The sequence below is a fragment of the Sinohyriopsis cumingii genome, chromosome 4 (genome assembly GCF_028554795.1).
Source record: "Sinohyriopsis cumingii isolate HCF-2022 chromosome 4, ASM2855479v2, whole genome shotgun sequence".
Taxonomy (NCBI): Eukaryota; Metazoa; Mollusca; class Bivalvia; order Unionida; family Unionidae; genus Sinohyriopsis; species Sinohyriopsis cumingii.
In genome coordinates this window covers 44,473,338-44,545,426 of record NC_142964.1, presented here as the reverse complement: position 1 = coordinate 44,545,426, position 72,089 = coordinate 44,473,338, and the positions used below count along the sequence as shown (strand labels likewise).

The window sequence follows — 72,089 nt, the reverse complement described above, 5'->3', positions numbered from 1 at the left end:
TAGGTGGTCCATGTCTCGCTGCTGTAGAGGAGTGTGCTGAGTACGCAGGCCTGGTAGACCTGCAGTTCGGTCTTCTCGGTGAGGTTGGGGTTGTTCCAGACCCTTTGGTTTAGTCTGACCATCTTTGCTGCTGCCATTTTAATCCACCCGTTCACCTCAGAATCAATGAAAAGTGAGCTGGAAATGGGAAGTCCCCTCCCCTCCCACCTTTCCAGTATATCTCTGAAATGATAGGTTTAATGACTATGCGTTTCATGGCTGAATATCCATCCATGTTCCAGGTCTGCAGTAATTGTATCTAGTGATATGCTTTTCACCAGGATATTTAGTACAAAGTAATCCATGGAGTTTCGTGAACGTGTTAGCCATACCACCACCATTTTGTTTTTATTTTAGACCATCCGAATCGTCACGACCTGAGGTTCCCATGACGTAAATTTCTTTGCTCTACACCTGACGCAAATATTAACGATTTCGGCTGTTTATTCCGTGTCTGAGTTCGAGTTAATAAGTTTACTGTGCATATTTCTGTTCTGTATCGTACACATTATGAAAGTATGATGGTACAAAAAAAGCAACTGATATTCAATATTTCATCGGCGCGGAATATAAAAACAGGTTTCACCGCCATTGATTTAATGCACACGTGCCAAAGATGATGGAGGACGGTTGCAACATGCTGATGATATTTCGTGGGGTTGACGCTCATGGCCTAGCAAACACTGAATGTACCTGGTTTGCCTTCGACCACGCATGGGATGAGTTTCCAAATGTGTTCGCGTACGTCACGTGGGACCCATATAGTTTTCTTACAATTTACTTAAGTGGTGGGCCACACACCTCTCTCGCGGGTTTGAACGTACATTTTAAGGCAATTAAAAAACCACGATTATGTATAATATTTCCCCCCAAAAAAAGAAAACAGTCGGTGATGTCATAGCAGATGCCCCAAAACTTCTCAAGATCGACTGAAACTTTGCTGCTATTACATCGATGCCGTGAAGGTGTCAAAATATGTCGGAACGTCATCAGGACGGGCTTCGAGCTAATATTTGTGAAGCTGATAAGGCCTAAAAAACAGACTGTGCAAACTACATAAGATGCCACAATTGCTGTAGCCGTTGCTACAGCAACCGCCAAAGAAATTTCATGAATGCAAAATGAGCCAAAGAAATTAATGCAAAATAAATCACCCGCACGTATCTAACAAGTAGCCCAAAACAGCCCGAGGTCAATTTAAGACCCAAGAAAACAACCCGAAAACCCCAACAACACATTCTTGAAGCATTTAGCGCGCGTGAGTCAGAAAGCAAAACTAAACCAGGCAGTGCGTGATTGAGCGTGAATCAGATGATCAAGAAGAAAATATGGAAACAGTACTAAACTCGAAGTTAAAAACATCGCCCAGAAAGGTTAACCAGCTAGGACGCTGTTATAACCAGCAACTGGCAAAGTCACGTACATCAAATCTACAAGAAACTTTCCAAAAATGAAGGATCCAAACATTTTCCCCGGTGGGTATTTCGATTTGATTTTGTGACTTTAATACCATTTTTCAACACACGATTATCTACACATGGCGGCCAGAATACGTAGATGAAGAAACCGAGAAAACATTGCAAAAAAGCACTGATCCACAGAAAGCTACTGGCGAGTTTTATACTTAGCACGTTCGCTGAGCCCTAGAATTGACCGAAGCAATTATCTCCTTATCGCTGTGCAACCACTTATGCTATACTAATAAATGAACGTTTAAAGTCAATACTTCAGGTAGGTGTAGATAGCCGATTATTTACCGTGATTTTTATGTTTCAGTGCTTTTGTCAGTATTTGTTTCACTTTACGCGTGGTCCTAAGCTATTTTTTTGACCTTTGGTAGACCGCATACTCGTCACAGTGGGTTACCTCCGTTTGGAAAGATATCACCACTGCCTCAACGACCTGCAGAAAATTGTACGTTTTGACAAGTGCCTCATACACAATTCATAATTCATTTTCTGCTACCTATTCACTCACAATAGTTTTAGTCCAGAATGTCATGATTTTACCTAATAAGTAGGAAGAAAATATCGGGAATTATTTTCTTGTGGAGGCGAAGCACAAAACTGACAACGTTATAAGGTAGCATGCATCAAACGTCAAAATACACCGATACTGATCGCCACAATCTGGTTGTTTACATCTCTTTTTTATTGGAATTCAATCGGTGATAATATATACGATCCAGTCAACAAACTCGCGTACTAATGCGTAAATACGACATAGTACAATATAGGTGATCCTAGGGTCTAAACAGTCTTAGAAATTCTTCTAAAGTCTTCACTCTGGAAAAGTATGAATCGTGAAGAGCGTATCCAACCTCATAACTGGGATTCAGCAGATACCCCGTAGGAGGAACCGTAAATGACAAATGATGCTTCATTAAAAACGTTACCGTTAAGATTCAAATACTGTCTGTCGAGTATTATAATTCCTATGTGGAAAAAAATCGATTATTTTGAGAGTTCTGTATTTTTGGTCGATCTCTTGGATTTTGAATTGCACAGCTGAATTTGAAGGTTACAGTGTCATGCTTGTTTGAAAAACTGTTGTTATTTTGGAACATGTTGGTGCTGCAAATTTCAAATTGATATCTAAAATATGTTGACTTAAATTGCGCCATCTGTTTCATTTCGCTATTTTGCAAACAAAACAAAAAGTTGAAAAGTCATAATTCAACATACTTAAATTTATATTAAATTTGTTCTGGGCTGGACGAATCCACAAGTCTTTATTATCTATACACTGTATCTCGGCACAGATACATATATATTCAGCGAATGTATTCAAATAGGCTTTGAATAAACATCGATGTCAACAAAGATGTGAAATCCATATTCTTTTTATTTGTTTACTTTCATTCTATTATTACTGTATTGCATATATTGGAGTTTTTACTCGTAGATATTAAATGTGCTCGAGAAAAATGCTGGTAGTAGGTGAGAAAACAAATATTGAAGATTTCTTTCATTCAGCTGCATTTTATTGAATATCGACATTCTGAATAACTGGTAGAGCAAAATGAAAAAGTGTACAATGTAACAAAAGATGGATTCATCTGTAACCATCGTTCCTCTAGAATATGTAATTTCTGTGTAAAAGGACAGCTCTCTCTCTCTCTCTCTCTCTCTCTCTCTCTCTATATATATATATATATATATATATATATATATATATATATATATATATATATATATATATATATATAATAATAATAATAATAATAATAATAATAATAATAATAATAATAATAATTTCATTTAGCTAAATAATAGCTAAAGACGTGAGTAGCAGTTGTAATCCATGCATTAGCTTGAAGCGTGTTCTTAATTTTATGAAGGTTCCCAGTGCAAGGGATATCTATGGAATTACTTTATAGAATTGACTTGATTGTAATTCGATACAGTAATGTGAAGAGAAGACTTTACAGTTACAGGCCAGAAGGGTAAACAATTTTGTTGACAGTCAAAATACCAAATGATTTAGAACATGCAAAATGTATGTCTTCTTATCTCGATATTGGAGACATTTTGCTAAGGTATAACATATAGCTATCAGTTGTCAAATTTCCCCAACTATTCCCAGCATACGATTATTGCGAGTTTCCTTTCGATAATTACTTATCTCATCGGCTAAATTGAATCTGGAACAAGGCAAATTGCAATGATGGAAATGTATGTGTGTATATATATATATATATATATATATATATATATATATATATATATATATATATATATATATATATATATATATATATATATATATATATATATATACACACATGAAGAACAAAAATAAAAGAACTGAACTTCGGAAACTGTAACCTCGATTTATGCTGTGGTTAATTAGATATTTGACATACAAAACTGGACATACGAATTCTTGAACTTAATTATGGACCTTTATAATTTAACATATAACATATTTTAAGATCCACTTTTGTCCTCTGCTTTGCCTCATATGCCTGACCAAGTTTCGAGTTAGTTTCGGTTTCGTCGGTTCACTGCGGTGTAAAAGTGAAATCTGAAACCAAGAACTTTTTCAATTTTCAATGTGTGTAAAATTTGTACTGGAGATTTATTGATTTTATTGAAATTAGACAAGGACAATTTCAGGATCAACAAAGTGTTTTGTTTTAGGTTTAGTGATGTTTTGGTCTTGGAATCTTTGCCTGGATTTACAAATTTTGGTTGATTTTGTTCCTTCTATAGGTTAAGGTTAAAATGATTCTGCAGCAGACATGGATCTTATTAATCAACAGTAAATGAAACCTGCTTTACGATGAAACGATCTGGAAAACAGTTAATGAGTTGGCCATCAGTAACTAATGAATTAATTAATAAACATATGCAAACTTATATTATGTTGTTAATAGCATTAAAACTTCTTACCTGCCTGCTATGTACATCAATTCTTCAGAGCTCCCTCACAATATTGTTCTTACGGCTCCTTTGCATATGTGCAGTCACGATAAAATCTGCGCTCTATTTACGTTCGTCTTGAAATCGATTGTTATATATCTCGTTAGCTTGTGACATGTCGTCTACTTGGGAAGTGTAAGATTGGATATGGCGATTAATAATCTAATATTGTACAGTCCATTTAGCACTAATATGTGTTCTTGTCGCTTTCCTCTTTAAAGAGCCTGTCAATTGCGACGAAAATACTAGCATAGTTAACGATCTATGAAATTAAATAATTAAACGAGAGTAACAAACCCTCAGAGGTTCGCAGTTGGCTATATATATATATATATATATATATATATATATATATATATATATATATATATATATATATATATATATATATATATATATATATATATATATATATATATATATATATAATATGTATATTGCTTGAATGATGAAGAACAAATCCGTTTGAAGACAAAATTACAAATGTATGTGCACGAAATGTCCACTGTGCACATGGTGTTTTCGTTGTGAGGATTTATTCAACTCCAGTTTTCTCAAATGCATGCTAGAACAAGGGGACATGTGGATGGCTATACACCTGCGCATGTCTTCCCTATAAGAACCAGCAGCAAATCACCATAGGTATATTTATGGGCCTCCAGAGAATACATGAAGACGCACCGCGGAGTAAATAGATAAGTACTTGAGAGATCTGCTAGGTAACAAGATAAATTAACGGCCGACGTAACGTAACTGATTTCAGAAGCTGCCGCTCCACCACCAAGAGCCGGCCTCCTCATAGTTATCAGAGCCATTGTCAGGACAAGTAAAATCAAGTTTTTCCTGTGCTGGGCCAAGCCTACCGCCACAAGAACGCTCGAAGTCGGCCTCTGGTATGCTTTTTGTTACGATCTAGCCGGGCAACCTTCGACACGGTTACGCTGCATATGCTGCTGGGTAGACGTCCCCAGGGTGCAGAAGACATTGCCACCTTCACGCCCTACGATATTGGCGGTTATGACGCTATTATCTTTTGGAAACCTCTACCCATATACCACATACCAACTCTAGTGGCTGACTGACTTTGTCTGAAAGCACAAAGACACGCACGTCATCCTTATCCACGGTGACCGGGCCCAGAACAAGCCTGCGGTGCAGATACGTAACTTTAGCCACGACAAGTACCGTGATGTGGCCCTCGCATAAATATTACCTCGCCGCCTTCTCCTTCTAGACTCTCATTGCTACGCGAGAGAAGATCATACGCAAATTACCATACTTTACAGAGACTGGTCAGGACGACCAGGCCTTTGCACGCGAGGTAATATAGTCATAAACAAATAATATGGGAAGAGCTGCATAAATTAGTCTAGAGGACGGGAGGGAAAGACGCTGTTTTCGTCCCTCACATAGCGGTTACCAAAGACATCGTGGACCCCGTGAACGCTCTGGCGCAGGGTGTATGGCAAGGAACAAACTAATGGCAGGTGGGAGATCATGTTGTCAGTTACACCATTGCTCAGGTGGAATGCAAGAGAAAGGTGAAGTTATATGATGCGTACTCCGTGCAGAAGGTCACCGAGTCACCTCATCAACTTCTGCTGCGATGACGTGAACCGGATCTAAACTTGAAACAGCGTTCTCATGCTTCTTTGAAGGCCGTGTTTGGATACACAGGCCACGATATGCAGAGACAGACGGTCGGCAACACGCTCTACATATACGGTGCTAACAGCCCTCTAGTCACGTACCGGTGGCTCTGAACTGCAATTACCCGGTGCAGTAAAATAGAGGTCATCATTAGTCAAACATAATGGCCGCATACGAGAAGAGCATCTGAAAGCACAAAATCGCCGACAACTAAGTGGTTTACTGTATGACCCAGACGTCAACGTCGAATGGGACCAGCAAAGGTTGGTTGTCCAGGACTGCAAATGCAACAAGTGCCCGGAGCCGTCTGCAGATGCTACAAAGACGCCAGTGTACACCATACTACGACCAAATGCATAGTCAAAATAACTCAAGAATCGGAACTTTGAGGAATTAAAGAGAACATATATCTTTGATATAGATGACACATACAACAACTGGTGTTAGCCGATTTTGATCATAGAGAAGGTTTTCTTTGAAAAGTTAAAAGTACAGCTTCGTTGGAGTCAACTCAGCTGGTGTAAAGCATAATGCGCCTGCGCAAAATGGCGGTTTCATGGCACATAACAAGCCAAGATATCAAGGAATTCTTACGGCAATCGACTCCAAAAAGAACATAACATTGACACAACTGCGGCATTGCCCCGGATTATGACTCAGCGCAACCTGCACCTATCTGCAAGTTATGGATCGACAGCACGCCGTAAAAGACAATGACATTGACTACCAAGTGGCCAAATCAGAGGACCACTTTCACATCAACTGTGCTCAAATACAGCTGCTTGGACACTCGTCAAAACAACTTCGTAGACGTTTTTCCAAAAGAATTGAAGCTTCTAGCGGCCGTAGCCACATAAGCATCGGGCAGGCCCAATTAAAGTGTTACCCAAAGAGGTGGAAAGGATACTAGTAGACGACTAGACGTGTGCAGTGCGTATGTCTTTTCGTGTTGACAGAGTTCCTTAGCCTACTCGCGTCATCCGGATCACATATATATGCTGGTACGTCACAAAAGACAGAGTAGAGTTTGTCAAACGAAGAACCCTTCATAGACTTTATGTGCACGTTTGCTGCACACCAAGCACAATCGACACATGCGGCAAGGCAAGAAGAGCAAAGACAGCGCCACGTATAGCGAAAAATCGACAGGACGTCTTGACGCCTTGCGATCTCTCTCCACGATATTTAGTGAGCAGCGAGAGCCATTCGGTCGGCGATATATGCAAGCGACGATAAACATTCACACAATAAAATAACTGTCGTTTGTTTCATGCAGGCTCGAGGGTTTAACTAGTATCTAGCTTGCCTGAGCGCGTTCGACCCTTTAATGAGTCTTTTTCAAAGGCAAATACAAAACATAGACAAAACAAATAAAACAGAAAAACGGTTATGTTTGCGAAACTTTACTTGGCTGTTTCTACAGGAATCCAACCTTTTAACTCTAGTATGTTTTATACTTGTTTATTTCAGCTTATTGCTGACAATGGAATAATATTTGTATTGACTTAGAAATTGATGAGCCATAACGACATCTATTATTTTATGTAAATTTATGTAAGCGCATATTATATCTCGGATATTCTATTGTTATATTAGCCTTAGAGAATTATTTAAAAGAAAATGTGTCGGCTGCAAAAGATAATTTTATTTGTGCATGGTTGTCTTTTTCTAGCCTTCTTGGTTTAAACCGCCTGGTTTCAATGTTCTAAGGCGGCGTATCCAGTAACGTTTATTATTGCTGGTACACTTTTGTAACACTTTGCCTATAGTGAGTACAGTTTCATAGTTTTTATATTATAACATGTAAACATACCACTTTGTGGTTCTGACTGGTCCCAAAAAGTCCATGAAATTAGTGTTCTGTATTCTCGTTACTGATTGGCTGCGATCGTAGGAAAACCGTCTCAGCCCCGCTGTCTGGAATTTTTTGTTTTCAATGAACATTTTGGACCACCATGTTTCGAATCGACTCGCGAAAGTGAATTGGGGAAAATGATCTCGTCTGTTTCAATATGACTGATTTACCCCCACAGGGGATTGTTATGTATAACATATCAAAACATGAAACATTGATAAAACCACAAGACAAAAACAATAATAACAACAAATAAAACTACAGGTATTGCATTTGTGGGGTGGGGGTTGAGGCATGGAATCCAGACTAGCGTGGTTTAAATGTTAACTTACAAAAGTAAATAAACTCACCTCTGTTCACAGAACATGTCGCTACCATATCTGCAGTGTGGCAGTTTCAAGTGATGTCTAGCACTGGGGTACCATGCTGCAGACATGTAGTATGATGTCCCACCCATGCACATTATCCTGACACCAGTCCTAACACGGTGCTACTAATTCTGAGTGTCAAACAAGGCAGCTGCTAGGGCCATTTTATGTCTTTGGTATGACTCAACCTGGGTTAGAACGTACGACCTCCCGCATCCGAGGCGGACGCCCTACCCACTTAGGCCATTAGAGCGGTCAGTTGTGAATCGTAACCTTAGTTATGAATAAACAAGGGTATATATTTAGGGTATTTATAGTTTCAATTACAGGGCTTGTATGCAGCACTATAATGTTTTCCCGCTGGGTAATCGTGATATCTTACCTTCTCGTCAGTGATCTCTTTCTCAAAGACATAACTTAGTTTTGTTTCAATCAAATATTTCCTTATCTTTTGTCAACATCACTTTACAAACATAACAAGACTTGTTCAGACATTGTCGAAATTCTTCACAGAAAACTTGTATGCAGCCTTGTGTTCTGTAGACAATACGGTTATTTTCTTTATGACTAGACTTCAGGTGTGGCCAAAAATTCGTTGGAATCTGTTTCCCTATTAGTAAGGTCTATTACGTCCGTGATCTTCGTTTTCCTTTGCATTGGTTGCATTTCGCTTACAAATTTCAAATTAGCTGCCAAGGGTATATCTAATTGGTGTTGATAATTTGTACATTTTACAACATGAATTTGTTTCTAAAAAACTTTCTGTAGAAGTACGTACCTGATACCATAGTTAACAGTGTTAAAAATCGAATAATTGTCCTAATATATTTTGGTTTGTCGTATCCACTCAAATATAATGATACTAGTTGGGATATCATTTCCTTTTACAATACTAATGGCACTTTCCACCTTTGCAGTCAGCTGGAATTCGAGAAGAAAGTACAAGCAATATATATGCATGATTTTCTTGCTCGTTTTGTTATTCTTACCGGTTTTAAACAATTTTCAGCATTTGTTCGCTGTATCCATTTTCAACTATTTTATACACGTTGAAAAATATATTAAAATCATTTTCAAATCGTCCAATATCTTTTTATTTTAAGTGGACATCTCTTCATACACGCTTTTCTGGTGTACAAATTTTCAAATGAATATACAAAGAATGAAAAACAAAAACCTTAAATTCATAATTCTTGTTGGTTTCGTTTTTACAGTATATTCCTAAATGCATGTGCGTGTTTGTGTGTGTGTTGTATTTTTAACGTAGCTTTAGCAATTTTTCAGTCAAATCGCTACGACGTCTGCAGTGTGGCACCATAGAGTGACGTCTAGCACCGGGGTATCATGCCGCAGACATGTAGCATGATGTCCCACTCAGTCACATTATCCTGACACCCGCCGACCAGTCCTAATGCTAACCTCATAATGCTGAGCGCCTAGCGAGGCAGCTGTTAGTATCATTCTTATTAGTCTTTGGTATGAGTAAAAGCATAGTAAATACTATATATTTTCAATTTATTTTTTTTAGTCGAAGCAAATTTAGAAAAGTCATTTGCTACGGAATATATTTATGTGCATTGTTGTACTTTTCATACGTTTGCGTGTCAAACATATTAATTTGAAATGGTTTTCCACATAACTCGTGCATGCATAATTCGTTTAAACATATTTTATTACGTAAATTTAGAATCGGATATTACAAGAAGTAAAAGGTAACGATTTTTCTTGGAGATAGATTCTTGGCCATTTTGTGAAGTGTGCAAGTGTTTTCCCGATTTAACAATTCATTTCTTTTGGCGTATTTCTGAATTAAACATTCTTTAACTAGGCCTATTATATATATATATATATATATATATATATATATATATATATATATATATATATATATATATATATATATATATATATATATATATATATATAATCAATTTGCAATTTGGTCAAATACTAAACTAGTATTTGCACAGGTAAAGGGATTACCCAGATACTGATGCACAAGGCCTAGTTACTGTACTTTTTATCACTGCTTTATTATTCATTTTAGTAAACCCTATATGCGTTTCTGTGTGCACTCGATGTGACAAAAGACAAACGAATTTAAGCAAAAACCCTGTCGATCGACCAAGTGTAAAAGCCGCATGTAAATACATTTCAGAACTTAACGGATTTCAGGTCAACAGCAATGCAAGAACAGTACTCTGTCTAAAGCAGCCACCATACACGGTGCTGATTCACCGAATCTTTTTACCTCCTGTGACTTTTATGGAGGATTGCACAGGCAACAGCAGCGCTGACAAAACTGATGCCCATCTCGAACGACAAGAACATCGCACTCAGTTCAAAGCTCAGACTGATGTACTCACTGGTGGTCTCCATATTTCTCTACGCTTGCGAATCATGGCCCATAACAGTGACTTCAAATGGATATAGGCCACAGAGCCGAGGTTTGCATTATCCTAAATGTTGATCTAATGTGTGTTGTTCGTAACGGTTGTATACTGCCTACGCATAAACACGTTTATGTACTCCAATTCATCTCAACTTATTCGAGTGGCCCAATTCAAACCAAATATATCAATGCCCATAAGACAGTTCAAATTTAATTTAGCATTTCTGAATCAGAAACAACTGTTTATTTATTAATCATTTATTCGGAAATATTGAATTATTACCCTACGTGATACCACCCTTTTACAAGCACTTCTGACTGTTAACTTTCGAGTGAGAAAAACTCCCTCTAGTTTTCCTTTGTACCCAGCGTGTTAGACGAAGGAGTTTAATTACATTAATCATAATGAAGCAGACAAATAAACGAGAGACGATTTTAAAGAACAAGAAAAAACCAAAAACCCAAAAAGACTTCATAAGATTTCAGCTAATGCGCACGTCGAAGTATATGGATTTTTTGTTCGATATTCTAAAGATATTTATTCCTCATCCCCGGCCATCCATAATTTTAATTTTAACAAATCTAAGGGTGTTATTGTTAACTGTAACGAGTGCCAACTGATGGCCGATAAACATTCAACACTGTATCGGAGGAGTCGAATTAAATATTTCGAATTGTTACAATTCTATGGGTCTTAAACTAAGTAACAGAAAGAAGCAAAGTCAACAAGATTTGTAACGCTTAACAAATAATTTAATACTCTCTAATTTATAAAATAAAAGTTTAAGAGGAACTTACGGTATTGTGAATTAAATCCAAAATAATTTTTAAAAAGTTGTATCATAGGTCCTAATTAATAGTGTGTTCCGAATAAATTCCATGGCTCGAATGTGCTGATGAACCAATCCTTAAATATGCTGAAATGCCAACAGTTTTAATGTAATTCGATGGTATTGTCCAAAACTCTTTTAAATGAATTCACAATAATCCCTAAATAATATTTATCCCGAAACAATATTTATGTCCAAAGTCAATGAGTACTTTGTAATTCCAATGAATAATCCAAACAAATGATTTCTCTCAAAGTATATCGAAGCACAACATTACATAATCTACTGACTGATATTAAAACAAGAGCATAAAAAAATAGGAACCCTGAATGGATCATTTCTCTCTTTATATTTATCTGCACGACTCGATTATAACTATATAAGCTGCATTACATCCTACGTGATTTTTGTTGCAACACAACCACCTGACTTACGTCGCAACACAACCCACATGACTAAAATATCTAATGGGAAATTACTCCAAACTTGTCAATAGAGGAATCAAATTCGCAAAACATGTGACGGAAATGACACTCCCAACACTATATCCCCACCCACTCCACAGAATTGGCAAAGCCTAAAGATTCTCTTCAAATATCGTCAATTTCGTGGTGGTAATGGGGCATATTTTATGAATCGTTTGAAGTCATTTGTAGATTTTTCTTTCTTAATGGCAGTCATATGGAATGACAGATTTACATCATTCGTATAAATCTGAAAAACTTTAATCTGAGGGTGTCTTCTGTCAAAAAAGGTTGTTCTGACAAAACATTTGTAACAGCAGTACTAGCGACTGTCATAACATTATTTTTACTATGATCAAAGGATGAGTACTAACAACAGCCTGGAGTATATTTACATACTGCATTTTTAAGGACTTTAACCAGTAAAACTTCAATACCAGCTTACAGTCCAAACCATTTCATTTCACTTATATATTTGACGATCTCAATGTATACTGGTCCTTCGAGGAATTGTGAACTAATGTGACCAAGGATCATTCTCCTCTTAAACAAAATAAACAAACAAAAGAAAACCCACAAAAAATGACGATCAGCTCCTTGTCATTGTGTACACGAACAAGGGTTTAATATTACGAAATCTATGTTGGAAATGGAGTGCAATACTTTGATTTAGTGGCTTACCAACAATGAATTGAAAGAAAACACTGATGAGTCTCCAAGCTAATGCATTTGGAAAGAAAACCAACGAACAGCTCGAGTCTTACTCCTCCACTGAATCTAGTGCAGACTTGTTAAAACTATGGAATCACTTTGGATTTTATGCTAAACTTTAATCTGAAAATCACTATTTGTCAGATAGCATAAATGTGCTCGATCAAATTGGAAAATACCTTACAACTGAAGTGAGAGTGACTGTGTACTGTTCTCTCATCATGGCAAACTTCAACTTCTATTCCCTAACCTGGAATTTCAACAGTTTCACTAATATGATCAAAACCTCCATGAAAGAGCTCTGAGATTTGTCTTGTGATTTAAATAAACCTTATTCTAACCTCATGAATTTGGCAAACGTTTCAATTCTTGACATCCAAACAATAAAGTCTATGGCACTTGCAGTATTCAACTTACAACTTACTTAAATCTGTTAGTTCTATTCATGTAAACTGACATCCCTGCATTTAATTTTTAAACAGAAATGTATCATATGTGGGGAGCAGAGAATCTTAAGTGTGTATTAGCCAGCCATTATGCATGTGTATTTTCTTCATATGGAAGAATTTGGAAATAACAAATACTAATGGACCATAAACAGATGTTGCATGACACAGGACTGATGTACAACCATACCATACTATACACTGCATGTAACTGAAGAAAGAGTTTAATCTTTTCATTTTAAAATTATTTTCCTGCATTGATTATTAATATATAAATGGGGAGGAGTATGCAGTTTTAACAAGCATAATTTTATAAATTTAACTACAACAAAAAGTACAATTATAAGCATGTCTGCTAGTTGAAATAAATTGTTATATTATTGTATACAACTGGTACAATAGCTCCAATGAACTAATGTTTATTATTCTGTGATAAAATTCTGAATCTGTCTATAAACACTTGTATTTTCAGTAATGGTTGCTATATTGTCAAGCCAGATAAACATAAGCTATAACAGTTTGAAAGATTTTCATGCTAGGAGGTTTCCGGTAAACTTTTGTCCACTTAGTACCTTTTGTACAGAACTTAACGGCTATCAATCCCACATTCTTTCTGTAAGAGTAATTTAAATATTGTTCAAACTTCAGCAATGGTAACTGTATTTGATGGCTAAGTGGCATAGAGGTACTTTTTTTAAAAAATCGAGACATCTTCATGGCATGGCACTTTCTGTTGAATTTGGTCAAATTATTGTGTTTAGCAGCTTTTGAGTAGAAGTCATCTAAGTTTTTCTATCTTTTAGTATTGGTGGCCATATCTGATTGAAACTAAGCATCATTTGTTCAAAACTTCTAACCTTTAAACTCATTGCATGGTAATCTCTGTTAACTGTTTTCAGAATACGTTTTGTAGATCTTAAGAAGCCATTTATGGGATTTTCTGTTTTGTAAATGACAACACTGGCATTACTTGCAAAACTCTAAAGACTTTTAGGTCAGGTTCCTCTCTGCCAAATTTGGTTGAACTTGGTCCATTGGTTTGTAAAAGAATTTGAAAACAGCAAATGTTAATGGATTACATTTGATGATGATGCATTGAACAGGACTGATGTAGTTCCATACAACAAGCTCACTTGGGCTTTATTATCAAGTCAGCTAAAATGTTAATTCACATGATCAAGAACAGAATGTCTCCTTTAGAAAGATAAATTCTTTTTATTTAAGACTAGACTGGAAGCATGTGACACCTAATGAATATACATTCTAATCAATAGTATGCACTGCATCTTAATAACAACAGATAACCTGAATTACCATTATATAGTAATAAAACTTTCAATTAATACTGAAATACTAAAGTAACTCTGTATTTAATTAAAACTTCATATCCTAATAGAATAAGAAGAGAACAGTTACATATATATAAATGCATGTAGGAGTCCAAGCTCAGTGATACTTCTTAAGAACAAACAATATAGATAACAAAGAACTCAAATAAAACATTACCATATGAATACAAACATCGGAATACCTGTTTATCTCAGTATAATATATGTAAGTATATCCTTGAAGGCAGGAGTTAATATAGAAAACAATTATATCAAAACTGAATTTTGCCTGTACACTGTCACATCTGTGATACATGAAAGCACAAAAAATGCAGGTTAATAATAACATATTTCCTGCTCTCATACAAATGGATCACAAATTTTTAATATCTACATTTATTTTGTTTGTCTGGTTCTTCAGTGTGGCAAGCAACACAAAAGTTTCAATTTAATGACTAAAGCCAGAACCTGAAGCAAGCTAGAATCTGAAAAAAATGGTAAATGGCAAGTCAAATAAAAATATTCAGTAATTTCCATTCGTTTCTATGAAGGTTTCATGCTTTCTGACTAAATCCCCTTGGTCCACATTTAGTGGATATCCACCAGTGCTTGCCAGAATTTCTAGTGCCATATATATATACGCTTTTATAAATGGAGTCCAACTGCAAACTGCACAGACCCAAATCTGCAACTGCATAATGTACTAACAGATCTGGGTCTATGTAGTTTTCCAGGAGCAATCAGCAAAAGAAGCAACCCACAGACCCTGATCTACTAGCACATTATGCAATGGCAGATTAGGGTCTATGCTGTCTACAGTTGGACATAAGTATATATGGTACTATAAGCAAATATAGCCAATATTGTATGATGTATAGTTTTTCATGAAAACTCAAACCCTAACCTAGCTGCCTGTTTAGGGTTTGCTTTTAAAGTACCTGTGGCCATGTCATCCCAATAATTCTTGCATCTATTCTGTCTCCTAATGAAGTTCAGTTTTCTTCTACTTTGTCTAATTAGGTGGAGGAAGTACATAAATGTACTTGATACTAGCAAAGGACAACAAGTTCATTAAAAGACCCCAACTTTACATATTCCATTCATGAATTGTGCCATGATAAGTCCATACAATTAATACCTTGATGGATCCATAATTTCATTGAGACAATCAAGATGTTGACATGCAACATAATTTTCAAGCAATATATCAATGTGGGCCTGAGATTAATCACCAGAATGATATATGTCTAATAGTCATGATTTTAACCAGACAACCAAGAAATCTAGGTCAGAAGGCTGCTTTCTGTAGAAATACCTTACAATTCTCTTAATCTGCACAATTTATGAAAACAAATGATTTAAGGTTTATGTTATGAAAATGATTGTTTTAGGGTTGTCTTTTATCTTCATCTGACTGCAGATCAGCATCATTTGTTCAACACATCTGAATGCTCTCTATCAAATTTATTTAAATTTCTTTTGAGAAGTTTTTGAGACAAAGTTGTTTAAACAAATTTAATTTTAGTACAGGCGGCCATACTTAATTTTCCTCAGTCAACATATTTTGTATAACTTCAAAGGCTTTCATGTCAAGTTGCATTCTATCAAACCTGGTCATGTTATGTTCTATGGTTTGTGAGTTCTTTACATTTTATTCTATCTTTATAAAATGTCATTTTCATGCTGGATTTGCATCATTTATATAAATCTGAAAACCATTGATGCCAGGGTCACTTATGTCAACTTATATCAAATTCTATTACCCCCTTTCTCTGAAGTCAATACAAGTTTTTTTAGTTATTAGTAACAGCAACCATATTTGATGGTGGATCATAATCGTTTGTATAAACTACATGGGGCTGTATACCAGGATGCTTACTGGAAAACTACATAGGCCTGTATACCAGAATGCTTACTGGAAAACTACATAGACCTGTACACCAGGATGTTTACTGGAAAACTACAATAGGCCTGTACACCAGGATGCATACTGTAAAACTACATAGGCCTGTACACCAGGATGCTTACTGGAAAACTACATAGGCCTGTACACCAGAATGCTTACTGGAAAACTACATAGGCCTGTACACCATAATGCTTACTGGAAAACTACATAGGCCTGTACAACAGGATGTTTACTGGAAAACTACATAGGCCTGTACAACAGGAGGCCTGTACAACAGGATGCTTACTGTAAAACTACATAGGCCTGTACACCAGGATGCTTACTGGAAAACTACATAGGTCTGTACACCAGAATGTTTACTGGAAAACTACATAGGCCTGTACACCAGAATGCTTACTGGAAAACTACATAGGCCTGTACAGCAGGATGCTTACTGTAAAACTACATAGGCCTGTACACCAGGATGCTTACTGTAAAACTACATAGGCCTGTACAACAGGATGCTTACTGGAAAACTACATAGGCCTGTACAACAGGATGCTTACTGTAAAACTACATAGGCCTGTACAACAGGATGCTTACTGTAAAACTACATAGGTCTGTACACCAGGATGCTTACTTTAAAACTACATAGGCCTGTACACCAGAATGCTTACTGGAAAACTACATAGGCCTGTACACCAGAATGCTTACTGGAAAACTACATAGGCCTGTACACTGTGATGCTTACTGGAAAACTACATAGGCCTGTACACCAGGATGTTTACTGTAAAACTACATAGGCCTGTACAACAGGATGCTTACTGTAAAACTACATAGGCCTGTACACCAGGATGCTTACTGTAAAACTACATAAGCCTGTACACCAGAATGCTTACTGGAAAACTACATAGACCTGTACACGAGAATGCTTACTGTAAAACTACATAGGCCTGTACACCAGGATGTTTACTGTAAAACTACATAGGCCTGTACACCAGGATGTTTACTGGAAAACTACATAGGCCTGTACACCAGAATGCTTACTGGAAAACTACATAGGCCTGTACACCAGAATGCTTACTGGAAAACTACATAGGCCTGTACACCAGGATGTTTACTGGAAAACTACATAGGCCTGTACACCAGGATGTTTACTGGAAAACTACATAGGCCTGTACACCAGGATGCTTACTGTAGAACTACATAGGCCTGTACACCAGGATGCTTACTGGAAAACTACATAGGCCTACACACCAGGATGCTTACTGTACTGTAAAACTACATAGACATGTACACCAGGATGCTTACTGTAAAATATGGTTTACCTGTGTTGGTTTTCTTTAAAACAAGTTTTTTTTTAAAGGTTTTTCTATTTTTAGTAACAGCAGCCATATCTGCATTACGTTTTGTACAAATCTGAGATGCTTTCATACAATGATGCAAACAAGTTTGGTTAAAATTAGTCCAGTGGATTTCCAGAAGTTAAAAATAGTAATTGGACAACAAAGCCATACTATAAACTTACTTGGCCTATGAGTGGTGCCCTAATTTTTGTGTTTAACATTTTGGTTGTTTCAAGTTCTTGAGGGTAACTGGCAACGGGAAAGTTCTGCACTTGGAATGAGCAAGAGATTTGATGGGTACCAAATTTTTGGGAGTTATCAAAGTCTACTTATATTTCAAATATAAAATCAGCAATCCTATCAAAGGTTTATTTTTACCAAAGCTGGTAATAATAAGAAAATCCATTTGTAAAGACTGCACTGGAGGCCTAGTGATTGGTGTGTCTGCATCAGAGCCAAACCAAAGACTTATAAAAAGGTACTAACAGCTGTCTTGCTAGGAGCTCAGCGTTAAGAAGTTAGCATTAGGAATCGGTTTGCCTGGTGTCAGAACAATGTGACTTCATGGGACTTCAAGCTATATGTCTTCGGCATGATGCCCCAGTGCTAGATATCACCATAAACTGCCACACTGCAGACATTATAGCGAATGGCTGAAAAATTGTTTCAGTTACGCTAAAAATCCCAATTACACACACACACACCAGTTGTAATAATAGATGCACCCACATGGCATTGGTGTGCTATATTTGTTCTTTGCTTTGTGCCAAATGAGTTTGAAAGAAAGATCTAGCTCATTCATATGTCCACCTTAATGCTAGTTATATTTTATCAGCAGCAATAAAATTAAACATAAAGGTTTTGATGTTATTAAACTGTCTGTCCCTTACTTTCAGTTCATTTGCCCTGATCTCTACAATGTATTTTTGCCATATGACTTGGCAAGAGCACATTAGAATCAATATATTGTAATTAATTTTAATCGACATAATGTGTGTGTGTGTGTGTGATCTGGATTTTTAACGTAGCTTTAACAATTTTTCAGTCATATCACTACAATATCTGCAGTGTGGCCGTTTCTAGGGATGTCTAGCACTGGGGCATCAAGCCGCAGCCATGTAGCATGATGTCCCACCCAATCACATTATCCTAACACCAGGCCGAACAGCCCTAACACTAAACTCTTAATGCTGAGCGCCAAGCAAGGCAGCTGTTAGTACCATTTTTATAAGTCTTTGGTATGACTCGCCAGGGATCGAACATACAACCTCCTGCATCCGAGGTGGACTCTCTAAAGACTAGCCCACCAAAACAGTAAAAACGACAGAATAACATTATTGTAATCACAAATGCTACTAAAACAAAGCTGTAAAAACTTCAATATAAACTGATATTCCAAAAGATTCACAAAATTTTGCAGTTGTAAAGTTCAGATTAATCATCCACAACATCAGCGACTAGCAACGTTTGAACAAAATGGAGTAAAGATGTCTGTACATGTGCTCTCATGTATGTGTACATGTTATAATAGCGGCTGTTTCATACTAGTTTAGAAATGTTTTTGAGTGCTTTTTAGTTAAGTAACAGTTGAATATGTATTTGTGTTATAGCTATTCCTGTCAGTTAAAATGAATTTTAATGTATAGCTCCAGCTGTGCTCTTCCAAAGTCATATAGCCAAATTAGATTGCATATCTCCATCAAAACAGGACACTTTTCAGTATGCTGGAGGTAAATTTTTTACCAGAATTGATTACATTTGACACTTCTGCCTATATCTTTGCTGAATAAATTGTTTGTTTCATATTTATGATGATGTGTAACAAAACTCTGCATAATCGTACAAAATCCAATATATTTTTACAAAGTATAGTTACATGTTTTGAATAAGGCACTAAATCATGTTGACATAATTAATAAGGTCTGACAAGATCCATTTTACTTCATGATTTCTGTACTCTACATGAGAAGCATATAATATTAATTAGTATCCTTTGCCTTAAAAAAACCCACATCAATAATGTGAATCAAAAGATCCACAACAAATGTATTTTTGTAACTCAAAACATTATCAAGTGCAAAATGTTAAATATCCTTTATTTTACGCCAGGTCATGAATTACAATAAGTAATTTCACTGCTGTGTTAATAACAAGATATCCATGAAATTTTTGAAGTTATTCACTGATGTTTACAAGGCCCAATGGGAAATATGGCTGCCTACCAATAAGTACTATTTGAGTTCAAATTAAGCAAGGCACCAATTATTTTTTGATTATATGCTTTTTTACTTTGAACTGTGAAGGATAATTATGTATCTGTTTATATTTTCTGTGTGAATAACCACAAAGTACAGCAGAACAAACAATAAACAATTGTGCGGGATCCAGTAAGAAATACATATACTTCCTTCTCTTATACAGTACATCTTGCTAGCCAAGTTCATCTGAGCATAAAGTAAAAAGAAAATGTTATTGCTACACGTGAATAAAGGATATATTTCATCTCGTAGGTGACAAACCTAAGTATTTTTACCCACTTAATGAAATATATCCATCTTTCACTAGCAAGCAAATAACCTTTTCATAATTTAACAGAGATTCATTCACCAAATCTCTCCCTATTCAGATCATGTTATCTAATTATCCAAATAAAATAGAAAATGAGTGAGGAAGAAAAAACAAACTTTTATTAAACATTTTAATGGGAGTTTAATAAATTTGTATAAACATTAACAGTAAAAAAAGAACATTAATAAAGAGCTTATTTTATGTAAAATTAAAACAAATTTCATCAAAAATAATGAAAAAAGTTGTATCATCTATAAAAAAAAAATATGATCCATCAGTACATCTATGTAAGATGGCAAGAGTTTTCAGGCAGAGAAATTCAAGCATCTATTCTGGCTATATTTAGCTCTTTTTTTACATACAGAAATCCTTAATTCTACAATATAAAATCTTGTGCAAGTTCTTCTACAAATAAATAAATGGGGTTGATATAAGGAGGCACAGTTAAGTACTGCTTGTAATCTGACAATATCAAGCACGCAAATTAATCTGACAAACTAAATGAGATGGCCGATTGATTCTTTACCACCCAAAATGTGCCTCCAAATCCTCATTAATTTAATTATGAAATAGCTCAGCAACAAATGAACATCTTAAAATAAATGTATAACATTACACAGACATAGGGCAGGCATTTGTATATAATGCTACTGAGGACTTTCATGACATTGGTATTTCATGTGCTGCAGCGTATCGTCCATAGACAAAGTGGAAGAGCTGACGTTCAATATCAATAAGCAAGGCACTGGCTCCAAGTCTAAACAGCTGTGGTGTTGTCCATTCATCACCAAGTTCTTCCTTCATCAATGACAGCCAGGTGCACGCATCTTTAGCTGCCCTGATCCCACCAGCTGGCTTAAAACCAACCTAAAAGGTAGATAATCTTACACTGATTGGTAGAGAAATGGAAATTCAAACTCAAAGAATACTGATATACTCACTTTTAAGTTTGGTCTATTTGTTTCCAGATAAAAAACAAAACAACACAAGCCCTAATCTGCTGCCGCATTATGCAATGGCAATTTAGGGTCCATGTTGTTTACAGTTGGACCCAACTTGTAAACAAGAATATGTGGCAAACTTTTTTGTTGGAATCAAGGTTTGCATGGTTACAACTAAGGTTTACCAATGTCCTTATGCCATATATCTTAAAGGATTGAATTTTATACCCTTTACAAAATATCTGTGATTGTCTATTTGTCTTGCCAATAGTCTATACATCAAATCTGAATTTCTTTGTTTTTACAAAACATCTCTAGTGTCTATTCTAGATGGCAAAATTTAGGGGTAAATTTCACCCGTCATTTGTAAAAGCTGGGAATAATCTATTTTTAATGAATAAATAAAGATTGGGCTATAAAATATGATGCCCAATTGTTGCACATTCAGTTGATAATTTGGGAAGTTATAGAAATCTACACCAATTCCACAATAACATGACTTAGACTAGACCCTCAATGGTGATATTTTTTCTTTCTTCCGCATGATCTATCTGTTAGGCTTGAAAGTCCCAACCTGCACAAAACATCGGTCATGCTTCCTTTACCTGCCTATGGTCGCTTTTTATCACTTGTAAGAATACTCTATGATCTAAACAAAATTGTATTCCTGTGTAAGAACAGGCCTCATCACAATGAACAAACAAGGCTTTCATATTCATAGTTCCAAGCCAACAATGACGATTGACTTCATTTAATGAATAATTTCACTACAAGAGTATCACTAAAATGTCAAAATTCAAAAACCTGTAAATGATGACAAATACACTGATTTATAGTCAAGAATATGAAAGCAAAAAATTAGCACATGATATGGAGGTGCAAGCTGCCTCCCATGTTGAAAAGTTGTTCTATGTTACAGGCTGGTTGCTTGCTTATTTACTGTGCAGATTATATAAGATTTTCTGGTACTGCTCAAATGTAGGTCATTTCTATCTGGTATGCAAGAAATAACAGTAAAATCTTACTTGAATTATCCAATGTTTTGGTTTTCAAACTCTCTATCATATATAAACAGTTTACTGCCTGCAAACCATGCTATATTTTACCCTCCCTATATGCAACATGCAACATTTTAACACATTTAACCCCTAGCGATGACTTAACAGGGCAGGAGGTAGTAGCCTACTGCCGAGCTCTGTAGCATCATGGTCATGCATGATACACTAAAGTGGGTGGTATTATAGAAAGGTAGACCAATGTAGCTCTTCAATGATACCAAATAATCTGGAATTTCTAGTTGCACTACAAAATACAGATAAAAAAAGCCTCATTTTTTGGACCCTACTTTTTTCTACCCAAAATTCGCCCATGGTTGGACTCCAATTTTGTGTCCGGATTTGAGACTTTTTGGTCTCAGACCTAAGGCAAACCGGTATGATCTGCAAACAGACAGATGAGCCTTTGCATAAAGTAGGGTAAGATGGGCATTTGGAATAAAGAGTGGTCTCCATACAAAAATAATGGCTCCGTTTAGAAATTTATTTATTTTTAAAAATCCAACTTTTACCCTTCTGCTCAGGCTCGAGTCACATAGCCAATGAAAAACGATGTTTTTAACACAACTAAGCAGTATGTTATTGAAAGATCACTGGGGATTGGGTGTTTTCGAATCTATTCAGAAATAGCATTCAAAATGTGTTTCCTACTCGATTTTCAGGCGAAAATGACAAAAAGCTCCAGGGGTTAATGTGTTAAAGACGTCATTCATACGTAATATTTAACGTAAACATTAACATTGTCAATGCAAACACTATCATACTCTCACCATCCCCTGAGAGGCATCCTCCTTTCTGTCAATGCAAATGGGCAAAAATTAAACTGGGTGATAATAATCATAAATAGGATACATGATGGTAACTAATAATTCTGAGGCCTGTAATAAAGCCTCAAATCTGAAAGGCCTGAGGCCTGTGATAAAGCCATAAATTTTAGAGAACAGTACAGACACTATGCCCTATGGACAGCCTTGTGTGCGCGTATGTGTGTGTTTTGGATTTTTAACGTAGATTTAACAATTTTTCGGTCATATCACTATGATGTCTGCAGTGTGACAGTTTATAGTGATGTCTAGCACTGGGGCATCATGCTGTAGACATTATAGCATGAGGTCAAACCCAGTCACATTGTCCTGACACCAGGCCGACCAGTCCTAAAACTAATCTCTTAATGCTGACCACCTAGTGAGGCAGCTGTTAGTACCATTTTTATAAGTCTTTGGTATGACTTGGCTAGGGTTCGAACCAATTACCTCCCACATCTAAGCGAATGCTCTAACCACTAGACCACCGGAGTGGTTGGACAGCCATGCCATAGTGGTTGGAATAGAGTCAAATCCATTTACAGAATATTCAACAAACAACATTAATGTACTCAACTTATGACATCTTTAAAGAATTTAGTAAACACATCATAAGCTAGGTTGTTGGAACAGTGATCAAAGTACACATGATACAAAGCAAACCATCCAAAAATGAGTAATGGAAAGAAAGAAAAGTGTAATGCACAGTATTGATAAGAATTGTATAAAATGATGCCCAAAAATGAAAAATTACTTAAATCTGCATAAGTGATGTAATAAACAGCTTACCGGTAATATAACAATTGTTAGCAAGAATACCATTAACAATGCATTATTCACCAGCATCTTTTTTAGTTGTCCTACATGTAGATAACATAAATTTGTGTGCAGAAACCATTTTTCTTCTTTCAGTTACATTGACACCACCCTCTGACCATTTGACTCCCAATAAAAAGTAAAAAAGGTTTCTTCCTAAAACTGATATGGTACTTCCTTACACCAACTGCAGGCCATCCACAAAAGTTGGTAATCGATTATGATGAACAACTCAAGTTATTGAACAGAGATCAACTTGGTAACAGACAGATGGATGCAAAAACAAACAACAAAATCTAATACACTCCACCTTATTTTGGGTTTTTAAAAAAACAGAATTATCACCATATTGGAAATATATATTAAATAGACCTTACAAAATTTCATTTTACTTAATCAAATATAAAAACTGTAATGCGAGAAACAATCTTACAAAGCTAGAACAAAAAGAGAAAAATGCATTGACAAGGACCCCACATACTTTAATCTGCTGAGGGCCTTGAAGAAAGGATGTTTTGTATATGACAGGTGAATATTCAACAATAATGGGCAATAACTCCGTTTTAAAAAATGATGTAAAATATATATAAATCTGAGCCTAATTCCAAAGACCATTTGAACATTCTTCCCTCTCACATAAATCTACTCTTAACTGATTTGGCCCCAATCCCACCTGTAGGCGTGATGAGGTTATACCCTATTTCCAAGCTCTGCAGCATCAAAGTCATTTAAGATACACTAACTTGGGTGGTATTACAAAGAAACAGACAGATATAGCTCTAAAATGATACCAAATAATCAGGAAATTCTAGTTGCACTACAAAATACAGAGGGAAAAACCGCATTTTTTGGACGTGTTTTTTTTCTCACCCAAAATTCGCTCATGGTTAGAATGTGATTTTGTGTCTGGATTTTAGACCTTTTGGCCTCAGATCTAAGGCAGACCAGTCTGAACTGCACACAGACAGCTGAACCTTTGCAAAAACTAGGATAAGGTGGACACTTGGAATAAAGAGCGGTCTCCATACAAAAATGATGGGTTCATTAATCAAAAAAAATTTTAAAAATCCAACTTTTCCCCTTCTGCTCATGCGCAAGCAAAATAACCAATGGAAAATGATGTTTCTAATACAACTAGGCATTAGTCGCATGGAAAATTGGTCGAAAGCCAATGTATTCAGAAATAGCCACCCAAATGACTTTCTTACGTGCATTTCAGGCGAAAATGACAAAAACTCTGGGGCCGAATGAGATAAGTCATTTTAACACTTTATCAACAATTGCATTTTAAGAATTTTGAATATGATCAGTATTAATTCTGTACTTCTAGAACACCCATTCCAGTGCCACCACATCCAATGAAATTCACACACCCAAAGCATAGAAACATCTGATCAATCGGCCAAGGTGTAGATTGGGTTAACATAAAAGAACCATGGCTAGCAAAGATGATACAGCATCTAAAGATTAATTCAAATCATGTGGGAACACAGACCTGCCAATCCTAACAAGATCATCTCAATAAGGCAGCTGATTATTTTCCATAAATTTGAAAAGTTTTCAGTAAGGTGCAACAAAATATTATGTACCGCTATTGTCAAGTTGGAAAACGTGTATTTAAAAAGTTTGGTATTCCAAACTGATGCACTGATGGTAAACATTATGTTCATCTAAAAGTTTGTTGTTGTTGTTGTTACTGTAGGGTTTAATGCCATTTTTCAGCACAGGATAGGCTATACATGGCAGCCAGTATAAATGGTGGAGGAAGAACCCGGGAAAACCCTGGAAAGAACCACCGACCCACAAGAAGCTACTGGCAAGATCTCTCACATACCCACATTGGCCGAGCCCAAGACTCGAAACCCATGTAGACAGAGGTGAGATGGCAGTGATCCATAATGGTGGGTACTTTAGACCACTCAGGGCCCCCTGAAAAGTTTGTAAAGTATACATGCACCTTATTTATCTCTAGCACAGCTTAACAAACTTCAATCCGGACCCTATGCAGCTCAATGGCTTGGTGCTATCTCTCAACCTGATGTAATTCTTGGAATTTTTTTTCTTCATTTCACATTATGGCAATCATATCTCCCACCATGTGACATACTCAAATCGACATGTGATGTCCAATAAACATAATTGTGTCCCTTCCTGCTTTTATTCAAAACAATCTAAATATTCCTTTTATTCTTCTGTACTGATTATGGAAACTTTTAAGAGGCTTATTTGTTCCTTTCATTTTTAACCTGTATCTGTAGCTGGACATCATTTCTATAATCAACAATTAAATCATGCAGATGTTTCTCTTGGAAAAATATGTGCAGTTTAAAGTGTTTGAGGTTCTACTATAAAGTCAGTCTGGTTCTCTGACTAATTTCACTGAAACTTATGTGAAACCTGGATCCAAATCAAACATGAACAAGCCAATTATCCGGATTGTACTGCAACAAGCATATTTCTGCAGTTTTTCCTTTCATTCTGTAAGTCCGTATTTTAAGGGTCATTTTCATAAGGCTTATGGCAAAATCATAAGGGTTGGCAGTTCTAGAATCAACACTACTTTCAAAGTACCAGAAATTCACATATCCATATGTTAAGATGCATAATAGACAGAACAGTAATGTTTTCTTTGTCTGCAAAAATAAAGATTATTGACACTACATACGGCATCTATCCTTGGCATAATGATCAATAGCGATGACAGATGTCAGCCAAAAATCCCCTTCATTTTCCAATCACCTCAACAGTTGTTGGACTATTTCTTAAGAAATCACAGACACAGATCTGCCATTATATAATGTGCCCTCATATCTAGGTCTATGCAGTTGTTAGGAGTAAGCAGCAGATCAAACAAAATTGCCACATATCAGTCATTGCATTATGTGATCACAGATCAGGGTCTATGTTGTTAGCACTTAGACTTTACTTAGAAGTGAGTATATATGGTAATGTAGTAAACCAATGTCACATTGGAAACTTAAACATAGATAATAAAAGAATTTCTCCCCTTACCTTGTAATCTGTTTTATGGAAATATTCCCTAATTGCTCGGACCATAACTAAAGCAACCATGAATGTTGCATTGACACCCTCTTTGCCTGTGGATGTTTTGATGAAATCTGCCCCTGTATGAAATAAAAGATTGCACTCATTAAATTGGTGTCCTTTTCAACTAGAAACAGAAACAATCAAGAACTTTCACTAAAATGTGAAATGAGAAAATTTAATAAGATTACTACATTAATTTCTTTTTATGCTTTAGTAATACATTACTGGTAATTATAATTATGTTATTTTAATAGCAATGATAAAACTCCTCAAAAGAACTGGTGCTTTCAATGTGATATGGCCAAAGACTACTAAATGGGATCTGGTGTAGTCAATGTGATATGGCAATAGACTCCAAATGGGAACTGGTGTATTTAAAGTGATATGGCAATAGACTATTGATGAGAACTGGTGTATTCAATGTGATATGGCAATAGACTCTAAATCAGAACTGGAGTATTGAATATGATATGGCAATAGACTCTGAATGAGAACTGGTGTATTCAATGTGATGTGGCAATAGACTATTAATGGGAACTGGTGTGTTCAATGTGATATGACTATAGACTCCAAATGAGAACCTGTGTATTCAAAGTGATATGGCAATAGGCTACTAATGGGAACTGGCATACTCAGCATGATATGTCAATAGGCTACTAATGTGAAATGGTGTATTCAATGTGATATGGCAATAGACTCCTAATGAGAACTGGTGAATTCAATATGGTATGGCAATAGACTATTGATGGGAACTGGTGATGTGTGTGTGCAGTTGTTATTGAGATGTCGCTTTAAGAATTTTTCAGCCATATCACTACGATGTCTGCAGTGTAGTAGTTTAAAGTGATGTCTAGCACTGAGCCATTATGCTGCAGGCACATAGCATGATGTCCCACCCAGTCACATTATCCTGACACCAGGCCAACCAGTCCTAACACTAACCTCTTAATGCCGAGTGCCAAGCGAAGTAGCTGTTAGCGCCATTTTTATGTCATTGGTATGACTCGGCTGGGGTTCAAATCCACAACCTCCTGCATTCAGGTAGGATGCTCTAACCACAAGGCCACCGTAGCAGTTGGAACTGGTGATGTGACAAGGTCACTCATACTGAGAACTCTTAATGAGAACTGAGGCACTGAAACACACCTGCACCAAAATGGTGGGGAGGGGGCATCCAAATTTGATTGTTTTGTGAGAAAGGCATAACAAGGTGGGTTCTTTCTGAGGAAATTAATCAAGGCCTTTCTACAGTGACAGCATATTTAATGAAAAATTGGCATCATTCAGACAAACATGTACATGTCTAAGCAATATCCGTAAAATGTGATCAATTTCTGTTTAGCATATTCTTCAAAGATCTTTTAAAGGATTTTCCATATTAAGTAATAGCTAAAAATCTGTGTACATTTTATACATTTTTTTCCTTTTATCCCAGATTTTTTGTTGTTGTGAAATCAAAATTAATTCTGAGCAAAATCCTAACAATACAACTGCCTTTCATAACCTGCCACATAAAGAAATATTCTGAATTTTAAACCTAATTTAAGAAAAATGTATAATAACAGGTGCATAGTTATACACTGTGAAATTTCTCCCACTAACTGCCTTCTATTGTTGGCCATAAAACTGTCAAGTACCTGCCATCATACAAGTCATACTGGCTTTGTACACATTTGTGAGGCTACCTAACTCCCCTGTGGCAAGAATTGTCTTCAGGTGTGCCTCTCCACAGGCTTCCTTCATCAATCTCACTTCATCATACACACCTGAAACGATAAGTACATATAACAAACAAGTATGTCAAAAGATATTAATGTGTGCTTGCATATTAATACTAAAATACACACATATATCAGCAAATTAAAACAACACACATGTCGTGCTAGTGCATCATGTTTTAGCATAATAACTCTGGATGTGCATCACTGTAATATTAAAAATTATGTAGATGTTTTGTAGTCATACTTAATGTTGGTGACGAAACTTTTTTAAAAATATCATCAAATTACAATTATTATTTTTTAAAGCCTTTTATCACACGTTGAAAATCGTTTATTTTTTGTGTGTACATAAAATTAAATGAAGTATAAGGGACTGGTAAAATGAGAGATACATGTGCCTTACAGTAACTTTGCAAAATTATCATTCTGACTTGAAAAGTAGGTAACTATGTCCAATTGTCTATTTAACATCTACATTTCAAGACACAGATCAAGAATGTAAAAATGTTGCTAAAAGATATGTATTTCTTCACACCAATATGCATTTTATCATACAATATGATTTTTTAATATAGAAAATGCATTTCCTTTATACAATAAGAATTTTCTTTAAACAATATAAATTGCTTTATACAATATGCATTTTCTTTACACAATATGAATTTTCTTTACACAAAATGCATTTTCTTTATACAATATGAATTTTCTTTACACAATATGCATTTTCTTTACACTGTATGAATTTTCTTTGTACAATATGCATTTTCCAATATACATTTCATGCATTTTCTTGATACAGTGTACATTTTCTTTACACAAGAAATCTTGATAATAACTGCAAGAACCTGATAGTGGTGAAAACTACCTGATAGCAGAAACTTAACAGAAGCCAGTAGGAGTTTGAAATACAGGTTACAATGAGCATATTTTTTTTGGAAGCAGAATACGAACTTGAGAGATATGCATATCATTATCAATTTCATGATTAATGCATTAAAAGTGCCAAAGAAAAGAACATCAAATACAATCTTTTATCCTGAGTCAATAAAATGTAAAATATAGGTCGTAATAATCCACTTTATGTAATGAAGAAGATGCATGCTCTAGCCATGTTTAATTATTTTAGAAAGGACAGTACCTACAATGAATGAAAACATGTGGTCATGGTGTACAAGAAAAAGATAAGCTAATCCCATAAAATGCAAAATGTATGCCACACTAACATTTTTTGTACAGGTGTATATAGAAAACTATTTCGAACTCTGAAGTAAAAACACAAAATGTTATTGAGAGGGATGCATAAAATATCAGCCACAGTTACCTAGTTTTATCATAAATGTGTAGTATTCATCAAGATACAGACCCTTGTCAAGTTTCATGACAGTATGTACACAGTACAGATTTTTAAAAAAAAAAACAGTCAAGTACTAAAGAGCAAAATCTCAACCCAAGTCTGTCAAATGTAAAGTGGAGGTTACATTGACCTTCTTTAATTACAAGAATGTGGTATTAACAGATGCATATAATCATCTAGTTTGATGACTCCAGCACAAATAGTACAAAAACTAAACTTAAAAAAATAAAATTTAACCAAAGTCAGTGAAGCAAGAATTTGTCACTTAAGTGCTTACTTAAGCATAATTTATACACAGAAAATGGTGACCCACTCACTACCATTCTTGCAAATAGTCTGCATTATCACATGCCAGCCAATCAAAACAGTCCCAGCTGTCATGTGCAGTGTCCTTTGTTTCAACTGTCTGGTCTAGTTTGGAGCTGATAGCGACAGCATGCACATTTTGGTCGAAACAACTGTTACAAATTTGTTTGTTTGCATCTTTTGCTAACTTTCAACAATACATACAATTCCTAGTATATATGTATCATCCTATTCTGGGATTTCATCGGACGTTTTAACTGCCATTCATTGTACCCTCCGGGAGTTTGTTTGCAAACAATGGCATCACGCTCTACAAGACAGAGGTCAGTCCCATACGACTTGGACAATCCGTTTAACTGACTACTCTCTATTTAAAGCGGAAAGTAGAGTCCATAGGTATTAAAGTGTCTTCTGCTCTCCGGAAGCACGCCTTGAGGCAGCTATATATGGATAATGTACCTTCCATGAGTTCACGGTCTGCTGATCGTGTAGTGAGACAATCGAGGAACAGCCCACCTCGCGCGCAACCCAGCATACGTCAGTCGGAAGTAGAAACAGCATCCTTCACGCCACAGCTAACTCCATGTTGAAGTCGCCGTAGTGCGACAGTAGTTCTTGCTAATGCAGCAGAGGGATACAATGATGTGGAAACGGCAATACAATGTAGTATTCAAGAAGTAGGAGCTACTTCCAACATGGCCACCATTGCTGAAAACACGTTGACTCCACCCAACATAATGACTTCAGTCAACTCCATTCAACGTTCAATCGCGGATCTAAATAATTCAATTACCACCATCATGGCACGACAACAGGCATCTTCTTCAGAGTTATTCGTAACCGGCTCTACGCATCTTTCTTCATTGCCAGTAGCCCAGCCTGCGTCGTTGCTTGATCAGCTGATGCAGTCTCAAGGAGTTTCGCCAGAAATACTACCAGCAATTGACGTGGTATCCGAAAGCCAGCGGAAACAGATTCTCGAGGGTAAGCACGTCAGTCTTGCTACTCTTTTGCTACCACACTTTGAATCGGATCTATCAAATCAGGATGACACGGCTGGGAAGAATGATCCCCAATTACATAAGCGGCTCAGTCTAAGAAGTTTATAATGGCTTTCGGCAAATTTAAACGTATCATCTGTTCAGTCTACCCCAACAGACGACATGAATTGGACATGTACGAGGCCGACATTATAAAAATTTCCAATGCATATGGGGACATTTTCTTTGACTACCATAACATCTACTCGAGTCAAGCTGCTATTGCCCTGTGTGACTACAAACTTAAAGTAAACTGGGCTATGAGGGATCAGGCAACTCTTCAGTTATTGATTGGAGGCTGAAAAACGACGTCGTGTAACACATACAATTCCATCGCTCACTCAACTGAATTTTGCCCACAACAAACGTGCACGGCCACGCCCATAGTGAACATAGCCAACAGAAAAAAACTGGATATTGACAAGTACAGTCGGCCTAGACAGATGATGGATGGAAAAAACTTTGTAACAATTTTAATTCCATACGCAGTTGCCACCGTACTAACTGCCAGTTCCTGCATACCTGCATTCAGTGCAGGGCCAAAACGCATGGGGCAGCTGCATGCCCAAACAATACACTACAAAGTACGGGTACAAATAATATTAATACCCATCATAAATCAGCGCCAGATAAGATGCAACAAATCTCACCTACTCTCTCGCCACATGCTTCCACCCCCATTGATATTAACAGATTGCAGCATGAACTCCGTAATCATCCAGATCAGAACTTCGTTATATATTTGTCTTCCAGTCTGAAACATGGTTTTGACACAATGGTGCAAAAACTCACTTGCCTACAAAAGAGTGCAAAACCTTGCTTTCTGCTTCTAAACAACCATATACTGTTGATCAGTTATTGGCAAAGGAATGTGCCAAAGGTTTCATGCTTGGCCCTTTCCTATCTCCACCACATCATGAATATAGAGTCAGTCCTATCGGCATTGCAGAAGGAAAATATTCAAAAAAGAAGAGACTTTTTCATTGACCTGTCCTCTCCCCATGGTGATCATGCGCATACAAGTATAAATGAACTTATTGACTAGGACAGATGCTCCCTAAGCTACGTCAAGATTGATGATGCCATTCGAATTATTCAGAGTTATGGGAAGGGATCTATTATGTGCAAAACTGACATTTCAGACGCTTTCAAACAGATTCCCATTGCACCTTCACAATGGCACTTGTTCTGCGTAAAGTGGAGAGGAAATTATTATGTTTGTGTTCGCCTCCCTTTCGGGTCACGTTCAAGTCCAAAATTATTTCATACCTTATCTCAGGTGATCTGTTGTATAGCAAAACATAATTATGGTATTGACATCATCTTGCACCTCCTTGACGATTTTCTTACAATAGATCCTCCTTCGGCATGTGGTGAGAGAATGATGGCTTTGTTGACTCTTATTTTCAACAGATTGAAGATTCCTACAGCTCCAAGCAAGACCATTGGCCCATGTACAGTTATAGAATATTTGGGAATAATTTTGAACTCTGAGCAAATGCAAGCACATTTACCACAGAATGAAGTGGAACGTATTGGGGACTACATGAAACAATTTCTTAACAAACGAAGTGTCCGCAAGCAAGAACTGCTCCAGTTACTGGACCACTTAAATTTTGCTACTTGTGTTATCCTACCAGGGCGTGCGTTTGTGTCATATCTCATACGACTATCTACCAAGGTCAGGGAACTCGATCATTACATACACTTGGATGCAAATTGCAGAGAGGAACTATACATGTGGCACCAATTTTTAGCTTCCTGGAATGGAGTTTATGTGTTTCTTGATAATCAGTCCACTACATCAGACGATTTTAAAATATGCACAGATGCTTCATCAAAAGTAGGGTATGGGGGTTATTTCAAAACTCACTCGTTTGCAGCTGCATGGTCAGATGATCTTCAAATGCTTTTTTCTGTGGAGGATGATTTCTCTATGGCATTCAGGGAGTTGTTTCCTATTGTGGCTGCCATTATTTGGGGTGCAGAATGGGCACACAAACGCATAATATTTACATGCGATAATATTGCCACAGTGAATATACTTAAAAAAGGGAGATCAAAATGTATGCATATAATGAAATTAATGCGTAAACTTACATGGTGTGCGGCTTCTTGTAACTTTCATTTTTCTGCCAAACACATTCCAGGAATTATCAATACTAAAGCTGATGCCTTGTTCCGCCTTCAATTTCAGAAATTTCATGCACTGGCTCCGGATGCAGATCTGCAACCCTGCAAATGCCCCCCACCCTCGGAGGTCTTATGGACAAGGATAAAGAGATAAACTTGTTATGGCACCAGGCCTTGAGTCCCGCTACACAAATCGCCTACAACACTGCATTCAACGTTTTTAGGACCTTCATGCTGATGCGTGGCTTTACCTCAAGCATGCAACTTTTGCCAGATATTACGGAGAACACCTTAATATACTTTGTGACACATTGCGCAAGAGCCCTCGACTTAAAGCATTCTACAATAAAATTGTACCTCTGTGGCATTAGGTTCAAGTATATGCAGGCTGGTAGGCAATCGCCATTCACCAGAAACAGAAATAATATGATGCATCTTGCCACCATCCTAAAGGCCATCAAAAAAACCAAGGTTCGTCTGCCAAACTGCGCAAGCCTATTAATACAACATCCTGACAAGCATTTGCACAATTCTGCATGGAGGTGTATTTGACACACACACAGATTTGTTGTTGTTGACTGTCTGCATAGTTGCTTTCTTCGGATTTTTGAGATGTGGGGAATTCAATACTCAGGATTCCTTCGATCCAACCATTCATCTCTGCGTGGGCGATGTGCACTTCCACCTAGAAACTGCTTTCCTGAAGTTAAAATCATCAAAAACAGACCCATTTCGTAGGGGTGTGATCATTCAGTTACATGCCACGGGTCATGCTATATGTCCATATTCTGCTCTGAAGACTTTCATGCAATTCAGGAGATGTTCATCACCTCAGCTATATGCCCCACTTTTCATTACGACTACAGGTCAAGCGTTATCAAGTGTTGTGTTCCTTAATCATATGCGACTTGACTACTGTAAGATGGGACTGGACACTTCCCAGTATAGTGGCCATTCATTCCGTATAGTTGCAGCTACTTCAGTGGCAGTGGCCCGGCTCGAAGACCACATAATTAAAGTTCTGGGCCGGTGGTCTTCGGATTGTTACACAAGATACATTCACAAACCCCCGGGTACTATTCGGGCAGCACAGAAGGCTATGGCAACTGAGACGGATAGTGATACACAGTGACCATGATCATGCTGCATTCAACCTACAGGGATGGAAGGTCTCACACTGACACTGTTTTCTCCATCCTAGATGTGTGTTTCTGGATCCAGTTCGTCGCTACAGTACCATGTGATATAATTGCTGGGGCTCCAGTTTTACATAGTGGTTCATTATGTGTCTGTGTTCACTGTGTTAGGAGTTCTGCACGCGTGTGATACCAGTGTCATTTGCGTGGCACTTGTGCCTATCCATTATGTGTGGAGTTCTGCACGCGTGTGATACCAGTGTCCTTGTGTGGCACTTGTGCATATCCATATTTTTCATAGCCATACATGCATTCAGTTTCTTTATTCCTGGAGGTGTTATTGCATTCTATGGAATTCTTCTACCCATTTCATGGATGTGATCATATTGCTTCTCTCGGAACTGGATGTGGTAACTTAGTCTTTTCCATTCTCAAATTCCCATAGTTCATCTTTACTGTATTCCAAGACAGGCATGGAAACACTCTGGGACATTCTTGACATTTATCATAATTCATAGACTGATATATGCTTATATACCTTTCTTTTCCATTATTGTTGATATGCGCATGTTGTATAAACAATTCTTTTTCTTCATTGAACACTGAAGCCTTCCCAACTATTAATTCTTGGGAGACAACATCTGCTGCACATATGTTTTCTCAGGGCATTCACTTCATTCCATTCTGTTTATTCACCCAAGAATCTAATGTCAGCACTATATGGTGTATTCAAACTAAACCACTGAGTGAAGTCCACACAGCTGCCGCTGTCACCCCAACCTTCGTTGGACAGCCCAGTCTTCACTGGGCTCCTTCAGTTTCCGCTGAAGAAACTTTACTCAAGGGTTATCCATAACATTCTGTCAGGGAGTTTCACAGACCAGCTGTGACCTCTGTACAACCACGTTGTGCCATTCAGTAGCCACTGAATCACTCACTGACAGAATGAACAAAACAGTTTCATAAGTAGCAGCAGACTGTCCTCCTTGGCAAACAGTATAATTATAAATAAAAACTTTAACTGGATCTGTGTTTTGTTGTGTATGAAATGCGTATTAGTGACAAAAGTCTATGATGGGATGTAGTTCTTACCAAGATGCATCTACTCACCAAGTTTCAGGATTTCAGGCAAAGCAGAATGACTACAGGGTGCAAAGAACATGTATCCTCATGAGCTGATGCAAATAGTAAGCCAGTAAAATGTCCTGTTGATGTTTTATTGTCAGGGTGTGGTACAAACAAAAATGCAGCATTCTAACATCTAATGTGATGACTCTAATTGGTACTACCATTTTCTGCCATATTGTTTACAGTAAAAGACATTAAACCGTTACTGCTTACAATAAAATACTATAAACCTGTACTACCATTTTCTGCCATGTTGTTTACAGTAAAAGACATTAAACCTTTACTGCTTACAATAAAATACAATAAACCTGTACTACCATTTTCTGCTATGTTGTTTACAGTAAAAGACATTAAACCTTTACTGCTTACAATAAAATACAATAAAACTGTACTACCATTTTCTGCCATGTTGTTTACAGTAAAAGACATTAAACCTTTACTGCTTACAATAAAATACAATAAACCTGTACTACCATTTTCTGCTATGTTGTTTACAGTAAAAGACATTAAACCTTTACTGCTTACAATAAAATACAATAAACCTGTACTACCATTTCTTGCCATGTTGTTTACAGTAAAACACATTAAATATGTACTACCAAATATTTCAACTTTCACTGTCCTGTAAACCCATACATATAAAAACTCCTATATTCCATTCATGTTTTAAACCTCAGTTAGCAAACACATCCATAAACATGGTCACATTTTAAAATTGGATTCTTCATAAACATGATAATAATATTCTACATCCTTCATTGGTGTCCTATGAACTTTTCATCACAGATCATGTGTCATATTCCATCTCAACATATTAGTTGCTAAGTCTCCATCTTTGTTTGCTGTGATGGGAAACCTCTAAATGATAAATAGAATCCAGCTAATGCATTACATTCAAGCAAACCGAGCAACTTTGTCACCCCCAACAGTAAAACAATTTAAGTGCAACAGCATAACAACTTAAAAAGTGCTTGCATTCAATGCTTGACAAACATGCCCCAGCAAACAAGTGCAGAGTATCCATTCAGAAGTGTTCTCCATTGTACAGTATTGACAGGGACCAGCTTCGCAGTGCTAAAAGAGAACAACTTAAGACTGAGAGGCTTTGGCTTTCATCTGGTCTTACTGTTCATAAGCACATCTATGAAACCACTAAAAATAATGTCACATAGTTCATTGAACGAAATTAACCTACTTCGGTATTAAGTATATGTTAAGACATTACCTAATTATGTGGGTTATGTTGGTATGTCATGGTAATTACTATTATTCAGTGATATATAATCATGGATTATGTCTTATTAATTAGATGTTAAGACATTACCTAATCATGTGGGTTATGATGGTATGTCATGGTAATTACTATTATTCAGTGATATATAATCTGAATTAGGAAACAGATTTTTAAAAATAATATCTTCTAATAGTTAACCACACACAGTCATATGTTGTTGCGTAACTAAACCCATAGATGTTTAAAACAAAAATTTATTGAATCATGTTTTTATATGTCAATTGTCCCTTCTCTGATATGTCTGTCTCTAAACTGTCCATTCTCCAGAGTGTCCACTCTGTATTGTCTGCCTCCAAATTGTCAGGACACCCTAAGATTGCTGAAAGTTCCGACTGCAAAGACACCTTTGATATTACTAACAAGCCAATGTCAAGAAACATATACCCACCACTTCCAATGACCATTTATCAGGACCAGTTTGCAAATTTCTTCTGTAACAAAGTGCAAAACATCTGAGATCAACTTGACAACACAATTTCAATCATTTTATTATCATCAAGCAGTTGTGATACAGAATTTAAAAGGCAACCTTAAACAGTATTGTCTCTATGGATTTCTTACATACAACGCTAATGAAGAGAATCCCAACGTCATTTGAAGCTGATCTGATTCTGAGATCAATGCTGCTTGAGTACTTAGATTCAATATTGCCATTAGTAACCAATGTTGTTAATACTTCTCTCTAATCCTTAGAATTTCTATCATTTTTTAAAACTGCCATTTAAAGCCTATTTGGAAGAAACCAATGCTTAACCTTAATGATTTAAAAAAAACTACTGCCCTGTTTCTAAAAGTTTGTTATTGTCAAAAAAAGTCAGAAAATAATTGTTCTGTCCCAACTTTTATCCAATCTTAATTTAAATAGTTTTTTTTATATCAATTTAGTCTACATTACCAGCATCTTCTGCCTTGTTGCTGACAGTAAAACACATTTTTGTCATATATTACCAATACTTTATGCAGCTTTGAACTAACTTTTTATTACAGACGTTTTACAGACATACTGTGATAGGTCATATTTATCTGTCCACATATCCTGCCATCAATATCACCAAGTACCACTCTGAACCTGAACTCAATCCTGAGATACAATTTCTTAGGAGGAAATGTCAATGTCAACATAAGTTTCAGCTCCTGGGTACAGCCCTCCCCCAGGGTGAAAGGGCATGGGGGTAGGGGATACATATTTCATAATTATGCTCTATATTTTGTAAAACTTGACACATACCCTTCCAGTTTCCTGTGAGTGCCATCTGTCTGTTAATGACAATATCAATTTCTGTCGCACCCTGTTTGACAGCATATCGAATTTCTTCAAGTCTTGTTTCTAGAGGATACTGACCAGATGGAAACCCTGTTGCCACTGTTCAAAGAATCAGGGAAGACATTTCAAGAAAAGAACAAAAAAGAGATAATTTAAAGAATGTTTATTCATCAGATGAACATCTCTGTCTGATTTATCATAACTGACATAATTAAAGGAGTACGATTTCAGGATGCTTAATCTGGAATCTATTCCAAAATTTCACAAATACAGTGTTCTTAATTGCAAAGACAAAAACCCTACCTTTGATTTTCACTTTCTATGATACAGAAACTTGGTTTGAATCATAATGTTATAAGCACCTTGTGTTACAGCAATATTCTCAAAAGGGAAATAACTCTTACAGCATTTCCTCTCTCTAATTCCATGCAAGAAACCAACACTAATTCCAGATTTTTTTTATCATACTAGAAACATACCATGCCTTTAATTAGCATTTACATTAACATTGAGAAAGCTATGTTATGATGAGTCCTATTCCAAACTAATTTTAATTTCAGTTTCTACCAGACACCTTGTAAGATACAAGCACATATGCAAACTAACATAAAATGTGCAACAGTGGCTCCTGCTAGTCTCAATTCATGAGCCAAATGAATGTCCCATGAAAGGCTATAATTGTAAATAAACACAAAGAAATGACGGTGGAAAAAATGGTATACAAAAGAAATGAGACAAATGATTTTTAGCACCAAAAAAAGTCAGCAAGCCTCTTGTCTTATTATAAGCAGATCTCAATTTTAATCAGATTATGTCAGCAAGCCTCATCTGGAATTGTACAAATTTTGGGGATGGGGCTTGGATGTTCCAATTGTGCACATAAACCTATCATGTGGTTTGTTGTTTTAACATGAATTTTCAGCACATGATATTATTCTACATGGTGGCCAGTTTATCTGGTGCAGGAATAACCCAGTAACATCCCAGGAAGAACCACCGGCCCACGGGGAGCTTATTGCAAGCTTTTTCACAAGCCCACGCTGGCCCAGCAGATACCTGAAACCACCTGATCAGAGGTGAGATGTCAGTGATCTGTATAGGTGAGCACCTTAGACCTTTCTGCTAAATGGACCCCTCAAAATTATGAATTATTTCAAAAATTTCATATAACTTACCAGATGCTACTGGAATGGGTGATCCATTTGCTGCCTTCAAAGCTCTAACAGCATCTGCAACCCGGCTTGGGTAGACACATACTGCCCCAACCGTAATGCCTGAAATTAGAATAAACAATAGTTAAAAATTTAATGTGTAATTTTGTGAAAAGGTGATAGCAGCCAACTATACCATCATCAGGAGGGCAAGGTAACCAATAATTTTCTAAGCCCTACCACAGACTAATTAGCACTGCAATGTAACTGACCATTGTCAATGTCAATATATATTTCAGAAAACATCAAAGTACCATCATGTCATCTTTCATTTTGATGTTTGGAATACAAACCAGCCAGCCAACTTGTACTATTAAAAGTAAAAACCAAGCCCACCTTCAAACTTGTTGTACTATTAAAGCTAAAACCCAAGCCCACCTTTAACCTTGTTTCATTATTAAAAGTAAACCCCTTGCTGGTCTTCAAATTTGTTGTATGTTAATGACAGAACACAAACCATTCTCCAAACTTGATGTACTATTAAAAGTAAAACCTGAGCCAGAATAAAAAAATTATTGTACTATTAAAGGTAAAACCCAAGCCAGCTTTCAAACTTGTTTTACTACTAAAGGTAAACCCCAAGCCAGTCTTAGAAACTAATACTATTATAGGTAAATCCCAAGCTGACATTCAAAACTGTACTATGAAAGATAAAAGCTAAGCTGACATTCAAATTGTACTATTAAGGTGAAAGCCAAGCTGGCCTTCAAACTTGTACTATTAAAGGTAAAAGCCAAGCTGGCCTTCAAAACTGTACTATTAACGGTAAAAGCCAAGCTGGCCTTCAAAATTGTACTATTAAAGGTAAAAGCCAAGCTGGCCTTCAAACTTGTACTATTAAAGGTAAAAGCCAAGCTGGCCTTCAAAATTGTACTATTAAAGGTAAAAGCCAAACTGGCCTTCAAACTGGTTATCACCATATTAATCCTCATTCAATTCCAAGTTATTTTACCTGAGTTTCCAAAGTTAAATGGCTAATGAGATTATCAAGACATAAGCCAAAACTGAATTATACCACACCGTTTTGGATATACACCAGAACTTTACAACAGCTTAAAATAACTCTCTTTTTCTTCCTGTGATAAAGCATCTGCACATATCGCAAGTGATCATGGTCGAGATTTACATGCCTTTTTATGAGTCTATATTTCTCAGTTTGCACCTTTATTTTTGCATTTACTAAATTTCTGCACAATACATGGATATTAACTAAATGAAACAATTATGTATGCATTAGAATTCTTTATTTTTATAAGTGGCAAACCAATTTCCCTTCACACACAAGTTATACAGAATGCATATTTCACCTGTATCATCAGTGCCTTATAAGCAAGGTCTCTCCTCACATAACCATGTCAAGATCAAGGGTGTGAATGGCTAAAACAAGAAACTGTAACAAAATTTATCCGAGCAGAGTTGTCCAACTACAAACATGTGGGTCATTTTTTTTAGACTGTGCTCATACAAAAAAGTCAATTCTATAATTATAGTATAATTATTACAATATATGTGTTTGGCCCACACACGTTATATTTTTGCTTCCATGCAGCCCATGGTATTGAAGATGTTGGACCACCCTGTATCAGAGTGACTTTCAAGGTATTTTCATCAAGGTTTAAATCAAAGACCAACATTTTTATCTATTTTTGTCAAGTCTGTGGCTGACAAATTCTCAAGGATAGCAAGAAAAAGGTTCTTATTCATTCAAATTTAATATATTCATCATAATAAGACAGTCAGGCACATATCATATTCTGGTCCCCTGCTGCTGGGTTCTCAGCAAGGAAAGGGAAATTACACATTGTAAATTTTTGCATTTTCTATTGGATATTTTTCAAACTAATGAGGATATTTTAATGGAATTTGAGCTAGTTATATATCATAGTTAGACACGCTAGCCATGACCTCACTCTCAAGCTACAGGTCACAACTAGGGAAAATATAAATCAGCAACACTTATCCCTGTACAGGTATAACATTTGAATGATGAAGGTATTTTCATGCAACTTTAGCCTGCCGTATATCTAGACTAAGTAGTGTCTTATATATTCATAGTCATATCCTCTGCCCCAAAGGTCAAGGTTAAACACAAGGGAAGTATGTGGCCTGCTTTCTTCTCCAGGTCGTTAAACTGCTTCATATATTTTTATGAAATTGTACACAGTTCCACACCTTACGATGCAGCTGGCAGGTCTGTAGCTCTAACAGCAAGGTCAGTGGTAGGAAAAATGGTACAAGATGGGCATATTATGTGCTGTGTGGTACTCTTGTTATTTAAAGCCTTGAGATTGTGTCACATCTCACTGTTTTGGTGTCATCTTCAAGATCAAAGCTGCAGACTTTAAGAGGGTTTCTCTACTTGCTTTGCCATCAATCCATGTGACACTAATATGAAATAGTGGGTGCCTTGATTATGTGCAACACAGCCACCTCTGTCACAGAATTTTCATCAATTTCCAAGACCTGGAACTATTGTAATATGGGGTTGAAAATGGATAAAATGGAAGATAATGCTGACATGCAGCTTTTTCTGAAGATTTCTTTCCTAAAATAACTTTCCATTAACTTCAATATGACATATTAATGCTGGTAACAAAAACTCTTCCCATGAAAATATCTGTGAAATAGGCTTAGACTACATAGACTTTTGACTTGACAAAGTTTTAGTTCCCATAACAATCACATAAAAAGTACACTCTGACATCAAAAGAAATAAATATATTAGGTTAAATGTTGAAGGAGTATTTTTTTAAGCAAGTAGTTTTTGACAGCTTCCACAGCAACATTAAAACTCCTTAGCAACCTGGAAGAAAATACATTTTCACATCTCCCACCCCCAAATACATTGGTAACATTTTTATCAAAGTATTGGATGAAATATTTCTAATGTCATAATCTACACAAAAAATGTTTATCTTGGTCCCTATGATAACCACGTGAGAAACATAATTTTCACATCTTGAGAACCACTTCATTTAATGTCAAATTTTCAAGAAATGTTTGATGTGAAATGTTTTGGTGTATGTTGTGTTGTACAGCCTCATTAGCAACCAAGCATCTTGGACATAAGCCAAATGGAAACTTGTTTGATACTGTCTTTTAGAACTAACCTGGCAATTTCAAACTTTAGAAATAAAAGAAATATCTTTTTCACTTTTTTAAACTGCTGTATCTATGGGAAACGAGAAATGGTCTGCTAACGCACCTACCAATTATTTTTGGGGGGGGGGGACCTGGGATTTATTTTCAAACCATAAGTGGGTTTTTTAAACTACAACAGGATAGTTAATACTTCTCAATTAATATAACTGGATATAATATGTTCTTTATCCACAAATTTGATCAAGAGTTTTTAGAAGCTATCTAAAGACTAGAAATGTATAGTTTTGGTGTTAAAATATTTCCTGCCCCAGCACCCACCCACCCCCATCAAATTAATTGGATAATCCTTAAGTTTAATGCAACCAGGAGAAAAATCTCTGATCTATGTTTAACCTGCAGATTACATTTATTATGCTGTTATTTCAATCTAAGCCTAGTGTATCATACTTGGTTCTTTTGAAGAATGTATTTTTTACCACATCATAATTCTCGTTTTTATTTGAGATTAGTGTTGTTATAACTCTATGGTCCTTAACTATTCAACAGAAAAAAACATAAATTAACAAGTTTTGTAAAATTCAATAAATGTTTTACTTCCTTTGAATGCAAAGTGAACACTTAAAAAGAACATACAGTGTAATGTGAATTAAATCCCTAATAGTCCTTAACGTTCTATCACAAGTCCAGAAGTACAGTGTTCTAAATGAATTCCGATTCTGAATGTGCTGATGTGTCAATAAGCTGGAATTTGTTAATGTGCCAAAAGTCTTGATTAATCACAATGACATAATCAAAAATGTCCCTGAATGAATCCACAATAATTCCAAAATAGTCCTAAATCTATGAGCACTTTGTAACTCCAATGAATACAATAAATTAATAAATTAAGTCCTCTCAACTGAACATAACTAAAAGATTGATGCCACTAGACAGATGTTGGGATTAGATATTAGGAATTCTGATGTAAACAACTTTATATACTTCTCCACCTGACCTATTTTGCAATAATCATTTTCTAAAATACTCTGTCATCTTAATGGAATTTTCATAAAAAAGTTCAGGTCTGTTTACTAAGTGTTAGAAAGCTACCTGGGAAATGACCTAGAAAATAGCAGGTAGACCATGTTTTCAGAGGGGATTACCAATGTCCTGAATTCAAACCCAAGTAAACATGTTTACCTCTGAGTAATACTTATCTTAATATATAACCTAAAATCTTAGACAAATATTATTGTATGTAATATGTTGCTAGTAAGGTAGACCTGAACTCATAAATTAAATTATGTACAAAGGTCAATCACACAATAAATTAAATATATAATAACAGGGTCAAGAGTTTCAACCTGTTCAAAACATTTCCATTTATGATATCATGCAATTAAGTTGGCAGTAAATGGGATTTACTTTGTCAATATAATATGTCTGAGGAACCATCTGTGTAACTTATTCATGATAAAATTCCCATGAAGTTCACTTACTAGTTTTAAACTTGCACTATACGAATTTGAGATGAGCATGTGTGTATAGAGGGCTCTTCTTTTCATTATTTACGAAAGAGAGAGATGTTATAAAATAAATTTTCAATTAGTAAAATGTTAAGATAACCCCCAATATCATATTACAGGATGAATTACTTGTTTTATACACTGCTCTAAAAATGCGTTATTTCAAGAAGAGTAGTCTTATGTTGCATGTTTAGGCTCATAAAAACAAAAGAAAGTGAAAACAACCAGCTTTGAAAAATTTAAAAAATAATTTATATCCCTGGAAAAATACTGTAAAAGTGAAAAAAGAAGAACTTACGGTTTAAGAATGAAATCCAAAAATAATCCATGAATTAAATTTTTGAAGTCCTAGTAATGAAATGTTCTAATGTTCTAATATTCTTTTATTATTTCATAATTTAATGTGAAAGCATCTCATGCCATTTATGCCTTCAATCTATTTTGATTTGTTGTATGATCACATTAACATAGTCAAGCTTAGGCGAGGAAAGCCCTACATACGTCAAAGTTTGCCACATTTAAGTGTGATTTTCAGCTTTATTAAATAGAACATGAGCTTAATTTCAAAACATTTCTATGTTTATCGGTGTGGACCCCTTTCTGCCATCCACTTATTATTAAGGTGGATAGCTTTGAGAGGCCACCCATGTTCCTTGTTCCAAACGTTTTTAAAGGTTTTTGTGTGCATATGTTATTCCTACTATAATCTGTTGCTGTGTTTCCTTCCAAACAAATCAAAAACAATTATGAAACAATATTTTATTGAATTTGGAATTAGGGTTCGGTCGTCTGCCCTAATTCTGACATACAAGGCTCATACTTCCCTGGCTGGTTTTGAGCCTTTTCCTTTATTTAGTGATCCTTGCAAGGGATCTATGTGATCTTCAGCCTTTTCCTTTATTTAGTGATCCTTGCCAGGGATCTATGTGATCTTCAGCCTTTTCCTTTATTTAGCGATCCTTGCCAGGTATCTATGTGATCTTCAGCCTTTTCCTTTATTTAGTGATCCTTGCCAGGGATCTATGTGATCTTCAGTCTTAATCAACTGTACAAGAGCTTAGTTTTTAAAAAATTCAACAGTTTAAACAGTCAAAATGAAAGCCAAGTAAACTTTAAAATTTATAGAGCAGAGCCCCTTTAATGTTTACCATGGTCAACCTATGGGTCTGCTACTGGTAGTTGTTATTTATGTCAGGTTTTGAAGTTTATAATGGTCAAACTATGGGTCTGCTACTGGTAGTTGTTATTTATGTCAGGTGTTAATTTTTATAATGGTCAACCTATGGGTCTGCTACTGGTGGTTGTTATTTATGTCAGGTGTTAATTTTTATAATGGTCAACCTATGGGTCTGCTACTGGTAGTTGTTATTTATGTCAGGTTTTGAAGTTTATAATGGTCAACCTATGGGTCTGCTACTGGTAGTTGTTATTTATGTCAGGTGTTAATTTTTATAATGGTCAACCTATGGGTCTGCTACTGGTGGTTGTTATTTATGTCAGGTGTTAATATTTACAATGGGCAACCTATGGGTCTGTTACTGATAGTTGTTATCTGTGTCAGGTCTTAATTTTTACAATGGCAACCTATGGGTCTGTTACTGATAGTTGTTATCTGCATCAGGTGTTAATTTTTACAATGGGCAACCTATGGGTCTGTTACTGATAGTTGTTATCTGTGTCAGATGTTAATCTTTACCACAGATCCAATACCAAACTGGCAGAGTCAATCAAGTATAATAATTTTACCTCCTGTGTCACCAAGTGATTTAGGTCTGGCTAATGCCAGATGATGTATTCACTAAAACAGCACCTTTATTTTCTAGCACTGGTTCCAGTACACAAAGAAAAGGCCCATAGAGGCAACACAGGAAACATACGATCAAATATATTGCTGCAATATTATCATATCTAAAAAGCTTAATTTGGTTTACTGTATGTACAAAATTGCTAACCATGTAGAGGGATGTCATGTTGCCTGCCCGTGATTATGTAAGACAAGAACAAAGGAACTGATTAGAAGCCATGTATATATGTTAGACCCCGTGGCTATAGTGATCCTGTTCGTAATTGTTACGAGAACCCAGCTCGTGGTTAGAATTAATATTGTAATTCACTATTTAGTTACTTCGTAGTAAACTAGTGCACTTATTCATGTGATATTCTAGATTTTGCAACTGTTGAATTGAATAGTAACTTTGGAAAATGGTAGTAGTATGTAAAATTAGTTAATATGGATATTTGAATATTTGTGTACCCTTGTGGAAGTGTAATGTACAGAAATGCATCTGATTGCTGTGCTATTGTTCAGTATAATGAGATTAGGAATATATATATGGATTTGATGCAATTTATTGATTTCTGTATGATAAGTAGTTGATACCATGCTTTTAATATGACGTTGTTTACCATACAAGAGCATATGGGTGATTTCGATGTGCATGAATGCATGACCGAAAAAATGTAATAGCCTTTATCTGATGATTGGCTGTTGGTTTAGTGTGATACGAAATGGCTAAAGAAATATGCTAACGTCCTTGTGTTTTCACATGAAGCTTTTAGAGGGCATACTTCTGGTGTGATTTAGTCCAGAGTCTCTAGGAGACAGATTAGAGACTAGTGGAGAAGTCCATTGTGAATCGAAGGCTAGTCAGAGAGCAGAGTCAAGGAGGAGGAGGAAAAGGAGTCGAGGAGGAGGAATTAGAGAAGAAGCAGTCTAGGAGAAGGAGGTAGGAGGGAAGTCGGATGGAGAGAAGATATAAGAGAGATACACATGAGTAGAAAACAAGGACAGGTGGAAAAGCGATCTCACAATATAAATCTGAAGATGCAATAGGCTATCACTTGGTCGAGAGGAAGAAGAGTGATTGTGAAATTATTATCATTTAAATACTGAATTGTATTAAACTGTTATTCTTTCGAATTTTACCTTTTGTGTTCTTAATAATTTAACTGTTGGCATTGCTGACTGGGGGCTCGGAGCCTTACCTCTCTCTATCAATAATTTCACTCCCTACAAATTCGAGCCCGGGGAGAGACTTCTATGGCAATTTACATAATATATTGGGAGCACCCCTCTCCAGCCTTAGAAATCCCCACAAGGGACATGCACATGATAAATTCATTGTTAGCAGATGTGCATGGCCAGATAGTTTGTCCAGTTGTATGACCAGTTTTCTCATCACTACAAATAGTAACAGTACAAAACTACCACAAGGATTATAATGCCATTTACCAATACTGTAAGAACATGTGTATTCAACGACTGTCAAGATAAGAAGTACTACAAAAAAAATGATCACAAGACAAACACTGTTTGGCATGCACATTGTTAATAGCTTACAAGTAAATTGTTTTCAAGTTGTAAGCCTAAAAAGCAGATCAGAAACAAGATGACATTCAAACCAGTTGTTGCATACCACGTAAATATTTAACATTTTTTTAAACAATGGAGCCTAAATGAAATAACTACATTCTACTTGGAAGTGATCAGAGCATCTGCCTCAGATGTAGGAGGTTGTGGGTTCGAACCCCTGCTGAGTCATACCAAAGGCTTATAAAATGGCACAAAAGCTGCAATTGCTTGGCACTCAACATTAAGAGTTAGTGTTAGGACTGGTCAGCCTGGTCTCAGATGTTGTTGTTCTAGGGTTTAACGCCATTTTTCAGCACAAGATAGGCTATACATGACGGCCAGTATAACTGGTGGAGGAAGAACCCTGGAAAACCCAGGGAAGAACCACCGACCCACGAGAAGCTACTGGAAGGCTTTCCCACATACCCACGCTAGCCAAGCCTTGGACTCGAACCCACGCAGACAGAGGTGAGATGGCAGTGATCCGGAACGGTGAGTGCTTTAAACCACTCGGGGACCCCTGGTCTCAGAATAATATGACTGGGTGGGACATGATGCTACTTGTCTGAAGCATGATGCCCCAGTGATAGACATCATTATAAATGGCAACCCTGGAGACATCATAGTGGTATGACTAAAAAACTGATATAAGCTACATTAAAAATGCAGATTACACACACACACACACACATACGCACACTCTACATGGCCATGGCCACCATTCCTTCACGGATATATGCTGAGTTGCAGTTTTTTCTATCCCTCACATTATGCAGAGCATCATTTGTCTTAGTGCTTAGATATGAATGATATCAAAAGGTAATCATTATTTTATAAGTCATGGTAGATACATTACAATGATAATGATTTATGCCATGCAAATTACAAATGTCTGAACTTCTTTTTCTTTCTTCAAACAAATGATATATATTTGACTTTTAAAAATATCTGCCAATTTACATGATCCATTCATATACAGTTTAAAAGGAACAAAATAATTTTGCAGGCTGTAATGAACTACCCAAAATAACATCAAAAAATAAACAAGAACATTTTATTAAATTAAAAAACAAACTTTCCATAGTGAAAACCAGCAAAACTTACTTATCATAAGCTTAATAGTGGAATCAGAAGAAAAAAAGCTTGCAAACATCTGAAACAGTAATCTGAACTTCAAAAATAATGCAGATTTCATGTAAAATACAACAAGATCTGACAATTCTGACACTAACAGTTGCAAAATGTTACACATACTTGACACATTATAATTGACAGATTGACAAAATTATATTTTTTTAGCGATTTGAAATTGGTTCTTTGATATCAATGTTAGATTTCCTAAGTGCTCCAAGAGCATATATTAACGAGTCATAAACATTAAAATCCTGAATTTAATTAAAGCATAAATTCTTTATCATTTATCAATCATAAACATTAAAATCCTGAATTTAATTAAAGCATACATTTCTTTATAATTTATCAAGTCATAAACACTAAAATCCTGATGCTGATTAAAGCATAAATTTCTTTATCGTTTATCAAATCATAAACATTAAAATCCTGAATTTAATTAAAGAATAAATTTCTTTATAATTTATTGTCATAAACATTAAAATCCTGAATTTAATTAAAGAATAAATTTCTTTATAATTTATTGTCCTAAACATTAAAATCCTGATTTTAATTAAAAAATAAATTTCTTTATAATTTATCAAGTCATAAACACTAAAATCCTGATGTTGATTAAAAACACATAATTTTTAGTATCATTTATTGCACAATGAATTTAATAATTTTATTACACATTTGCTGCAGAAATTTTATTTACTTTCAATGTTCATTTCCACTGAACTGCATCAGAGAATTTCTGACTGTTTTACTAGCAATGAGTTTTACAGCATGATTGTTTCCCACTCTATGCCACTGACTAACTTAATAGGGTTATTGCAATCACCAAAGATGGTTGACCAACTGATCAAATTAATAAATCTGAATTGCCTGTGCTTATGTTGCAGAAAGATTTACTGCAAGTCTTTGTAACAGAGGCAACTAAATAATGTACTAGATTACAGTTTATATTTTGCATGTTATTTTGTAAGCAGATGTCACAAATGGACTGAGGTGAAATAATATAGCCATGTATTAACAAAATCAGGATCTGGAAACTAATTTAAACATGATTAACAAAATTAAAGTACATAACAAAGTTACAGAATTTTAACAATTCAGTTTTCAACAAATATCAAAATGATCACTTTTACAAGGGCAAAATATTGCAAATGTTGTCATAAAAATTTCCTTTCATTACTTATTTCAGACGCAAAAATGTTGCTTACTGCAAATAATTTTTAATTTGATGGAGATTTAAAATCCTCAAACATGTATATTTGTTACATAAAATAATGTCATTGATTCAGGATATATTATCATAAAATCAGACCATCCAGTCACCAAAATAATAATTGGCTTTCAGCACTTGTTAAATGCATTTTATTCCTTTTATGTGGCTGTATGGTCCAATCACATTAAAAAAAAATCTCGTGAAAACACAAGAAAAACAAGTGTTATGTATATTTAATTTAATTGTTTGTTTGGTAGCTTTAAAAAAAAAATTATTTCATTACATGCTATTGTTATGTAACATTGTATGCTGGACTTGTGGACTTGACCTTGTCCAAAACTGAGTTCATTTCTGCTTGACCTGATTGACTTTTCTTCTTTTTTTATTTCATTTTATGTCAACAATGTTTATGAGCTTATTATCAGGATCATTATTAACAGAAGAGGTAAATATGTTAATCTGGGTCAAAGTTTTGGAGTTTCCAATGTGAATTTTACAGGTTATGGTTTTGATTTTGTAAACATTAGGCTCATTCTATATAGAAGGTTATTTTCCAATTAGATAACGTTTTTTTTTTTTAGAAAATGCTAATTGTGACTTGAGGTCAAGTAGAGAGCTATATAATCTTGTAATTGTGCGGACTTGTTCGTTTGTGCTTTAACAGCTAGTATTTTCAAGTTGTATTATGTTGTGACCATTGTTTCGCCTGAATTTTTTTTCTTTGTCAAATTATTGAACTCAAGTGATTATTTTCTCTAGAAATACAAAAGTGCTTCTATAAAATTCTTGGATAAAGACATTCATTGGAATTTATAGTATATTCAAACATGGAATTATATTACTGGGATTCAGCAAAAGACTGTTTATACATCAGCACTCCATAAGTTGTAACAGATACATCATTGCCTTCAGTTTTGGATCTCTTTGGGACTTGTACTGAGTTTTATTCAGGATTTTCGATTATTAGGACATGTGTTGGTAATTCTTGGATTATTTTGCCACTTAATTTGCAATACCATAAGTTCTTTTTTCTCATTTTCACTTTGTATTCTAGGGAAAAAAATTATTTGTTAAATTTTGCAAAGCTTGTTGTCTTTCACTCTTTTCTGTTACCATGTTTATTTTAAAAGCATAGACTTGTAAAAGAAAATTGGGCGCTCATCCATGGGATACAAATATTGCTAAAATATTTCAGAAAACTTTGTTTTTGAAATTTAAATTCCCCTTGTTTCTGAATTTTTAAAATCTCAAGTATTATTTCACATTTTAGAAATCTTTAGTCAAATGAGCAAGCTTTTTACAATGTCATCAAAAGTGGAAATCTTTATTTCAAGTCCTACCCAGGAGCAGTTAGACTTCTTGACAAAAGATAAATTGCTTCAACTGGCCAGAAAATATGATGTTTTGTGGCAAAAGCTTCTTCAACAGAGCAAGAAATAAAAACTATTTTGGTCCAATATTTTTTCGTGGAAAAGAATATTTTGGATAAAGGTGATTTGGATTTGATTAGTAGGTCTGTATCAGACTCTAAAAAAAAAAAGTAAAGGAACTAAAATTAATATGCAAGATGGAATTAGAGTTAATAAAGCTTGAGCTTCAGGAAGAGAAAGAAGAGAAACAAATTTAATTAGATCAAGGGGAAAGAGTTAAATGTAACTTATTATTTAGAGGAGAAGAAAAATTCAATTAGATCAAGAGGAAAGAGAGAGAAGAAAATGCAATTGGAGAAAGAGGAGAGAGAGACAAATGCAGTTACAGAAAGAAGAAAAGTAACTGCTATTGGAGAAAGAGGATAGAGAGAAACAAATGTAATTGCAGAGAGACAAGTGCAAATTCAAAAAGAAAAGGAACAAAGACAGTCTCAATTTAGATTAAAAGAACTGGAGCTGGCAAAGTGACAAGCACATCACTTTACACATAAATTCAAGTTTTGATGTTACTAAGAATATTAGGTTAGTGCCCCCTTTTAGAGAAAAAGAAGTACGGTAGAAAAATATTTGCCTCAGTTTGAAAAAATTGCTGAAAATTCAAAATGGCCAAGAGAGCATTGGACTCTATTATTACAAAGTGCACCTCTTGGAAAAGCCAGAGGCATCTATGCTTCCCTGTCACTACAGCAAAGTGCTGACTATGATCTGGTTAAGGAATCCATCTTAAAGGGTTATGAGTTAGTGCCTGAGGCTTACAGATGAAAAGTCAGAAACTATCAAAAAGAAGGTGGACAAACTCACATCAAATTTGCAAAAGAATAAGAACAGTTATATGATAGGTGGTGCTTAACCAAGAAAGTTGATCAAAATTTCGAACATCTAAGACAACTCATATTACTTTAAGAGTTTAAGAATTGCATCCATAGTGATGTTAAGACATATCTTGATGAGCATATTGTTGAAACTTTAGAAAACACTGCTGACGAGTATATCTTAGCTGATAACATTTCTTTTTTAAGTAAGTCTTCCACTCAGCAGTCTTCTGGTAAAAAAATTATTTCAGCCTAATACGAGCCCTTCTAAATCTCAATCTGGCACAACGTTTAGAAATCATATTTTGGATAAGACTGATTAAAAGTCATTATCTCTTCCTTCGTGTACCTATTGCCAAGAAGAAAGGACACGTTATTTCTGATTACTACAAATTGAAATATAAGCATCAGAATCAAGACAGACCTATTCCAAATGCTCTTATTTCTAAGAGGTCATGGTCATGTACTGAAATACATTTGCTGGATCTAATAAACCCCAGTCTGATTTTATTACGGATAATTATGAACCATTTGTATCGAAGGGTTCTATATCACTCGTGGGTGAATCGGCCAATCCTATCCCATTAATATTGTAAGGGACAAAGGAGCTTCTCAGAATCTTTTATTATCAAGTACTTTGCTTTTTATCTGAGAAGTCTTCTTCTGATGAGTATTCTTATTCTGGGAGCAAAGTGTGGCTTTGTTAATGTTCCTCTCTACTGTGTAAATTTGTCATCAGATTTAGTCTCAGGACTCGTGACAGTCAGAACAGTGTTTTCTTTACCCATTGAGGGTGTTCATGTATTACTAGGCAATGACCTAGCTGGAGATATGGATATGATTAATCTACTTGTAACTAACAAGCCTTGTTTGGATCAGAAAGTCGATCCTATTGAAAAAGAATTCTGTGATTTATACTCATCTAGTGCAGTTACTAGAGCTATGGCAAAGAAAGCTCTTGAGAATGATGTTGATCAGGAAATATTTCCTTTAGCTAACACATGTATTGGTCAGGCTTTTGATGAGGTCACTTTCACTCTTTGTTTGGATCAGTCAAAGATTATTGATCACAGTGATCCGCTTTCAATTACTCATTCTCTTTATTCTAATCCGGGTGACAAATGACAATACCTTGTCATCGAACAGGAAAAAGATCCTAAGATCTCCTTTTTATGTTTCTATGAGAAGATGGAGACTACCTTAAGTACTGCTGGTAACAAGTGGTCAGTGAACTATCAAACTGTAGTTCCAAAATCGTACAGACAGGAAATTCTTAGTCTGGCCCATGAAACTCCTTTGGGTGGTCATTTAGGGATTAATAAGCCTTATCACAAGATCCTGACTCATTTCTATTGGCCAAAAGTTTAAAGTGATGTTTGTAAATACTGCAGATCTTGTCACACTTGTCAAATGGAAAACCTAATCAGAAGATACCCAAGGCTCATCTGCAACCTATTCCTGCATCTGACGAACCATTGAGCAGAATAATATAGATTGTGTCGGTCCCTTACCTAAGACCAAGTCGGGTAACCAATACTTGTTGACCATAATGTGTGAATCAACAAGATTCCCATAGGCAATTCCTTTGAGGAATATTAGAACTAAAAGAATAGAAAAGCTTTGATAAAGTTTATTACTCAATTTGGCTTTCCCAAATCTGTCCAATGTATTCAAGGGTCAAATTTTATGTCTGAAATTTTTCAGCCATTTATGCTTGAATTTGGCATCCAGTAATTAAGTCAAAAGTGAAATTATGGTTCGAAAGAACTACAATGGAAAGGACTTTTGAGTCTGGTGATGGAGGTCTGTCTCTCTTGCTCATATGGGATAATATAAATTATGATACAAGTTATGTGGAAACAAAACGGAACATGAGGCTGGATGAACAGATAGATGGATATAAGAAACGAAATTGCTCTGCCTTATGTGAATATGGAAACCTGATTTCTGCCTATTTTTACCATTAAAATTCAGCACCAAATATCATCTTCCCATACATGTGATTCTACCAGTGGTAAGTCAAAACTATACTATTTTAAAGGCCAGCTACCAAACATACGATTTTATAACTGAAATCTACCACTTTTGAAAATTACAAGAACTTTTCTATATATTTAATTAAAAAACATATTTCGATATGTTCTATCAGCACTATATAGAAAACAGCAAGAACAAGTCTACTTGGGACCAGAAATATTCTACCAGTACAAACGGCAGTGAGATAGTGCATGGCAGATCACATATTCAAGAACAGCTGAGATGTGTACACAATAAGCTGTTGCAGGATGTCTTTTGAGAAATTATTAGTAATGAAGGAATAAAAGGTGGTCCTGTTGTCTTCTGAGCCCCTGATGAAAATCGACCTACCAAGCCAAAAGGGAGATGAGATGTTGAGACCAACCATAACAAATTATTTCAGCAGACACACTACAGTGAGTACTTTCATTTTGTGTCAGGTCTAATTTGTTACTGTATTGTTCAAAATGTTTTAGCAAAAATATTTAAGGGCACCTCTTGCAACTTGTGTTCAGTTCATAGCAAAATACCAAAATGTGTTTTACCCCAATGCAAAGAAACCAATGGCCAAGAAATATTGCAAGTTCGATAGAGCATGGATATCAGAGTTTTATGCATGTGCAGGGGAGTAGCAAAGGTTCTGAATTTGCACTGTATGTTTTAAAGTTTGAAAAGTATGCTTCTTCTGCATTTCATATTCATAAATTAAGTTCCATCCCTTGATAAAATAGATCAGTAAACACTATAAGAAATTAATGTTAAAATTGGGATAAACTATTCATAAAAGCATAAATACATGTATATTTCAATGTTTTTTTAAAGTCTATATCAATAATTATAGTAGTGAAACCTGCCAACAAAGTTCTGGTTCTGAGCCATGAAGTAAGAGAAGTCCCAAGGATGAGATCAGGAATACATCTCAAGTCCAACTCACAAGAGCAGTCAACAACCTATAAACCCAGCAATAGGAAACTGAAGCTAGAAATTCACTACAGACCGAGCATAGCTGTCCTGTCATTACAACATTCTAATGTTAAATGATATAGATTATCCATTCCTCATAAAACAAAGTGATTCCTGGGGAAATCTGGACCAGAAAACTACTAGCAGCTTGTTAAGAGTGAAGCTTAAAAATCAGAGTGAATGTCACCAGGACAGTTATAATGTGAAGAAAACAAATTATTCAAGTGGATGCTACTAAAAAACCATTGCTTTGAACTATAATAAAAAGCATCTTTCTTTTTTATTAATTGACTATATACTGACTCGCATTAGTTATTATTATTGTAACATCTGAATCTAAATCAAATTTATCTTCAAAACTTGCAATTATATTATACTATCTATCAACATAATACACAAAAAATAATGCTCTTATTTTGTTTCAATTTCCTTCAAAATGTAAAATGTATGCCAATAAAACACATAATGATTTAGAAGCCAATCTACTGATCAAAACTTTTAATTTTACTGGTTTGAGATCCTGGTGTCTGTCACACGTATGTCTACCTTTCTTAAATGGTACTGAGTCTAGGTAACATTGGAAACAATCATGGTTGAGACAGGCAATTGTGATATGTGCACAGACTGACACTAAACAGGTGCATGAGAAGACATGACATTAAGATTCACAATTTATGCATGAAACTGAATACGCTGAAACACCGAAGATACCAAGTTATTTAAAACAAAAAAATCTGAGTAAAGCTGCATTATCCCTGGGCTTTCCTCACTATCCCCGACCCAAACTCTATTACCTCAATAAACATATGTGCATTAATGTCGACCACAAGTCCTACAACCTGGGATGGTTCCAATCTGTGCACCCCCACCAAGCATATCCCATCGTCTAAGGACTCTGCCTTGAATGGTTCATAAGTAGTTGCATATTCTGAGGGATTACTATATTACCAATTCTCGCAACTCTCCCACATCATCAACTATACTGTTTCCTCCTGCTCCTATCCTAAATAAATATGATTTCAATCATTCTTGATCAACTTACCTGCATCTTCCATTTTCATGGCTTTAAGTAGGTCTTCCCTGACGGGATTCTTGGCTTTAAAGCAGAGACGACTGACATTCGATTCTGTATCATCTCCAGACAAAGTAGTCAGGTCAATACAGGCAACCGCTCTTAATAACCAGGCAGCCTATAAAAAAAGATATCAGGTGGTATCATAATAGTTCAATGACTTTAACAGTTCTCTCGTAACATACTTTATAAGACTGTCATAAAATGTAACACTAAAATCTTGTGTTTACCTTGTTGTAAGCATGGCAGTAGAAAAATGCTATCAATGTTATTGGAGGCAGGACAACTGCAATAACTGGAGGCAAGAAAATAACAATTTCTTGTGTGTGTGTGAACTGGATTTTTCACGTCGTTTTAATCATTTTTCAGTCATATCGCTATGATGTATAATGCCAAAGACATGTAGCATCATGCCCCACCCAGTCACATTTTCCTGACACCAGGCTGACCAGTCCCAGCACTAACCTCTTAATGCTTAACGCCAAGCGAGGCAGCTGCTAGTACCATTTTTTCAGTCTTTGGTATGACTTGGCCGGGGATCGAACCTGCAACCTCCTGCATCCGAGGCAGATGCTCTAACCCAACTCCAATTCTAAACCTCAATACAAACTCTTTAGTTTCATGACTAGCAGGAGAAACAAGTAATTTTGCTGGTGAATATTTCTCAGGGATCATACTGGACTTGACACAGTTGGTAAAATGACTTCACTTATCTGTTTTAATAAGACCAATGTTGGGAAAATAGCGAGAAGTGAGTCTGCATTCAAATTTTGTAATAGCAAATTAGGCTGGTCAACAATTAGCATTTTACTGGCTCTGATTCTGCAATGTAAATTTCATTAAAATGCACCAAATACTTATCAAAATTTATTTAAATATCAAAAATGTTTTATCCTGAATCAGAAACAATGATGCGTAAAATCGTTACAAGCATAAGACAGTATCCTCAGAAACAAGTAACTGTTCCCAGAAAAAGTCTAGCAAGTCTTGCTGAAGGCACGTCACTTCATTGAACTATGTTTTCTGGTGAAATATTGAATAAATTCAAAAATCCCTTCATAATTTCTAGCTTCATAACTTTTTTTAGAAGGAAGTATTTGGTACTGGAGTTGAAACGTTTTTAACTGCAATGCATCCACTTTCTAGCCTCTTCTAGAGTTAGCCTGATTTTTCCTCATAATGAAAAATGTCTTTAAGTGCCTGCATGGCAATGTGGCAATATTAATACAACTCCATCCAGTCCATCACAACTCTACCCACTTCAGCTCAAAGTTTATTTTTTTCCTGTTGACTCTGAGGGTATGGCAGAATGCATATTCATGCCCTATAAACTTGTTTCCAGCCAAAATAAATCCTCTCTCCACCCATTACTGAATTTTGTGTGATTTTTTAGTTGCTTAGATTTTGGCAATTTAGTATTAGGAGATCATGTCCATTTGGAAGCTGACAAACATTAAATACAAATACCAAATCAATACCTGAACTCTTTTTAGTGATGACTAATTCAACCATAATTTATTAATGTCTTTAATCTTTTCCTAATTTCTAACTGGTTACACATAATATAATCCAGTGATTAATTTTAGGTTAGTGAATGTCAAATTAGCAATATATTTCATACTGCGGTCATATGATTACAGGAAGTCCTCAGTGGAAATATACTACACTGGAAGCAAGGTTAAACAAAAATATGACTGTAGTGGAATTCTTTTAATAAATGATACTGAGTACACCAATCCCTCTTTAATTCACACCCTGATAACCTGCAAACCTGAATAGAGCATGGAGTCTGGCATGAATCCCTTTTTTTTTTTTTAAATCAGAAAATACCCAAAACTAAGCCCTATTTAATGAACACAAAGAAAATCACGATCCAACTGGTAACTGAAACCTTTATGTCTTGCTCATTTTATTATTGAAAATGGTGGACACTACCTGGAAGTTTCAGTCAACATCATGAAATCCTCAACTTTTAATTAGTTAAATATTTTGTTAAATTCTCTTTCCAAACAACATTTTCAGGTCTCTGTAAATAAAAATATTTGACAAAATGTGTCTCAATGAAAATATCACTAATATGTAACATCTCATGTGGCAACACTTTAATAAAAAGATAGCAATTAAATAAGTTCTTTTGAAGTGAAATTTACATTTTGGTTATATCTTTTAATTTGGTTTCAGTGTACTCATCACAAATGGAATATGCCCTCTTGTATTTTAGCATGATAAATGTCAATCTTCAATATTCAGGTTCTCCAAGAGCTTTCTGTGAGAGCCTAATTAAGTGCTGATGTTTTGATCTCCAACATGCAGTAGCATTTGTTGAATTAACTTCATTAAAAGATTACCTTGGCATTATCATGTTAATTATGTATTTTTATCAGAATCAAATAAAGGGAGGTGGAATAAAAGAAAACTTAAATGTCATGCAAATCCTACCTATGTAAGAGCTAGCTGTCCCGATTTGTCAGGTCGACTCATTTCAATTGATCCATGAAACACTGCTATAAATATTATTATCTATTAAGTAATATAATTTAACTACCTTAAATTAGCCTATTCATTCACAGATATGATTAAAGATAGCAAAATGAGTACTTAGTGAATAATAATTTGTTTCATTGATATGGTTATTTATTGAGAAGCGAGTTCCTGAGTTTGTAGTGAACTTAAAATTCCTCAACTGGCACAAAGTGATTTCCTTATGAATGAGAAGATGTTTTACTATTACTTGCAATGAAATCATTACATCAGTATTTTATTAATAGAACAACAGAAAAATTGAATTCCTTCACTGACAGTTGTTTTATGAAAAAATATCCAAAGTTTTGAAAGAATGGAATCTTGGTTCATTGTGAATCATGAAGAAGAACAAAAAACAAATAGTGATGTAATATACAAGATTTACGAGTATGTGATGGTTGGTGAGGCCAGTCAGAGTAATTCTATTATTGATCTTTTAGAGGTTGGATATATTAAAAATAAACATAATTTATACAAAAAAAGTGAACAAGGCTTCCTAAGAAAACACTCCTTATTGACAATCATTACCAACACAATTATAAACTGTGCATTCAGCCATTAATCAGCCCCATTACCCCTCCACCCTAGTTTTCTCGATGTCCAGCTTGAATGCCATCCACTTCTTAATTTTCTTTAGGGCCATTTGCAACTCAAACCCTCGCATGCAGTTTAGATGGACCCCATTTTGTATAAGTTATCATGGGAGAGATGTATGCAAGAAATTTCAATAAGTTATGGAAGGGATGAGAGGATGTATGGTACTAAAATCATCTCTGAATTTACTAGAGTTTCATCTGAAAAATCTAACTAGCATTTGCAACTTTGCCAAATACCACTTAAAGCAGGGGCCCCGAGTGGCCGAGTGGTCTAAAGCGCTCTCCGTTACGGATCACTGCCATCTCACCTGTCTGCGTGGGTTCAAGTCTAGGATTCTCCCAATGTGGGTATGTGAGAAAGCTTGCCAGTAGCTTCTCGTGGGTCGGTGGTTCTTCCCGGGGATTTCCCGGGTTCTTCCTCCACCATTAATACTGGCCGCCATACATAGCCTATCTTGTGCTGAAAAATGGCGTTAAACCCCACAACAACAACAACAACCACCACTTAAAGCATGCTTGGCTTTTACCTTTAATAGTACTATTTTGAAGGCCAGCTTAGCTTTTATCTTTTACAAGCAGCAATTTGATGGGTGAACCAAATACTGAACAGAACAAAGACTCATTTCGGTGTATGTCAGATCTCCATTATGTCAGAGATCTAAATTTTAATCATACTAAAAGTTTTGAAAATTAAAACAGTAGTCACTTCAGTGTTTCTTAAACCATTCAAAACCAGTGACAGTTAAATGAAGGATAGTTATGTTGGGGTGGACTGAATTATCAAGTCATCTGTCCCAGGATGAAGAGGTCAGAGGGAACTCAAAATCATAGCCATTGGTTGCACCACTAATCAGAAACTTTTCCTCCAGATCATGCCTGTAACAAAATGAACCAATCTGGTCTTCTAAATTACAGGATAATGGAGGAAAAATATTGCTAAAAATAAACATCTTAAAGCTGTGATAAATTAATCCTTCGGACATGAATTAATTTGCCTATTTAGTGGTGGATTCTTGTGTATGGACATCCAAACATTTGTAAGCTTTCGGAAGAAAGTTTCAATTTTCAATGGCCTCTAGTTCTAGTTTGTTAAACAAGGTCCACAAATATTAAATAAGATGGTCTCCATGGTGTTTGAACAAATGTAGCCCAGGACATATACTGCATACACCCTAAAGCCAGCTCTGATTACTGACCAACGGTAATGAAGATCACGTCCACAATCAAGGTTCAAAATGACTGCTACGTTTTCTTTGTAAACTGCAATAGCTGATACCATACAAAACAACATGGGATAAAGCTCTGACAACAGCTATTATTGGTGCCCACCTGCCACTGTTTCTTCACTGTTCTTCTTGTTCCCAAGGTGTCAGCTCTTCGCTGGACAGCAGGAAGATTTATGTACACATTTTCTAGCCAGCTGGCATCTGCAAAAGAAATTTGAAAATATTATGGTGTTATTCAAAATCCAACAGAGAATGTCAATTGTAAAGTTTCATTTCAATTGAAGTATTCATTTGGAGCCAGAAAGGTGAACATTTTATACCAGAGAGAGAGAGAGAGAGATACGCATATACATTGCATTTATCCATCAAAACAATAACTGCCAGCTATTATTATTACTTTATACGTATATTTCCTCTTCCTCTCTAAATGTACATACTTTAACATACTTATCAAGTATGCCTTATTAACTTTTATAATTAACAATTAATGTAAAATAGTTAAACTTAATTAGCCCTCTAATGATAGTGCATAAAGTGCTAGCAAAGGTTATTGTAGGCTATGTTCATGTTTGTAATTAACCTATCCAAATATACTCTTTACTGTATATTTCTCATGTTCACGCTCATTTGATACTATCTACAGTCTTTCTTTACAGTATGTTATTCATCAGGCTTCTTGAAACACCCAATAAGCTTCTTAAAATAAGCATTTAATAAGAACTGAAATAAAGCTGTGCATGAATCCTTTACAAATACAGTGTGTGTATTATTTACAAATACACAGAGAGGTACATGAAATGACCTCTGGCTGCATAATTTAACTCTTAACACAATTTGTTTGCAAACAATACATTTCAAATTACATTAAAATATATGATCAACAAGATGTATTTGTATATCTGGAATGGCCTCATTTACAAAAAAATGATATCCCACTTTAAACATATTACCTCACAGAATATTGCACCCAATATCTATGTAAACAAAAAGCAATTGTTCTGAGAAACAGATCATATAGCTCTGCAGGGCATATTCTGACAGGGTAAATCAACTTCCTGACATAATAAGCATCCAGTCTGTTACTCAGCAGACATTAGTCACATGACCCACATCTGATAAATGCATCAGTAATAAAGTTTAGGATTGTGTACAACATTACAAGATTTTATGTGGAACAGTCATTACATGTATTTTGAGTTACTTCTTTGCTTTTATAATTTGAGGAAATTTACATGAAACATAATTTTATGATATATATTTATAATTAAACCAACATTTCTGCTTATTAAAAATATAGAATTTTCTATGTGATCAATAAGCAATTTTACTTTAAGGGTAATTTTTATCAGCCTTTAAGAGAATCTTGATATATAACTTATTGTGACCAATTTATTTTTTATAAATTGGTCTGATAATGATAAGGATTGCAATCAATGAAAATAAAACCTTCTCTAGTCACATTATGTCTTTTGGCTCTGATTATTTGCACTTTTAGAGACATAAATTATGAAGGATGCAAAAGGATTTTTAAAAGTTCCACAAACAGTACAGTCAATGATTGAGCTTTGATATATTCACAAATCACAACGCCATTTAAGTATTGGAAAAAAGTTATATGCTAAATCTATTATACTTTTTTTAAACTCTAGTGGACAATTTGAATAATAATACTTACCTTTTTCCCAATCTGATTCTTATAGCTGTGGCAACAAAATTTGTTACAAAATCAAGATTATGATAAATAAAAGAAAAGCTTTAGGAATGTTAGGTTAACTTTCTTTATTAAATTTGTCCAATATACTTTAGTTTCTATTTGCTACTGATGTTCCTTTCTAATATTTTATCATCATCTGATCATTCATACAATGCTGTCACAGGAAGAAATAGACTTCTATGAGGTGCATCAAAATGGGGTGGGGGTGGGTGTAATACACAATATTTACAACAAGTTGTCATCTGTCTGAATGCAAGCAATGAAGAATAAAGAGGGAATATATCATTGTCATTTGTTCCATACTTTGCAAACATAACTAATCTTTCTAAAATAATGAGATATCACAATAAAAGAACTATAATTCTGAAAAGGTGAAAGTATGTGCTTAAGTGCATCAAAACCAAGGAGCCCAGAATAGATTACATTCTGACAATTAAAAAAAAAAACAACGTAAATTAGCATGTTCAGCATTAGTTCTACAAACTCAATTACTTGACTGTGCTTGGTTATAGTTTAGTCCTACATGTAAGACATAGCACATGCTGATTTTGTTTAGGTACCCAAAACATAAATATCAGCATCAGGTCTTACATATAGGACTAGGTTATAGTTTAATGAGGACAATGTCATAACGGTAATTGCAGGACGACTAAAGCAATTAGACTTTGTCTGAACAGTATTTACTGAAGAAAACAGTTTCAAGTATAATTTGCAACAATATAATCTATATGGGAATTCAGCAAAAAGCTGGAAGCTGTTGAAAACTGTCTCCCCAAATTAATGTAGACTTTAATCTGTGATTCAGTGTCAATATGGGCTGCCAACGATGTCACATATTGCTTAAATCTGGCGTCTAGTTTCTGAGCACTGCTTGTTCAAGCAGTAAGACGCCGACCCTCCCCCATAGAGCATATAACGTTATGGGTCGACGTTATACATAAATATGGGACTACGGTAGCTAGGTCATGCTCAAGGTGTCCCTATCAGGTCGCCGTATCATGCATTGCTGACGGAGCTGAACCCAAACACGTTTGAAAAACTAAAAACGTTATAATGATCACAAAATGTTTTGCTTTTTGAATGACATGCAATGATAAGTGAAAATTAATTTAAATGACATACCAAAGTCTACACCAGGATTTCGAGCAGCCATCTCGAAGGGGAGATAAATTGTTAGGTCTAACGGTGTCAATCATAATACATCCCCTAGCATATTTGATCCTGATAGCCAATATCGGACAAATGTTAATATGGGTTAGTTATACAGACTTTGCATACATAACGATGCAATGCTAAATCTTTTTAGTGGGTATTTTGATGTGTGTACTTCCATGTATGGCTTCAACCGAATATGGATAACAGATTTATTTTAAACGACATTTATAATTTGTTATTACCTCCCCAGTCGGTTATTTAAAACTAAATGCATCGAGGAAATTCGGTCTCAAAATGCACAAAACTTTGTCATTTCATTCATCAATGTATAGTTTCTAACCTGATCATGGTTGAGGAGTCGCTAACAGTAACGCTGCCATTTCGTTCACGTTTCAACAAACGTGATTTTCTTTACTAATACGGTGGCCACTATGTGTGCACGAGTCTAGTTTAAACATTAAAAAAAAAAAAAAAAAAAAAAAAAAAAAAAAAACAGATCTGGTGTAGCCGCCGTCTTCAATAAGCTCTCATTATTTTTATAAATTTCCATAACTTTTGGAGTTATATCTCTTTGAAAACACGTTTATAAGTGTTATACATTTTATTTTGTTGATTTAAGCTATATGTTGTAGAAATACATCTTGGAAAATTAGACATAGCAAGCATTGGATGCAGACATCAGTTGTCACTGAAAATGAGAATGTACTGGAAACCCAAAAAGGACAGTGAATACTGGTTGTTTACATCCACTACCTCTGTTTGGATTGAAACGCGAACAAGGTGACAATGTTGTTGTTGTTGTTCAAGGGTTTAACGCCATTTTTCAGCACAAGATAGGCTATACATGGCGGCCAGTATAACTGGTGGAGGAAGAACCCTGGAAAACCCAGGGAAGAACCACCGACCCACGAGAAGCTACTGGCAGGCTTTCCAACGTACCCACGTTAGCCGAGCCTTGGACTCGAACCCACGCAGACAGAGGTGAGATGGCAGTGATCCGGAACGGTGAGCGCTTTAGACCATTCGGCCACTCGGGGCCCCAGGTGACAATGTAAGGGCCTCCTGCAGACAAGTAGGTTGGAAATGTTAAAATGATGAATGAAATGATTACGTTTTGTACACTCATGTATCTCACGTATGCTTAAAATCTGCAGGAAGCATAAACTGCAGGGGAGGTAAGTAAATAATAAGCCCTTCAATAATGCTGACACAGCCACAGTTAGAGTGCGTATTTTTAAAAGGTCTTAAACAAAATTAAACATATATTTGATTACAGTTATTTCTTCAAATCGTATAAAATGCTGTTTCAAAACAGGTAAGTTTTCAAGCTTAAATGGCTGAAATAAGAAAATAATATACTTATTTATCTAGGTAAAACCAATCAAACAGGTCTGACACCTATAAATCAGATCAGAAATAAAACAGGTGCAGCTTAAATTTATATTTATGTACATTGCTACATCGTCCACTCACTTTAATTTGTAGAAACATACGGTTTCATCACAGAACTTCATATGCATATGAAACGCGATATAGACGTATAATGAGTTCATTGGTGGATTATATATATATATATATATATATATATATATATATATATATATATATATATATATATATATATATACAGTAATAACACTCTAAGCTTTATATGCATTTATAGCCGCCCCCAATCCCAAACCAAACCCTGATCCCCACCCCAAAATAGCCTCCGAAGCTATCTTTGTTGACCAGACCTTTTTTTGTCGTCTAGTTATGCCAGCTCGAGATCTTGTGAGTATTGATGCATTTATTATTGATATGGGGAGGTCAAGGTCATAATGACCGGACAGGTCATTTCCAGTGGTGGCAAATTACATTTGAAAAGAAAGTTTATGTAACCTTATGGGGGGCCCCGAGTGGCCGAGTGGTCTAAAGCGTTCTCCGTTACGGATCACTGCCATCTCACCTCTGTCTGCGCCGGTTCGAGTCTCAGATTCAGCCAATGTAGGTATGTGAGAAAGCATGCCAGTAGCTTCTCGTGGGTCGGTGGTTCTTTCTGGGGTTTTCCCGGGTTCTTCCTCCACCATTAATACTGGCCGCCATATATAGCCTATCGTGTGCTGAAAAATGGCGTTAAACCCAGCAACAACAACAACATGTAACCTTATGGTAGTTATCTCCCAGTGGAAAATATAAGAAGTGTTACTTTTTCAGATTGTTGACTTTATTGACTTTTGTTTCATATTTAAGTTCATCGGGACAAGTGTATTTCATCAATGGGAATCAGATGGTCATTCCGAGGAAGTGAAAGCAACGGCACCGGCGTGAGTACCAATATCAATGATAAACATGTTCAAAATATAACCTCCATCATTTATGCTGTTGTTGTTATCATCGGGTTTAACACCAGTTTTCAACACAAGATAGGCTATACATAACAGCCACTATTAATGGTGGAGGAAGAACCCGGAAAGAACCACCGACCCACGAGAAGCTACTGGTAATCTTTCTCACATACCCACATTAGCCGAATCCGAGACTCGAACCCACGCAGACAGAGGTGAGATGGCAATGATCCGTAACGGAAAGCGCTTTAGACCACTCGGCCATCCCCCAACCCCCGGCCCCCCATCATTTATAAACCAATTTAAAGTGTACAGTAATAGTTATCATCTTATATACTGTAAAAAAATTAACAGAAACCCATGGTAGGATAAATTAATTGTATTATTTTAAACTACAGTGAAGTGCGTAGTATATATGTATAAGCTGATCGTGAATGCTCGTGCATCCATGCTTACCTAGGAAAAGTTGTTAAGTTCGTGGAAAATTAACACGCGTGAAAGGAAATCGTCCCCGCGTGCAGAACTGGCCAGTGTCCTCCTTACCCGCAGCTACCACAGTGCCGATTGTGACACGGACCATTCCCTCGTGGCCAGCAAGGTGCGAATATTACCCAAGAAGCTGCACCACGCCAAGAAGAAGGGTCACCCACGTATCAACACCTGCTGTGCAAGCAACCCAGAGAAAACACAGCAGTTCATCAGCAAACTGAAGGAAGCCCTCACCAAAGTGACACCTGATGACACCATTGATTCCAAGTGGTCCCATATCCGTGACTCTGTGTACAATTCAGCCATCACAGCTTACGGGAAGAGGGAGCGAAAGAATGTCGACTGGTATGAGGCAAACTGGGAGGAGATGGAGCCCGTGACTGAGGCAAAGAGGAAAGCCCCCCTGGCATACAAGGCTGCACCTAGCCCCAGAACACTACAAGCCCTCAGGATTGCAAGGAATAACGCCCAGAAGACCGCCCGCCGCTGTGCCAACACCTACTGGCTGAACCTTTGCAACAGTATACAGACACCTGCTGACACAGGGGATACAAGAGGAATGTATGATGGTATCAAAAAGGTGAGAGGCCCCCCTCCCAGCTACAAGACCGCCCCCCTCAAGTCCAAGACGGGCGAAGTCATCACAGACCAGGGGAAACAACTGCAGCGATGGGTTGAGCACTATCTCGAGCTATATGCAACCCAAAACAATGTCACTGGAACTGCCCTGGACGCCATTCCAGACCTGCCTGTCATGGAGGAGCTAGACACACAGCCCACCCTGGAAGAGCTCGGAAAAGCCATCGATTGCCTTGCCTGTGGGAAGGCTCCTGGAAGCGACGGCATTCCGCCTGAAGTCCTCAAGAGCGGAAAACCAGCACTGCCCCAGCCCCTACACACACTTCTCTGCCTTTGCTGGGAACAGGGATACATCCCACAGGACGTGTGTGACGCCAACATCGTCACTTTGTACAAAAACAAAGGAGACCGTAGCAACTGCAACAACTATCGGGGCATCTCCCTCCTCAGCATCGTCGGAAAGGCCTTCGCCCGTGTTGCCTTGGCGCGCTTGCAGATCCTAGCCTCCCGCGTCTACCCAGAATCCCAGTGTGGATTTCGAGCCGGCAGGTCAACTGTAGACATGATCTTCTCACTACGTCAGCTGCAGGAGAAGTGTCGCGAGAATCGGATGCCCCTCTACATTGCCATCATAGACCTGACGAAGGCGTTTGACATGGCTAGTCGGAGTGGACTCTTCAGACTCCTGCAGAAGATCGGCTGCCCCCCACGTCTGCTTGCTGTCATTATGTCGTTCCACGAGAACATGCACAGCACAGTGTGCTTCAATGGCGCAACATCTGAAGCATTCCCAGTCATTAGCGGAGTCAAACAAGGCTGTGTCCTTGCACCGACGCTCTTTGCCATCTTCTTCTCCATGCTTCTCCAGTACGCATTCAAGTACATCCATACCAGGGCTGACGGCAAGCTTTTCAACATCGCTTGTCTCCGTGCTAAGACTAAAGTCACAGAGGTACTCATCCGTGAATTGCTCTTTGCCGACGATGCAGCCTTGACATCACACACGGAAGATGGACTTCAGCAGCTGGTATGCTGCCTCTCCCATGCATGTAAGGAATTTGGGCTGACCATCAGTTTGAAGAAAACGAATGTCATGGCACAGGACACAGACTCCCCTCCCTCTGTCTCCATCGATGGGTACAATTTGGAAGTTGTCGAGAACTTCACATACCTCGGATCTAACATCTCCAGCTCACTCTACATTGATTCTGAGGTGGGCGGCAGGATTGCCAAGGTAGCAGCAGTGATGGCCAGACTTAACCAGAGGGTCTCGAACAACCCCAACCTCACAGAGAAGACCAAACTGCGTGTCTACCAAGCGTGCGTGCTCAGCTCACTTCTCTACAGCAGCGAAACATGGACCACCTATGCAAGACACGAGAGGAAACTCAACAGCTTCCACCTGAGATGTCTGCGGCGCATTCTGCACATCCAGTGGCAGGACAAAGTACCCAACACAGAGGTTCTAGAACGCGCCAACATGAACAGCATGTTCTCCATACTCAGCGAGAGGCGCCTTCGCTGGCTCGGCCATGTCAAGAGAATGGACCCAGGTCGCATTCCCAAGGACCTGTTATATGGAGAGTTAGCAGAAGGTGCACGACCAACTGGACGACCACATCTGCGCTACAAAGATGTTTGCAAGAAGGATATGAAGACAGCAATCATCAATGTCAACGACTGGGAGAGCTGTGCAAACAACCGTTCCAGCTGGCGTCTAGCTGTCAGGCAGGGAGTTCTAAACGCAGAGGAAAAGAGAAGAATAAAGCAAGCTGAAAAGAGAGCTAAAAAGAAGGATAAGCAAAAGCGTACTTTGGAGCTATGCCATCGTCTCTCGTAGACGGACAGATGCCAAGAAGATATACTGTAAAAAAAATTAACAGAAACCCATGGTAGGATAAATTAATTGTATTATTTTAAACTACAGTGAAGTGCGTAGTATATATGTATAAGCTGATTGTGAATGCTCGTGCATCCATGCTTACCTAGGAAAAGTTGTTGAGTTCGTGGAAAATTAACACGCGTGAAAGGAAATCGTCCCCGGAAGGTTTTTGAAAGAATTTACAAAGAAGCAAGGAAACAGATTGGGAAGGTCAGGAAAGTATAGTATAGCGAAAATCAACTTCAGATAGAGTAATATCAGTGTGTACCCCAAACCCCACCCCGCCAACACCCATCCAACTCAGATTAGTTAATTCTTAATCAAGGGACAATATACTACAAGAACGGAGTCCATAGACAAAAACAATTGGACGATGTCTCCAAGGCCCAAAAAGAAAAAAAAAACATAAAAGGGATAGACCAAAACCTAAAATAAACTGACACTCAAGCTAGAAAGATCGATTGTCTGGCAATGATGAAAGAGGAATTAAAACGGGATACTTCAAAAGCGGTTGATGATATGCGGAAAGATCTGAAAACTTGTAATGAGTTTAAAATTATATATTATGAACTTTAAAAACCTGAAATAAAAACTACGTAAATGTTCAGGGGCAATCAGTTTTACGGGAAGTGTATTTTTGTGAGCTAAAACAGGAAACTTATTGTTGTATTTTACGTCCAATAGATGTCACTGAGATAGAATTGAGCTATTGCATTGTCATTCAGCTTGTTGCATTAAAACTATTTGTGTCTTGGATGCGGGAGGTCGCGAATTATTGGGCATGTTCCGATCGCTATGTACTAATGTGTGCACACCATAATGAGTAGTGGTTACTGGTGTTAGAGTAATTCCATATTACCATTTTGTTTGAAGGAGTATTTAAAAACTGAATATTAAGAGTTTTGTAAAGTTTTGAAAACTATTAAAAATAAATCTTTGTTGTGGTGGAAACTGGGTAAATATTTATTTATAATTACAATAATATACACCGGACACTCCCAGCAGACAGAATGAATTAAAATTGTACAGTTTCTGCTGTGCTCAATCACCTGACCACAGAACATGGTATTGACTGAGTAGGAAACATAGGGTACTATTTACATTAACATAGCATGTCAGTTATAGAAAAGTGGAATTACGTTGTCTTTGTCTTGCTTGTAAACAGATTGTTCTGGCACATCAAGGGCAGTGCAACCGTCTGTGGAACCAGATGGCAAGAGCTGGAAGCACTGTGCATGGCATCAGCTTAGATGTGCAGGAGTACCTAATGGCCATCCAATGCATCCGGACTTGTATCCAAATGCCTCCACATTTTCACAGGACAGAATCAGCAGTAGAACTCGACGGACCTTGCGGCGATGGAGCATACTTTGTAGAATGACAATGTTCTCCTGTGTAGCATAAGGAAGTGGCGATGCACGAGGAGGTGGGAGCTTGATTTATAATGGCAGCAACTGTTTTATAAATATTTTTCTCACAAAGACTGGATCGGGGCATATGGTTAAACTTGTATAGCTTTTCCAGACAATTCACTTCCCAGCAACATCTAAAATTAGTGCATTTTAAATATCACTTGCGTTCTAGCAGTTTTCTGAGGTCATAGGGCATAATTGAGTCTCAACATTTATTAAATAGTAATGTACGTCACCTATTTCTAGTAGACTGGAGCTTAAAAATGACTAATCACAAGAAGAAAAAGGATCCTCATCATGTGAGAAAGAAAGGGTTTACAGTAGGTCAGCACTGTTGGTTTAAAATATATTTAGAAGTTTATACAGTGAGACTGGTTAAAAACAATTGACCGTAACGTTCAGATGTATAGTCCACACACGTATACGTATAGATGATACACAATACTCCCAAATGTAACGTCTCTGCACTTTTAAACCTTAGACATAGTTGTATTGCGTCTTGCACTTGGGACATTACTCTGCTTGGATTTTTTTGAAATACTTGTTGATGGCAAGAAAGATGTAGACCAGGAAACAAACTACTTTCTGACAAGCGGATGAATATAACTAAAAGTTAATCCCCGTAAGCATTGAGTAATATCGTATACAAGATGCAGCTAATGTTAAAACAATATTTATTGGACTCATAAAAGTATTTTGTTTAGAAACGCCAGTTACATTCCCTTTAAAAATTAACATATCTAAAAATCTGTGACAATACTTTAAATATATGCGTATGTAAAAAATCTGTTCCAATCCCTTAAAACTATTCATATACAAATTCATCACAAGCCCTTTTAAGAATGTACATATTCAAGTGTAAGCATGGCTCTAACCAACGAAACACGCACACACATTTATAAAAATTTATTATCAGAAAGATATCGAAATAAAGTATCTTGTTTTTTTATTTTTAAAGTAGTCTGATTCAAAGATGAATACTGAAAAGATATCTAGGAATAACACACAATTATCTAATAAAAACATTTTTTTCTCATAAAACTGGAAAAAATAATTAACTGAGACTTTACATTATGCACAAGGTGAGTACTGTGTTTGGTGTTCTTATTTTCTGTATAGTCCTGTATTAAAATATTATTTTATTAGCCAGATTTTTCACAATTTACACTTCAAACTTCTAACTTGTGATTTCAAAAGTCAAACCTCCGAAACATGACTTCCTACTCCATCCAGTAGACTCTAGGAAAGCTTGGTCATCTGTTGATATTAGATGACTATCAAGCAAAGACCATAACATAATAGCTTGGTCATCTGTTGATGTTAGATGACCATCAAGCAAAGACCATAACATAATAGCTTGGTCATCTGTTGATGTTAGATGACCATCAAGCAAAGACCATAACATAATAGCTTGGTCATCTGTTGATGTTAGATGACCATCAAGCAAAGACCATGACATAATAAGATGTAGTTTCACGAAATTGCTGATTGTAATAAATAAGTGCGAGCAATCTCCAAGACATGAGCTTTGATCTTAACACACCATATTTTTTTGGACTATTTTAAAACAAAAATACTTTTGTGCAATATTTTATATGGTTAAATGAAATCAATTGCATAAAATATAATGTAAATAAAGATATATAATTTCAAATTATTAATTTAAATAATATATGTCGTAAATTCACATGGTTCACACATAGTCAATTAATCTTAAAAGGATAGTATCATTGATGTATTTATTATTGTCCCGTTTTCAATATATGAATGCCCGGATGAATTCTTTACTACAGGTCAAATCCACCATCCACCCCGCCCCCAATCTGCCCTTGCATAATCCACTAGCACAGACGAATAATTGCATTTGCTTAATCCGAATGTACAAGCATCGTTGTAGTAAATTTTGTCCCATTCGACAGCGAAGAAAAGAAGCCTTCCTCCTTCACGGATGTCTGGAAGGGGCGGATTGGAGACGAACGAAAGGATCCCCTTTGTGTTTTATTAGCTTTGGCTTGTGATGGCTGTGGCTTACGCTGA

General features: G+C 36.2%; 1 protein-coding gene across 1 annotated transcript; it reads right to left on the bottom strand.

Moving 5' to 3' along the window:
- Window positions 1-14,374: 14,374 nt before the first annotated feature.
- LOC149801070 (deoxyribose-phosphate aldolase-like) lies at window positions 14,375-63,375 on the bottom strand. Its single transcript, XM_089955103.1, has 8 exons — window positions 63,331-63,375; window positions 60,598-60,695; window positions 56,120-56,267; window positions 39,521-39,619; window positions 38,310-38,444; window positions 28,607-28,735; window positions 26,934-27,046; window positions 14,375-21,173 (listed from the first exon to the last, which is right to left on the bottom strand). The coding sequence occupies exons 1-8, from the start codon at window positions 63,359-63,361 to the stop codon at window positions 20,967-20,969; spliced, it is 960 nt and encodes a 319-aa protein (XP_089811229.1). The 5' UTR covers window positions 63,362-63,375; the 3' UTR covers window positions 14,375-20,966.
- Between the last annotated feature and the right edge of the window lie 8,714 nt (window positions 63,376-72,089).

What these genes read in the sequence shown, in the direction of transcription:
- LOC149801070 (XM_089955103.1), bottom strand. Translation starts at nt 63,361, where the DNA reads ATGGCTGCTCGAAATCCTGGTGTAGACTTTG. An exon ending in AAATCCTGGTGTAGACTTTG is followed by an intron (nt 60,696 to 63,330) that starts GTATGTCATTTA and finishes TTTCTTTTGCAG; the next exon opens with ATGCCAGCTGGCTAGAAAAT. An exon ending in ACCCATTCCAGTAGCATCTG is followed by an intron (nt 38,445 to 39,520) that starts GTAAGTTATATG and finishes TTCTTTGAACAG; the next exon opens with TGGCAACAGGGTTTCCATCT.